This window comes from Pongo abelii, chromosome 19, assembly GCF_028885655.2.
Source record: "Pongo abelii isolate AG06213 chromosome 19, NHGRI_mPonAbe1-v2.0_pri, whole genome shotgun sequence".
Classification (NCBI taxonomy): Eukaryota; Metazoa; Chordata; class Mammalia; order Primates; family Hominidae; genus Pongo; species Pongo abelii.
In genome coordinates, this window is record NC_072004.2 from 80,596,099 (window position 1) to 80,668,187 (window position 72,089).

Sequence of the window (72,089 nt, forward strand, 5' to 3'; positions counted from 1 at the left end):
GTCCTCCAGGTTCATTCATGTTGTTACAAATGGCAGAATTCCCTTCTTTTTAAAGGCTGAATAGTATCCCATTGTGAAAATGGACATTTTCTTTGTCCATTCATCCATTGATGAACACTTAGGTTGATTCCATATCTTGGCTATTGTGACTAATGCTGCAGTGAATATGGGAGAGCAGATATATCTTTGACACACTGATCTGATTTCCTTTGTAGGTATACCCAGTAGCGGGATTGCTAGATGATATAGTAGTTCTATTTTCAATTTCTTTTGGGACTTCCATTCTGTTTTCCATAATGACTGAGCTAACTTACATTGTTTCCCTTTTCTCCACATTTTCACCAACACTTGTTATCTTTTGTCTTTTTGATAATAGCCATTTTAACAAATGTGAGGCAGTATCTCATTGTATTTCTCTGATTATTAGTGATGTTGAGCATTTTTCAAATACCTGTTGGCCATTTGGATGTCTTCTTTTGATAAATATTTATTCAGGTCCTCTGTATTTTTTAGTTGGATTATTTATTTTCTTGTTATTGAGTCATTTGCATTCCTTATAGATTTTGAATATTAACCCCTTATCAGATGTATAGTTTGCAATTTTCTCCAATTCTGCAGGTTGTCTCTTCACTCTATTGATTGTTTTCTTGGCCGTGCAGAAATTTTTTAGTTTGATGTAACCCCATTTGTCTATTTTTGCATTTGTTGCCTGTGCTTTGGGGTCATACCAAAAAAATCATCGCCTAGACCCATGTTATGAACCCTTCCCTTGTGTTTTCTTTTAGTCATTTTATAGTTTCAAGTCTTTTGTTTAAGTCTTTAATTCATCTTGAGTTGATTTTTGTACATGGTATGAGATAAAAGTCTAACTTTATTCTTCTGCATGTAGATATCTAGTTTCCCAGTGACATTTATTGAAGACATTGTCCTTTCCCTGTTGTGTGTTCTTGACACCTTTGTCAAAAATCAAATGACTACATATGTATGGATTTATTTCTGGGCTCTCTATTCTGTTCTATTGGTCTACATGTCTCTTTTCATGCCAGTATCATGCTGTTTTGATTACTGTAGCTTTATAGTAGATTTCAAAATCACATAGTATGGTACCTCCAGTTTTTTTAAATTTTGTTTTGTTTTGGAGTTTTTTGCCCAAGATTACTTTGGCTACTTGAGCTCTTTTGTGATTCCATATGGAGTTTAGGATTTTTTTCTATTTCTGAGAAAAATATCATTAGAATTTTGATAGAGATTGCACTGAATCTGTAGATCACTTTGGGTAGTATGGACATTTTACCAATTTTAAGTCTCCCAGTTCATTGGCACAGACTGTTTTCCATTCATTTGTGTCTTCTTCAATTTATTTCATCGATGTTTATAGTTTTCAGTGAACAGATCTTTCATGTCCTTGGTTTAATTTACTTTTAAGTATTTATGGCTTTTATGAAGGTAAATGTGTCCTAAGGAGATGTGGAGAAAAACACAGCTATAGCCTGTGGCAGAATATGCAGGTTAGGGTGGTGGTCAGGTAGCATCTTTATGTTTTCATGTCTCTCTTTGTGGACATACAGCCCTCCCTTTCCATTCAGCCACCACCACAAATCTGGCCTGACCAATCAGAATATTTATTCTAATTTTCTAGTCACTGTGATTGGTTCGGGAATAGGCACTTGATCCAAGCCAGGCCTGTAAGAGTTAGCCTTGGGACTTTAGCTAGAACTACTGGGAAAGACTCTTACTTTTTTCACGACGATCATTGCCTGTAAAGACAAATAAACTTGGAGCTACTTGGTGTGCAGTATCTTTTAAGGCTCCATGTTTAAGAACCTTGGAGAATGAAGCCAAAACTAAGGAAAGCAAAATTGAAAAATGAAGACAGAGTAAGATTTTTGACCACATTGTTTATGGACCTGATTTCAGCTACAAATAGTGGCAAATTTACCTTTGGATTTTTGGTGTATACGTACCAATACATCTCCTATGGGGCTGAAGTCAGATTGAGTTAGTTTCTTGCTCTTGCAATTAAAAAATGTTCTGATTCATGCAGTCAGCTTCGTACATAAGTATTAACATGGAGAAATTGAATCAGAAGTTTGCAATGTTCTCCTTGGAAAAAGATTTCAAGGTTCCAAGGATATGAAATCATCATGTAAAATAGCTCTTCCTCTTTCAGAAGAGATGGATCTGAAGCAAGGCTGGGCCTGAAAGAAATGACCTATACCTAAGTGAGACTCGTATGGGTCAGGAAAGATGGGACACATTTTTGCTTCTGCTGTGACACTCGCTTCTGGTCATTTTTATTATGATAGTGTCTTAGTCCATTCATGCTGCTATGACAGAACACCATAAAGTAGGTAGCTTATAAACAACAATTTATTTCTCACAATTCTGGAGCCTGGGAAGTTCAAGATCAAGGCACTGACGGAACTGGTGTCTGGGGACGGTCTACTTTCTGGTTCATAGATAGCACCTTCTAGCTGTGTTCTCACATGTTGGAAGGGGGAAGGCAGCTTTCTAGGGCCTATATATATAGAATTAGTGCCTATATATGAATAGTGAATAGAATTAGTGTCTACATATGTATACATATAGACACTAATTCTATTCACTAATATATAGACACTAATTCTATTCACAACAGCTCTTCCCTTATGAGCTAATAACCCCTAAGGCTCCACTAATACACATTGGTGATTAGGTTTCAACATATGAATTCTGGGGGAGACATAAACATTTAGATTATAGCAGATATAGAATTCTGGGCAGGGTAGAAAATATTTGTTAGTCCGGTAGAGTTTCCATCCATCCATCTATCCAACCATCCATCCATCTGTCTCTATCTTTGCCCATTAATTAAACAAATATCTGTCGAGTTTAAATAAGTGCCAGATACAGGACTTCTGAGAGAGAAGGTTTGAAGCACTAGGTCAAGGTCAAACTAGCAAGACACTTCCTCTTCTGGAGGCCAGGGTTCAGCCAGATGTCCTCTTTTTCATCTGCAAAATAAGAAAATCTAACCTAGATACTTGCTCATGTCTCTCCCAGTGCTATTACTTGATGATTCAAACAATTTTCAAGGCCCCGCATGGTGGTTCACACCTGTAATCCCAGCACTTTAGGAGGTCAAGGTGGGCGGGTCACAAGGTCAAGAGATGGAGACCATCCTGGCCAACATGGTGAAACCCCCTCTCTACTAAAAATACAAAAATTAGCTGGGTGTGGTGGCACGTGCCTGTAGTCCCGGCTACTCGGGAGGCTGAGGCAAGAAAATCACTGGAACCCAGAGGCGGACACTGCAGTGAGCCGAGATCATGCCACTGCACTCCAGCCTGGCAACAGAGCAAGACGCTGTCTCAAAATAAAACCAAAAACAATTTTCAAAAGGGCTGATACCTTACAGTGTTATCTGGTTCAATTTTCTCATGTCTGGGATGAGAAAATCTAAACCCGGGGAGCTTGAGGGATTTGACCTGAAGTCCACTTCACTCTCCTGGTGACGATTGCTCAGTGATGCTGTGATGACTGGTGGACAAAGACAGAAGAGGCTGTGGGCAGAACACATAGATTCCAGGACAGCAGGTTCAGCAAAGACCAGCGGTAGCTGGTATGGTGGCTACCTCAAAGGGCTGGCTCAACCCAGGCACGGAAAGTGGAAAAGATTGGGGTATAGGGACAGAAAAGCTGCCCCGTGGTTTTCTTTCTTTCTTTCTTTTCTCAACAATTGAAACCCGGCACATATCTGTGTGGGCATTGAGAGAAAACAGGCCCAGCTGCCTAGCAGTGGCCCCAGGAGCCTGTGAAACGTCTGCTCCGACCAGGCTCACGGAGGGCGCCAGGATGCTCTGCCCAATGGCTGTTTCCTTGACTTCTGTCTTCCAAAAAGGAAATTGCAGGCATGTTACTGCTTTGCTCAGGACCGGGGATTATGGAGCTTAAACTCTCTCCTCCAAGCTATGTTCAAGTTTTTGACTTAAAAGGGAAATGTTTCATTTTAGGCCAAATGCATCCCCCTCTTTCCCCCTTCCTGGAACGAGAACAAAGCAATTCAAATCAGAAAACAGGGGGAACTCCATGCGCCCTGTCCACGGGGACCCGGCTCCCAACTGGATCCCACGGAATTTGATTGAAGTGCAACTGAACACCTCCGCGTTTGTTCAAATGTCATTTAAATAGAAACGTTTCAAATCTCTGCCAAGGAACTGCCCAGGGGGTGGCATGGAATGGAGTCAGGCCCTCACTGCTCTGCGGGCTGCGGCGGGCCCAGACCACAGGGGCGGGACCCAGGCGAGGCTGACTGAAACCTAGCACGAGGGAAAAACAAAGTGGTGGGAAAACAGGGGAGAGGGGAAAGAGGAGGGACAGAAAGGGGACAGAGGTGGACTCTCTGGGCAGTTTTTACACTAAAGATACAAGATATAAATGAGACACAAGATGTCTGCATTTTGGCATCTTTTTTAAAAAAAACTTTAATATTTTTAAGATAGAGACAAACTCTCAAAGCCTGAAAGGATTCATGATCAGGATTGCAGTGAGCCTTCAAGATTTTGGCTGTCACCCTCTTTGGTGTCATGACGATGCAAACGTGCATGCATCATCGCAACTGTTTTTAGCTTACCAGTTTGGAAAGAGGAGAACAATGTTTGACTTGCCTGGGCTTTGTCAGGGCTGCTGGATAAGATTTGGCTTGAGGTTTGGGGCTGAGGGTGTGGGTCTTAGTTTCCTTACCCCACTCGATAAAGGCAGCCATGAGGTCAAGGGTTTGAGATACTGTTGGTACCCAGGACTGGAAATCTGCAAGCATTGTGGTGGTGTACCCTGGGGGTGCCCAAGAGGAGGAGGCTGGACCTTCATCCTCCACTCAACTGTAATGACTACTCTTTGATTTGTTTTACGTTTTGAGTTCTGGGTAAAATTTTGTGACAAAAAGAAATCTGCCACTAACAGCACTGTTTAGAAGCACTAAAGGAGACATTTCAAAAGATCCATGGTTCTGACATTCTATGAGATCAAAATTGGGGAGAGATTGTAGTGAGGGTCATTCCTTCATCCCTGAGGACCCATTAACATGGGATAGAGTTAATTTGCTACATTAAGACCTCCTTCCTGGCCGGGCGTGGTGGCTCATGCCTGTAATCCCAGCACTTTAAGAGGCCTTGGCGGGCAAATCACCTGAGGTGAGGAGTTCGAGACCAGCCTGACCAAACATGGAGAAACCCCACCTATACTAAAAATACAAAAATCGCTGGGCATGGTGGCACATGCCAGTGATACCAGCTACTCGGGAGGCTGAGGCAGGAGAATTGCTTGAACCCAAGAGGCGGAGGTTGCAGTGAGCCAAGATCATACTATTGCACTCCAGCCTGGGCAACAAGAGCAAAACTCTGTCTCAAAAAAAAAAAAAAAAAAAAAAAGACTTCCTTCCCGGCCGGGCCCAGTGGCTCAGGCCTGAAATCCCAGCACTTTGGGAGGCCAAGGTGGATGGATCACCTGAGGTCAGGAGTTCGAGACCAGCCTGGTCAACATGGTGAAACTCCGTCTATACTAAAAATCCAAAAATTAGCCAGGCATGGTGGTGCACGCCTGTAATCCCAGCTACTCGGGAGGCTGAGGCAGGAGAATTGCTTGAATCCAGGAGGCAGAGGTTGCAGTGAGCTGAGATCGTGCCATTGCATTCCAGCCTTGCTGCTGGAAAAACCATGTTGTCAGGACACTAGAACTTGAGAAGGATTCACAGGGGCCTGGATCTAGCAGACTGGTGAGTGACTTAGGACTTATGAAACCCCAAGAAAACTCAGTATTGGTGACACTATAATATGAGCCCCCTCTGAATTGAAATAACCTGAAGATGTACAAGAAGTGCAGCTCAAGAGTTGCTGATGGTGAAATCTCCCCTCCCTCATAGACATTTACTCTTTTATCTTAGAGAACCTCATAAAGCAGCAGGATATAGTCAAGCAAGGCGCATCCCCTTTCATCACTATGTTCAGCCAAGAAGTAGCTCTGAGACTGAAACTGCCTTTGCAAAATTATAACTAGTAACTGAGACAGTGAAAGAGATTTAACCCAACTGACTCCATCTTGCTTCTAACCTTTAAGGTGTCCTTGCTCCTTCCCGGGTGTAGGTTGAACTAACTTTGGGAGGAACTTAATTTACAGTTACAGTTTTTAAAAAATAAAAATAAAAAATTTAAAAATAAACTTCCTTCTTGCTTGGGGACTCAACTGCCTTTGCAGGACTAACAAATTTAGCCACAAGATTAGAAATTATGGTTTAGGAGTCATGCAACTGGAGGCTACAAGATCTGGACTCTCCCTAAACTGCTCCTAAGATCAGTGCCTAAGACATTTTGCAGACCCTGCACTTGATGGATCAGGTGGCACCACCCAGATGGATAAACTGGCTCATCTGATCTTGTGGCCCCCACCCAGGAATGGACTCAGCACAACAGGACAGCTTCAATTCTCTGTGATTTTTATCTCCTACCTAACCAATCAGCACTCCTGGCTCACTGGCTTCCCCCCACACACCAAGTTGTCCTTAAAAACCCTGATCCCCTCATCAGGGGATGCTTGGGAAGACTGATTTGAGTAATAATAAAACTCCGGTTTCCCACACAGCCGGCTATGTGTGAATTACTCTTTCTCTGTTGCAATTGCCCTGTCTTGATAAATCGGCTCTGTCTAGGCAGCGGGCAAAGTAAACCCATGGTGCAGTTACAAGACACCCCTTTCAAGAGGAACTCCAAGGGAAGGTGATGGCTCATGCACGAGCAAAGACCCGAGATGTTAAGGAACCCTTCGTTCACTAAAACTTGGCTACTTACTGAAACCATAGACCTTCAGAACTAAAAGAGACATAAGAATCATCTCCGTTTACAGATGAGAAAACTGAGGCCCACATCTATGAATATTCATACATAATTAATTATTTCATTAATTAGTGATCTAATTTGGCATACTTGTACCTTCATAACCTTCATCAATATTCAGTGACTTTGGTTAAAAATCACAAAAGAGGTTGGGCGCAGTGGCTCATGCCTGTAATCCTAGCACTTTGGGAGGCCGAGGCAGGTGGATCACTTGAGGTCAGGAGTTCGAGACCAGCCTGGCCAACATGGGGAAACCCTGTCTCTACTAAAAAGACAAAAAATAGCCGGGCGTGGTGGTGGGCATCTGTAATCCCAACTACTCAGGAGGCTGAGACAGAAGAATTGCTTGAACCTGGGAGGTGGAGGTTGCAGTGAGTCGAGATTGTGCCACTGCACTCCAGCCTGGGTGACAGAGCAAGACTCCATCTCAAAAAAAAAAAAAAAAAAAAAAATCACAAAAGGCATGCCATTTAATTTCAAGATGGTATGCTTAACTCCTAATCAAACTTACTGTGCATCTTGACACTCTTAGTCATAGATTAAATTTGATGCAAATCAGCTCATTCCTTTGCAAGTGGCTATGGAATAAGATAGGCAAATATAAAATGCTCCTTTATTGCACAGATTTGGATAGAAAACTGTGTCATTTTGCTGTCATTGTAAGGTCACAGCCATATAGGCTTTTATCAGTCAGTGTAAGACAATTGGCCTGAAGAACAGACGTCCTGTTCCCATTATCAGTGTGCTAAGAAAGTTCCCTTATCTGCCCACAGATTTTCTTCCCTTCCCTTTTCAAAGACAAAATGCCATGGGGTCAAAATCCCTGCTTTCCTTTTTTACAGGAATGACAAGCTGGTCCAATAATTCCTATGGAAATGCGAGGGACCCAGAATGGCCAAAACAATTTTGAAAAAGAAAAACAAATGTGGAAGGCTCACACTTTCCCAATTTCAAAGCTGTAGTAATCAAGACTGTGTGATACTCGCACAAGGACAACTATGGATCGTTGGAATAAAATTGAGAACCCACAAATAAACCCAATTCAATTGATTTTAGACAAAGACGCCAAGACAATTCAATGGGGGAAAGAATAGTCTTTTAAACAAATTATGGGGTCAACTGGATTTCCATATGCAAAAGAATGAGGATGGACTCTGGCCTCACACACCATATACAAAAATTAACTCAAAGTGGATTAAAACCCTAAATATAAGAGCTAAAACTTTTAGAAAATAAACATAGATATAAATCTTCATGACCTTGTATTAGGCAATGGTTTCTTAGATATGACATCAAAGGTACAAACAACCCAAAAAAAAGTTAAATTGGACTTTATCAAAATTAAGTGCTTCAGAGGACACTATCTACAGAATGGAAGGAACTGTGTATTTCTAATAAATGTCTAGTATCCAGAACTCTTACAACTTAAAAAAAAACAACAACAAAAGAAAACCAAAAACTCAATTTAAAAAATTGGCAAAGTATTTGAATAGATATTTCTCCAGAGAAGATGTACAAATGGCTAATGAGCACATGAAAAGCGGCTCAATATCAGTAGTCATTAGAGAAATTCAAACAAAAACCACAATGAGAGTCGTCTTTGCATCCACTAGGGTGACTCTACTCAAAAAGATCAATAATAATAAGTATTGGCAAAGATGGTGGAGAAATTGAAACTCTCACGCATTGCTGGTGGGACTGTAAAATGGTGTACGAACTTTGGAAAACAATCTGTCAATTCCTCAAAAAGGTAAACATGGAGTTACTCGAAGACCCAGCATTTTCTTATATATACTTTCTTATTTTATTATATATATATATATACTTATTATATACTGTCAAAAGTATATACCCAAGAGAATGGAAAACAAATGACTGAACAACCACTTGTACACAAATGTTTATAGCAGCATTATTCTTTTTTTTTTATTTTTGAGACAGAGTCTCGCTGTGTCACCAGGCTGGAGTGCAGTGGCACAATCTCGGCTCACTGCAAGCTCTGCCTCCCAGGTTCAAGTGATTCTCCCGCTTCAGCCTCTCAAGCAGCTGGGACTACAGGCATGAGCCACCACACCCAGCTAATTTTTGTATTTTTAGTAGAGATGGGGTTTCACCATGTTGGCCAGGATTGTCTTGATCTCTTGACCTCATGATCCGCCTGCCTCGGCCTCCCAAAGTGCTGGGATTACCGGCATGAGCCACCGCACCCGGCCTATAGCAGCATTATTCTTTTTTTTTTTTTTTTTTTGGAGAGGGAGTCTCGCTCTGTCGCCCAGGCTGGAGTGCAGTGGCGCAATCTCGGCTCACGGTAAGCTCCGCCTCCCGGGTGCACGCCATTCTCCTGCCTCAGCCTCCCGAGTAGCTGGGACTACAGGCGCCTGCCACCAAGTCCGGTTAATCTTTTTGTATTTTTAGTAGAGATGGGGTTTCACCGTGTTGGCCAGGATGGTCTCAATTTCCTGACCTCATGATTCACCCGCCTCTGCCTCCCAAAGTGCTGGGACTACCGGCATGAGCCACCGCACCCGGCCTATAGCAGCATTTTTCTTAATGCCCCAAAGCTAGAAACAACCCAAATATTCATCAAACATTATTCATTTTTATGAATAAACAAAATGTAGTATATCGTACAATGGAATTTTTTCAGCCATAGAAGAGGAATGAAATACTGCTATGTGCTACAGCATGGATGAACCTTGACATCATTATGCTAAGTGAAAGAAGCCAGACATATTCAGGCCACATATTGTATGATTCCATTTATAGAAAATATCCAGAATAGGCAAATCCATGGGGACAGAAAGTAGACTGGTGGTTTCCAAGGACTGGGGATTGGGGATGGAGTAGAGAGTGACTGCTAATGGGTATGGGATTTCTTTTAGGGATGACACAAGTATTCTGAAATGATATAGTGGTGACGGTTGCACAACTTTGTGAGTATACTAAAAACCACTGAGTCACACACTTTTAATGGGTGAATTTGATGGTATGTAAATTATGTCAATTTTTAGGAAAGGCCATGGAAATTAATTTGGGGGATAGTTTAAGCATGCTAATGGGGACTAATGAGAGCTTAGGAGGCATCGAAGCTCATTTCTCTTGGTTCACTCTAGGATTTTTCTTAATCATCAAATGTAGGTGGTACAGGCAAGAGGTTACTTGTCCATCACGTCATTGGCCCAAACTGGTGTCATTTCTTTCCTTGCTACAAAACTTTCAAGCAGTCAATGGATATCTTATATTCTCCTATACGTGTAGGTGGCTTAGTACAGAAGAAAGGATATGAGCTTCAGAGGCCAGCAGTGTTGCGTTGAATTTTTGTTCTGTCCTTTGCTCATTGGGAGACCTCAGGCACGTTACCCAGCCCCCTGGACCTCAATTTCCTCATTTATAACATTGTTTGGTGGGAAGACTCAATGTCAAGTTTCAGGCACATGGTGCATACCCAGTCCATGTTAGTGCCTTGGTTTTTCCTTCTCCTTGTCTTCCCAGGGTGGTGAGAGCTCGGTGTTTATACACAAGAGAGCATAGGTAGGGGAAGGCTGGTTAAAGGGGCAAATTGCATCCCCTTCACTCCTTCACTGAAGTTAAATAACAGGAGGGGAATCTGATCACAGCCAAATCTCTCAGGTGTAGATTTTGTCTGAGGGCAACTTCCATGAGCTGTATAAGAATGCAGCTGATCCGTAAGAATCAGAGCTGGTTGAATTTTCTAAGCCAGGTAACTACAATGAGTTTCCAGGTACCCAAGCTTCTGCTGCTTCCTCACCTCCCCTAGAATAATTTGGATAGCTTGCCAGACTCATAGGTATCTGAACCATTGCAAGGTGTCACCTGACTTCCCTTAGTGACCTCCCTGGCACCCCATCCTTATCATCAGAGAGAGCCCTCAGCAGGGGCAGAAACTGAGTCAGACGCTTCTTCCAGAAGCCAGTCCTTCTCTCATCGCCCTCCCCCCCACCTCCTCTAACCCACAAGCTGGCTTTCATTTCCCCTCTCTCTCAAGCTGCGAAGAGTATCTCTTCCTAACACTTGTCAAAAATTAAAGCGAGAACTGCTTTCAAATGTTCTGTCTGTACTCGCCGGCCAGGAAGGCGAGTCTGTCTCCAAAGAATTTGCATTTACAATTCCAAATATGCACTCGTGCTAAGACGAAAGAATGTCTCCTCGCTTTCAAGCTGGGTTTGGCATGACCTCTAGGTTTTAATATTTTCAACAAAGTGTCATTTGACAATTCAGCCACATTTAGAAAGAAGAGAAAAGCGAATGTCCTCTCATAAACGTGCCGACTGGATTGAGAGTCAGATGAGAAGACTTAGCTCAGAGCCATCGACTTTATTTTATCTTTTGCTTTCACCCGTTATTTAATTTTTTAAAATCTCCACAGAAACACAATCATTTTCATTTCTAGGTCTTAACTTCTGTTTTGGTTACGAGGGTCAACATGAGGCTTCCTGAGAAGACCAGGGAATCTGCATTTCCTGATGTAAAAGCATTAAGCCAAGTGGTTTTCCCTGTCTGTCTCCATGTCTTGCATCCAACCCAGCCTCCCTACCTTCCCCATCCTAGCTCCAACAGGAAGGGGATCTAATCACAGTCAAATCTCCCAGGTATAGTTTTTGTCAGAGGGCAATACCCCATAAATGCTACAAGACTTCCGGGGACTCCGTTCTTTGCCCTCAGGCAATGGTGAATAGTCGCTTCCGAAGGCCCCCTTGGAGTCTCAGGTCATCCCACAGGCAGGGAGCCCAGTTGTGATGGGTGCAGTCCCTTGAGAGGCCAGGAGGAGGGTGTCTTGTCCTTCAGAAGTCCTGTTATGGACCGCGGTCCCCCCTAGCACAGAAGGCTCTGTCCTGATGAATGTGTGGCATTGGCTCCATGACTCAGCCTGCAGATCTGCTTGTCACAATAATCAATGACGCCTCAGACTGTGCCACCCAGCTCCGTTTTACTTAGAAGTCGGTGGAACAGTGGGATTCCTCATGATGGCTTCATTCAGCACTCCAGCAGGCCTGTGGGCACAGGACGGGGGCAGGTTTACACAGATGCTAGCCTCTCTGGCACCCTAGCAGGTGTCTGCTAACCTCCCTCAGACCACCCTCACAGTAAAGAGCCCCCCTCGGGTTTGAGATATGAGAGACCAGTCTCTGGAGTGGCCTTGGGGGAAAGGATCTGCTACCTGCCTATTGCCCATGGTTTGGCTGGTGTGTGAGGACTTGCGTCCACTTGGGAGGATGATAACACAGGGTCCAGCTTTGGCAGAGCACGTGGGTGCTTCGTGCAACACTGCATTGATTAGTCCTGGCCGCCCCAAGTGGTATTATATGCCCATTTAGCCATGAGGAAACAGGCTCAGATCAATGGTGTGCACTGCCAGAGGTCACAAAACCAGTAGGTCACAGACCTGAGTCCTGATCAGCAGCCTTTTGCCCATGCTTGGACTGCTGCACCACCTGTAAAAACAGATCGGCCCCTTGGAGGCTGAAGAAATAGCCAGCCACCATCAGATGCTTTAAACTTTTAAAAGCCTTTTCACAGCCGGGCGCAGTGGCTCACGCCTGTAATCCCAGCACTTTGGGAGGCCGAGGCAGGTGGATCACGAGGTCAGGAGATCGAGACCATCCTGGATAACACGGTGAAACCTTGTCTCTACTAAAAATACAAAACATTAGCCAGTCGTGGTGGCGGATGCCTGTAGTCCCAGCTACTCAGGAGGCTGAGGCAGGAGAGTGGTGTGAACTGGGGAGTTGGAACTTGCAGTGAGCCAAGATCGCACCACTGCACTCCAGCCTGGGTGACAGAGCGAGACACTGTCTCAGAGAAAAAAAAAAAAAAGTCTTTTCACATCTACTTCTGGTATCTTTTTTGCTTCTCCCAACAGACCCCCTGCTGATGTGGTTGGTGGGGGATGCCAGACTTGGAGCTGATGTCTTCCCTCAAGAGACCCTGCAACTGTGTCGGGCAACCTTACAACCCAGGAAGGTGCAGGCAGCCACCTCCCACCTTGACAGCTCCTGGGCTTAAAGGCCTTTATTTGCGCTGTGAACTGATGGGACTCACCTGTACCAGAGAGGAATGCAATTGAGTGACATCCTCCAAGCACCTGGAAAGGCCACCACTTGGTGCCGTATTTGCAGTGCTTCCCAGCAACGTCCACCTGTGTGTGCTTAACAGCGGAGGCGAGGGAGGATGTCTGAAAATTATTTGAAGTGTTATATTTTATCTAAAAAAAAAAAAAAAGTTTGTGAGGCCAGGTGCAGTGGCTCATACCTGTAATCCCAGCACTTTGGGAGGCTGGGGTGGGTGGATCGCTTGAGGCCAGGAGTTCAAGACCGGCCTGGCCAAAATGGCAAAACCCTGTCTCAGGTAGAAATACAGAAATTAGCCCGGCACTGTGGCAGGGCACTTGTAATCCCAGCTACTCAGGAGGCTGAGGCAGATGCATCACTTGAGCCTGGAAGGTGGAGGTTGCAGTGAGCCAAAATCGCACCACTGTACTCCAGCCTGGGCAACAGAGCGAAACTCTGTCTCAAAAAAAAAAAAAAAAAAAAAGTTTGTGGAAAATTACATTCTACTTCATCACATATCTGTTTCTTTCTACTTCTTTTTTCTAAAAAATTATAGTAAAATATGCATACCATAAAATTTGCAATCTTAACCATTTTTAAGTGTACAGTTCAGTGGCGTTAAGTACATTCACGTTGTTGTGCAACCATGCTGCCATCCATCCATATGGCGTATAAATCCTAAAAGATTTGGCTGTGATCAGACAGATCTCCTTCCTGGTGGAGCTGGGATGGGGTATGGTAGGGATGCCAGGTTGAAGGGGAGAGATGAAGAGAGACCAGATTCTTTTTCACATTACAAACTGAAACTTTATACCCATTAAACACTCATTTCTGGCCAGGCACGGTGGCTCATGCCCATAATTCCAGCACTTTGGGAGGCTGAGGTGGGCGAATCGCTTGAGGCCAGGAGTTCAAGACCAGCCTGGCCAACATGGTGAAACCCTGTCTCTACTAAAAATACAAAAAGTAGCTGGGTGTGGTGCCGCATGTCTGTAATCCTAGCTACTCGGGAGGCTGAGGCAGGACAATCGCTTGAACACAGGAGGTGGAGGTGCCATGAGTTGAGATTGCGCCACTGCACTCAAGCCTGGGTGACACAGAGAGACTTCGTCTCAAAAATAATAAAAATTAAATTAAATTAAATTAAAATGAAAAAGATTCATCCCCACTCCCTGCTCCTGAACCCCTTGCAACACAATTTTTTCTGTCTCTACGAATTTGACTGCTCTAAATATCTCATATGAGTGGAATCATACAGTATTTGTCTTTTTGGTGATTGGCTTATTTCACTCAGTGTAATGTTCTCACATCTAAGTTGTAGGAATTTCCCTCTTTTTTAAGTCGGAATTTCTTTCTTTTTTAAGACTAATATCCCATTGTACATCTATACCACATTTTGTTTCTGTATCTGTGTCTTTTAAATAAAATGTCTTACATTACTCACCAGTTAAATGAGGTATTCACATTATAATAAGGCCTGACATGTAAGGCCAGGCCCTAGCAAACTTTTTCTTAAAGGACTAGATAATAAACATTTCAGGCTTTACAGGCTGTAAGGCCTCCATTGCAATCACACAACTGTGAAATTCTGCTATTGCAGCACTAAAGCCACGACAGACCATGTGTAAATGAATGGATGGAGCTGTATTCCAATAAAACTTTGTTTACAAAAACAGGCAGTGTGACAGATTTGGCCTGTGGTGAGTGGTTTTCAGACCCCTGGTCTAGGAAGTCAATCTGGTGTATCATTAAGAGCATAGGCTTTGGTGTCAATGGAATGAGTTTTTCAATTCACACAAAAAAACCTTTTTCTTCAGGGTTCACATGTGTCCCAGGGTACCCAACTGGATTACTCTGCCCAGAACTGCCCTCATCCCTGATCTTCAGGTCCTGCGACTGAATCTGACACACTCTGGTCAAACTCCTCCCCAAATGATTGATTTTTTTTTTTCTTGGATGACTCACAGGTCCACCCCAACATGACCACCCAAAGTTGAACGCCTGCAAGTGACTGAGTGATGATTGTGTACAAGAAGGTTGATATGGTTTGGCTATGTCCCCACTCAAAATCTCATCTTGAATTTCAATCCCTATAATCCCCACGTATCAAGGGAGAGACCAGGTGGAGGTAACTGAATTATGGGGACGATTTCCCCCATACTGTTCTCATGATAGTGAATTCTCAAGAGATCGGATGGTTTTGTGTTTGGAGTTCCTCCTGTGTTCGTTCTCCTTCCTGCCACCTTGTGAAGAAGGTGCCTTCCTTCCCCTTTGCCTTCTGCCATGATTGTAAGTTTCCTGAAACTTCCCTAGCCATGCTAAACTGTGCGTCAACTAAACCTCTTTTCTTTATAAATTATCTAGTCTCAAGGATTTCCTTATAGCAATGTGAGAATGGACTAATACCAAGTATTCCCTGCAGCAGGTCTGCAGACCTGACATAGGCCCAGATGGGTACAGACACTTGGGGAATTGAGTGTCGCAACTGCAGATGCTAAGAGTACCCGAAGGCCAGTCCTGGCCCAAACAAGAACTCTATGTCACTCTGTTACAGTAAAATCTTTGTAGTTGTTTGCAAAGTGTCTATTCCCATCATGGAAGGGATTTTTACTGGGGACAGTTGGCACTTTATCTTGGCCTCCCAGAGATTCTGACTCTAAACCGAGAATGCCAAACGATGTATCTGATGCTTCCACCAATATCTCAGGAGGAGAATACATGAGTTTGGGGACCAGGTAGGTTGTATAACCTCCAAAACAAGGTTTCCAAGTGGAGGCTTTCTCCCCTGTCTTCTGGACAGTCTTTTTTTTTTTTTTTTTTTTTGGTTATGTTCTTAAATCTCTTTTTTTTTTATTTTATACTTTAAGTTTTAGGGTACATGTGCACAATGTGCAGGTTAGTTACATATGTATACGTGTGCCATGCTGGTGTGCTGCACCCATTAACTCGTCATTTAGCATTAGGTATATCTCCTAAAGCTATCCCTCCCCCTCCCCCCACCCCACAACAGTCCCCAGAGTGTGATGTTTCCCTTCCTGTGTCCATGTGTTCTCATTTTTCAATTCCCACCTATGAGTGAGAATATGCGGTGTTTGGTTTTTTGTCCTTGCGATAGTTTACTGAGAATGATGATTTCCAATTTCATCCATGTCCCTACAAAGGACATGAACTCATCATTTTTTATGGCTGCATAGTATTCCATGGTGTATATGTGCCACATTTTCTTAATCCAGTCTATCATTGTTGGACATTCGGGTTGGTTCCAAGTCTTTGCTATTGTGAATAGTGCCGCAATAAACATACGTGTGCATATGTCTTTATAGCAGCATGATTTATAGTCCTTTGGGTATATACCCAGTAATGTGATGGCTGGGTCAAATGGTATTTCTAGTTCTAGATCCCTGAGGAATTGCCACACTGACTTCCACAATGGTTGAACTAGTTTACAGTCCCACCAGCAGTGTAAAAGTGTTCCTATTTCTCCACATCCTCTCCAGCACCTGTTGTTTCCTGACTTTTTAATGATTGCCATTCTAACTGGTGTGAGATGGTATCTCATTGTGGTTTTGATTTGCATTTCTCTGATAGCCAGGACAGTCTTAAGATATTTTAAAAAATAACTTTATTTAGGTATAATTGACATATAATAAGCTGCACACAAAACATATAATTTGATGAATTTTGACATACGTCTATATCCATAAAACCATCACTATAACCAAGATAGTGAACAGATCCATCTCCTGCAAAGTTTCCTCATGCTCCTTGGTAATCCCTCCCTATCTCTCCAACACCCTTCTCCCCAGGTAACCACTGATCCACTTTCTATTAGTTTGCATTTTTTGGAGTTTTGTGTAAACGGATTCATATAATATGTACTCTTTTTTGGTTCACTTCTGTATCTTTTCTGATTTTCTGTCTACATGATTTATCAATTATTGAAAGAGAAGTATTAAAGTCTCTGGCAACAGTTGTAATTTGTCTATTTCTCCTTGCAGTTCTGTCAGATTTTGCTTCATCTATTTTGAAGCTCTGCTATTAGGAGCACATTTGTTTAGAATTGTTATGTCCTCCTGATTAGTAGATCCCTTTGTCCTTATGAAATGATCTTGTTTATGCCTAATTCATGGCCCACAAGGCAACATTCTTATTGCTTGATTTCACCAATTAAGACTGGGGACTCAGGTGAATTCAATGCATTGTAGGAGGCCAAGCCACACTCATGCCTGGCTCACCTTGATGGGCTGTGCACTACACCATCTCTAGTTTCCTTCCCCTGTTTCCCCACTTCGGAGGGGCTTAATGGAAGCCAGATCCCAGATGGGGAAGGATTCGGGTTAGAGGTACAGGACATGGAATATCTCGGTTTATTACTGGGCATGCACCTCAACGTGGTGACATATGAAGACCCAGAAGTGGCAGAAAGGTCAAAGTGACTTTGTCTAGACTCTACATTTATTTTTAAGACAATTTTGGAACCAGAGACCAGACTGTTCAGTGTATTCTGAGGTGGTGCTAAAAGAATCTACTGTACAGGGGCGACATCCTAGGTTTACAGTTTCCTGACTAATTCCATCATAAACTTAATTGCCTTTTCTTTGGCTTTGAAGCCCGAAGACTCCCTTGGCACAAGGTTTCCTCCCCGTATACCCAGACTCCTGGCAGGAAGTAATGACTGAATATCCAAGTGCCAGGACTCCTTGACTCACTCTCCAAACGGTGACTTCTGCCTGGCCCAGGAGCTGGACTCTGCCTCTTCAGGAGATGATGTCAGAGAGAAGCCGCTTTGCCAGCAACCCACTGGAGCCTTTAGAAGCAAATGCCCAGGAATCACTACTTCCAACCTCCGTCTTAAATGCTGTCCCAAGCACTGAAACTTGCAGCTTATTGCCTTATCCCCACAAACGCAGCCTCTACATAGTAGGAGCTCTGCCAGCTCTGCCAGATGCTTTAGGTGCATTGTCTGGACTTCGTTTCATTCTTACTGCAACCCTTGGAGCCAGGTGATAGTGCGCCCATTTTATAGAGAGAACACTGAGGGCCTGGGCGATGGTAACAAAGTTCTGCAAAGATACACAGCTAGGAGGTACAGAGCCAGTTAACTGACTGTAAATACAGAACTGGTCCCATTACTCTACACAAATCTGTATTAGTTTCCTCGGGCCACCATAACACATTACTACCAAGTTGGAAGCTCAAGGCAATAGGAATTTACTTGCTCACAGTTCTGGAGGCCAGAAGTCCAAAGTCAAGGTGTTGGCAGGGTAGGTTCCTTCTGGAGAGTCTGTGAGAGAAGCTGTTCCATGACTCTCTGCAAGCTTCTGGTGGCTGCTGGAAACCGTTGGCATTCGTTGGCTTGTAGATGCATCACTAGTCTCTGCCTCAGTCTTCACATGGGTTTTTACATGACTGTTTTTTAAAAAAATGTTAACTTTTGGCCGGGCGCGGTGGCTTGTGCCTGTAATCCCAGCACTTTGGGAGGCCGATGCTGGTGGATCACGAGGTCAGGAGGTGGCCAGGCCACCATCCTGACCAACATGGTGAAACCCCGTCTCTACTAAAAATACAAAAATTAGCCGGGCATGGTCGTGCACACCTGTAGTCCCAGCTACTTGGGAGGCTGAGGCAGGAGAATTGCTTGAACCCGGGAGGCAGAGGTTGCAGTGAGCTGAGATCTCACCACTGCACTCCAGCCTGGGTAACAGAGCAAGACTCCATCTCAAAAAAGAAAAAAATTAACTTTCATATCAAGTTTGGCATACATGTGCAGGTTTGTTACACAGGTAAACTTGTGTCATGGGGGATTCTTGTACAGATTATTTCACCACCCAGGTACTAAGCCTAGTATCCATTAGTTATTTTTCCTGATTATCTTCTTCCTTCTACTCTTCCTCCAATAGGCCCCAGTGTGGGTTGTTCCCTTCTGTGTGTCCATGTGTTCTCATAATTTAGCTCCCACTTACAGGTGAGAACACACAGTATTTGGTTTTTTCTGCCTGTGTTAGTTTGCTAAGGATAATGGTCTCCAGATCCATCCATGTTCCTGCAAAGGATATAATCTCATTCCTTTTTTATGGCTGCATGGTATTCCATGGTGTATATGTACCACATTTTGTTTTTTTAATCCAATTTACCATTGATGGGCATTTAGGTTGATTCCATGTCTTTGCTAATGTGAATAGTGTTGTAATGAACATAAGCACACATGTGTCTTTATGACAGAATGATTTATATTCCTTTGGGCATATAGCCAATAGAGGGATTGCTGGGTTATTTCTGTCTTTAGGTTTTTTAAGAATTGCCACATTGTCTTCCACAATGGTTGAACTAATTTACACTCCCACCAACAGTGTATAAGTGTTCCTTTTTCTCTACAACCTTGCCAGCATCTGTTATTTTTTCACTTTTTAGTAATTGCCATTCTGACTGGTGTGAGATGGTATCTCATTGTGGTTTCGATTTGCATTTCTCTAGTGATTAGTGATGTTGAGCTTTTTTTTGATATAACTGCTGTTCATGGCCTTCTTTTGATAACAGTGAAGTAAGTTGGACAGCTGGAAGCACTGTAGGAAAGGTAACCTAAGTTAAAAGAGGATTTAGAGTCAGGGGCTTCTGGGCTGAGTCTTGGGGCAATCAACTCCAGCTTTCTACCCTTGAGCTTCCTCGTCTGTAAAATGAGGACAGTAATGATGTCGCACCTTGTGGGGTTTCTTGTAAGAGTTAAATGTTTGTAAAGGGCTTAGCCCCATGCCTGGAACCTAAGAGTCCAATTAGTCATGAAAAAATATGATTGATAAGACGGCTCCCATCTCACTGTGAATAAAACCCAAAGTCCTTGCCATGGTCAACAAGACCTTCCATTTATGGGCTCATCCTACCCCCACCCATCTTTCTGATCTCATCCTACCCTCACTCATCTTTTCTCTGCATTTTAGCTGCCCTGACCTCATGCCTGTTCCCTGCCCAAGACCTTCGTGTTTGCAGTTCTTTCTGCATGGCCTGCTCTTCCCTGCATTTGCTACTCACTGTGTTCTGGACTCTCTTTAAAAGTCATCTTATTCAAGACCTTCACTGACATTTCTATTTAAAATACCACCTCCTGCCTTCAGTGTGTCCCTTCCCAGCACTTCTGGCCCCATGAACTGCTTTATTTATTTATTTAGCACTTATCATTAATTGACATATATATACATATATATACGTATATACACACACACACACACACACATATATATATATGTGATTATTTATTTTTGTCTCCACCAGAGTGCAAGCTCAGTGGGAATCTGTTTGGCTCATTGCTACATCCCTAGTGCCCATGACAATGACTGGCAGATAGTAGTTTCCAATAACTCTTTGTTACATGAATGAATGAATGAATGAATGAAATCTGACTGGTCTGTTCCAGTTGGTAGTGAGATCCATGTGTATAATCCTGCCCCATTAGCTGTCTTTTGAAGAAATGGCTCAACAATTGATCGGTAAGACAGTGAACTACAGCAGAGGGTGGCTTTGCTGGATGCCTGGCCAGCTGAGACCACAAGGGAAATGACCATGTGTGCCTAGCATATATGCCATGCACTGTATACAGTTCCTTGATTTTATCTTCAAATCTACTTTCATAGCTGAAAAAACAGGCTCAGAGAGGTTAAGTCAGTTGCCCAGGATCACACAGTTAGTAAGTAGCGGGAGCTGGAATTCAAACCCATGTCTGCTTGTCTCAGCGCCTGCCTGTTTTCTATCACCCCAAGCTGGGGTCTCCCTCAGCTTTGACTTCTAGAGGAGGAAAATATGGGTAAAGATGGAATTTGTCCCATCAGGGGGCTCCATGGGAAACTCTCCAACCTCAGCTCCCAGAAGAGGGTCTTGGCCTCTGGAATTCTTGGCAGGAGGCATGAGATGTGCCTGGACCCTCCTGTCACTGACCTTGAAGAAGTATCTCTGGAAACTCTTTTAATCAAAAATCCCCTGCAGCTTCCAGCCACCCACATCTTAAATCGTGTCAGCAGAACCCTCTCATATTTGACATTCTTTCCCGGAGTTCCTGACCCCAGCATTCTCCAGCAGAGCTATCTTAAGCATTCCCACCTCTGTGGTTAGTGGAGCACCAGAGAAGGAGGGGCAGAGGGCAGAATGGGCTGGGAGGCTTCAGCCACTCACCAGGGACAAGAAGCAGCAGTTCCTCTGTGGCTTTGTCTCAGAAAATGCATCTCTAGGAAGGGTTCCAGAAGTTGTCATGAGATATTGGGGGCTCTTCAAGGGACGTCTAGAATCAAGAGCCCAGGATTGTGACTCAGTGCATGCTGGGTCCAACTTCAGAGGCAACCGACCCACCCCACAGGCTAGCAGAGTCATCTGCCTGCTGTGGCTGGGTCTGTGCTCAGACAACGGGAGGCTGCCCCCATCCTGGATCTCTGAGTCCATCTTGCATTGCTCCCATATCCACCATGACACCTCCATTAGAATGAAGTTGAAAGCTTGTTTATGGAGTCAACATGCAACTTGTTCCTGGCTCTGGATCCTTCATGCTCACTTGGAATGCCCATCCCACTTTCCCTGCCAATCCACTGCTTGGTCAAAACTTAGCTGTTATCTCAGATGCATCCTGAAGGCTTCCCGGGTTAGCTCACCCAACATGGATTCCTCTAAACCATACTCCACGTGGTGGCACAGATTTGGTGAGAGCAACCACCCTGCTCAAGAGAATCCAGTGGCTTTCAAAGCTCTTGGGGACCAGGCTGGCTTCCTCTCCAGCCCCATGTTTGCTGCTTCTGCTCTCAAGAGGTGCTCCAGCCTCACTGACCCCTTTCTTTGGTCCCACTTTCTCTTTCTTCTTCCAGGCCTTTGCGCCAGCTATCCCCCCATGTATTGGGTGGAATAGTGTCCCCCCAGAATTCATGTCCTTCCCAGAAAACTCAGAATGTGACCTCATTTGGAAATAAGGTCCTTGCAGACATAATTGGCTAAGATGAGGTCCTACTGGAGAAGGGTAGGCTCTTGAACCAATATGACCAGCGTCCTTATAAGAAGAGACACATGGGGAGGAGAAGGCCATGTGAAGATGGAGGCAGAGATTGGAGTGATGCAGCCACAAGCCAAGGAATGCCAAGGGTTGTCCACAATCATGAGAGTTTAGGGCGAAGCAAGGTGGTCTCCTTCCCTGGAGCCTTCAAAGAGAGCACGGCCACTGCCAAAACCTTGATTTCAAACTTCTAACCTCCAGGCCTGAGAAAGAAAAACTTTCTGTTGTTTGAAGCCAGCTACTTTGTGATCCTTTGTTATGGCAGTCCTAGGAAACTCATAGGAAACTAAGACACTAATCCCACAGCCCCAGCATGGACATGCCCTTGCCGCTGCCCAATCCTATATTGACTCTGCCTTCACTCTAGGGCCTACATCCTACTGATCTCCCAGCCTCACCACATCAGACATCACCTCCTGACCTCTCCAAACCAGGTCAGATTCTCCCAAAACACATCATGTCTTCCATCCTCGCCACATCAGACATCACCTCCTGACCTCCCCAGACCAGGTCAGATTCCCCAGAAATACATCACCTTTTTTCTTATTGAAGCAATGCTCTGTTTGCTTGCCATCCGTCCCTCCCTCTCCCATCCCTAGTTGCAAGTTCCTGGAAGGTGAGGGGTCAGGAGTATGGCTCTCTGAGCCATTCCAGGCAGATCTAAGCATATTTTTCAGGGCATCTACTAAGAGATTTCCTCTGAATAGTTCCGTGGTTGTAGTAGACATGAACATGAACCTGTGTGTCTGCTCAGATTCCCTTCACTATGCTTTTCTTCCTCCCTCTGGGCTGGTGTCCCACCTTGCTGGGACACTTTCTCTTTTAAACTTCAATGGAAGCTCATATCTTCAGATATAGAATATGGAGTGGCTACAAAGGAGCCAGATGACACAACCAGACGGAGTCAGTTTCTTGTGGAGGGAAATTTGACCAATGGGACCTGGGAAGGAGCTGGACACATATATTTTCCCTCTTTCTTTAGTGGGGAAACTCTGGAGTGCCTTGCCTCCTTGTAGACATTCGGGAGAAATCCTGTAGGCTCAGCCAGCACACCTGCTGAGCAGCCTGGTTGTAAAGGCGGCACTGTGATACTGCTTCCCATTTCAATTTGCTCTCTTTTCCTTTTCTTCACCTTGCTGCTCTGGGCTTGTATCTTGCAAATAAAGTGCCAGGCTTTCATCTCCTTTTTTTCAGGCTTTGCTTTCTAGAGGGCCCAGTCCAAAACAGTGGTCAAATAAGATTAGGAATCATCCAGCACTTTGGGAGGCCGAGGCGGGCGGATCAAGAGGTCAGGAGATCGAGATCCTGGCTAACGTGGTAAAATCCCGTCTCTACTAAAAATACAAAAAAAATTAGCCGGGTGTGGTGGCAGGCGCCTGTAGTCCCAGCTACTTGGGAGGCTGAGGCAGGAGAATGGCGTGAACCCGGGAGGCAGAGCTTGCAGCAAGCCGAGATTGCGCCACTGCACTCCTGCCTGGGCAACAGAGCGAGACTCCATCTCAAAAAAAGAAAAGAAAAGAAAAAAAGATTAGGAATCATACATACTTTACCCTGCTCCTCACCTAGAGGGCAGGTTGCAATGCCCATAAGCACGTCAAAGGCCCTGAGAAGTTCTGCAGTGGAAAAAAACCCAAACACCTGTTTAACTTATAAGGTAATGTTTACTGGACACTTACTCAATGACAAACAGGATTCTAAGAACTTTACATATATTAATTTGTTAACATTTCTACTACAACCCTCTGAGGTAGGAATTATTATCCCATTTCACAAACAGGGAAACTGAGGCATGGAGCTGTTAAGTAACTTGTCTAAGTTAATACAGTTAACAAGTAGAAAAGCCTGGATTCTAATCCAGGAAGGCTGGCTGCAGAGTGAGTGCTCATAATCACCATGCTATATACATACTTTGCTTGATCTCAAAACTGCCCTTATTTTTTAATGATGGATTGTTTTTAATTGGATCACCTGTTAACATCAACTGAACTGGTTCTACTGAAAACAGTTTGCTGTTTACAGTAGGAGTTTATCTTGATTTCCTGCAGAGATGTCGTGCAACCAGCAATGATCTTTCTGCCCTTATCTGCTCAGAGGCCTAGCCCAACCCCCTGATTAGCGCACAACTTTGCACTACAATAAACACTTTGAGGAAGGGAAGGAAGGAACAAAGGAAGGAAAGGTTGTCCTTATAAAAAGACCAGGGCCCCTGTCTTAAGAGGAGAAACCCTAGGTAGAAATTCAGTAGCATTTTCAATTTCTGGTTATGGCCCAGCCCTCCAGTTGAAAGTGAAAGCCTTCTTCTAGTACATGCACGGCCATCAATTGCTCTACTTCTTTGTGGCTTCTAAACGTGGGCATTGCCAAGAAGAAAACTAGGAAGGTCTGCTGTGATGATGAGGCATGATCCCCTGGTTTCTGGGAGTGAGGCTGCCAGGTACAGTTGCATAGGTTATATACTGCACAACTGTAGGGGATACTGTTCACATCGTTTTCATTGAACACTTGCCCTGCATGGGAACTACACTGTATGGCAATTGCAATGCTGAGGTTTGGGTGGGGTGGAGTGAGGGTAATTGCAGGACTAAGATCATTACAAACACAATCTGTCTTATCTGAGTGGCTCAGGGTGTAGTCCGTGCCATATCACAAAGCACCAGGAAGTTCTGACACTGGCGCCTGGAAACCTGCCCTGTCTGAGGCGAGGCCTGGGTTCCACCGGGAGTGTCTGAGTGGCATCTCCCTGACCACATGGCATGGGGCACTCACTTCCTCTAGCATTATGTGGAGCTCTGCCTTGCCTCTATGGACATTTGGGGCCAGATCATCCTTTGTTGTAGGGGTCTGTCCTATGTACTGTAGGATGTTTAGCAGCATCCCTGGTCTCTACCCGCAAGATGCCAGTAGCCCCCCTCATCCCAAGTTGTGCAACCAAAACTGTACCTAAACATTGCCAAATGTCCTTGAGAGGAGCCAAATCACCTGGGTTTGAGAAACAGTACTGTAGAGGTTAGCTCAGTGTTCTCTCATACAGTCACCAGTAGCCACATGTGACTCTTTTTTTTTTTTGAGACAGAGTCTCGCTCTGTCCCCCAGGCTGGAATGCAGTAGTGAGATCTTGGCTCACTGCAAGCACCACCTCCCAGGAGAATCAAGCGATTCTCCTGCCTCAGCCTCCTGAATAGCTGGGATTACAGGTGCCCACCACCATGCCTGGCTAATTTTTGTATTTTTAGTAGAGACAGGGTTTCACCATGTTTCACCATGTTGGCCAGGCTGGTCTTGAGCTCCTGACTTCGGCTGATCCGCCCATCTCCCAAAGTGCTGGGATTACAGGCATGAACCACCACTCCCGGCCCACATGCAACTTTTGAGCACTTGAAATGTGTCTGGTCCAAACTGAGATGTACTCTAAGTGTAAATTATACACCAGATTTCAAAGAGTTAGTACACAAAATTGTAAAAGATCTCAATAATAATCTTTAAACATTGATTACATGTCAAAAAGAATATTCAGGATACATTGTGCTAATTAAAATATGTTACTTCAACTGTTTCTTTTTAAAACTTTTTAAAATGTGGCCCCAAGAAAGCTAAACATTACATGCGTTCCTTGCATTAGATCTCTACTGGACAGTGCTGATTTAGCTCGCCTCCACTTGTATTAGTCCTTTAGACAACATTGTGAAGTCAGTTTCCTGGGGCTGCCTCTCTCTTACCCTAGCCTTTCCCCTCCCCAATTCCTAGAGAAACTTCTGCTGCATCTTGGTACTCTTTAAGTTGAGATTTTTATTTTTTATTTTATTTACGTATTTTTTTTTTGAGACAGTGTTTCACTCTTGTCACCCAGGCTGGAGTGCAGTGGCACAATCTTGGCTCACTACAAACTCCGCCTCCCAGGTTCAAGCAATTCTCCTGCCTCAGCCTCCCGAGTAGCTGGAATTACAGGCGTGTACCACCAAGCCTGGCTACTTTTTGTATTTTTACTAGAGAGGGGGTTTCGCCATGTTGGTGAGGCTGGTCTGGAACTCCTGATCTCAAGTGATCCAACCTTCTGGGCCTCCCAAAGTGTTGGAATTGCAGGCGTGAGCCACCGCGCCCAGCCCCTAAATTGAGATTTTTAGTGATCATCCTCGGATGATCTTTAAAAAGACGGTCTTTGAAAAGATGGTCTTTGAAATTTCACCCCATCAAAAGCACTAAGGAGGAAGGATTCAATCCGCCTGCTCCTCCACACTAACTGGTCACGCTCCTGTCCCATGGGCATCTGCATTTTGTGCCACCCAGTCACGTGGTCCTGCTGTTTTTGCCACCCTAGTACCACTCCATCAGTTTCTCAACCACTGTTCCTGACTCTCATCTCTTCTGCAAACTATCAGACTCATTGCTTTGATCCTATTTACCCCTCTTTAACAACTTTCGATGGCTCCCTCATGACACCTGGAGGAGGAAGCCCTGACTCTCTAGCTGGAGCTTCAAAGCCCATTGCAAACTGGCCACAATCCCCCTTCAAGGGGCCATCATCATCACGGGCTTTACTTCCTGTTCCAACCAAATGGGTACACTTCCTCGCACTGTTCGCCTCTTCCTCACTTGGCATCCTGCCCTCCTTGTTTCTGCCCGTCAAAACCTATTTACCTGTTAGGACCCTTTTAAATCCCTCTTCTCCCCAGAAGCCTTCAGGGTTTCCATGGTGACCTTTCTTATCTTTAGAACATGTCGGCACCAATTAATTGGGAACGTTCATCCAATTGTCTTGAGGACACTCTGGTATCAAACTGATCTTAACAGACTATATCACTCCTTAGCTTTGCATCTTTGTTCAGTTAATTTTTTTAAAGAGATAAGGTCTCAATCTGTTGCCCAGGCTGGAGTGCAGTGGAGTAATCAGGGTGCACTGTTGTTGAATTCCTGGGCTCAAGCAATCCTCCCTCCTTAGCCTTCCAAGTAGCTGGGACTGTAGGTGTGAGCAACCATGCCCAGCTATTTTAAAAATGTTTCTGTAGAGATGGGGTCTCACTGTGTTTTCCAGGCTGGCCTCAAACTCCTGGGCTCAAGTGATCCTCCCATTTCAGCCTCTCAAAGCTCTGGGATTGCAGGCCTGAGCCACCATGCCTGGCTAATGTTTTTCGTTTCTTTAGCTCTTCTTCACTCTTCAAATGTCTGAAAGACTTCGTGTGTTTTAGACCTTCTGTAAACACTGCTTATTAAGTTTGTAAAGTACTTGCCTTATGTGAATATACTCACTGGAATAACTGGAGAGCATATTTTAAAGTGACGGATCATCCTCCCACATTGGACAGAGATGGTGATCTATTTAAGCTTCTTGCTATTCCCTAAAACCTCCACACTGTACATGCCACATCTGTGGATTCAGAAATATTTCTTAGTTAGTTTAATGGGGAATGCGGCCTCCATTCGGAAGAACAAATCAAATGGGAGTTGGTTCTGGTAGAAACAGCTGTCCACTGTAAGTATGCATGGCCGGGCCCAGCCCAAATGTCCTTCACTCCGCTGATGGGGGCCTTGCTGGCCATGGTGGCCCCCAGTCTTTGGCAGCACATCTGAGGAACAATCTCCTTTGCTGTCTTTTAGGTTAGTGATTTCCTACGAAGCGGCTGTCCCCTCTTCTGCATCCACCTTGCCGCTCATTATTTGAACCGGCAAATGACGGCAATTAACCAGAATGGGGGCCTCATTTCTCTGCATCAAGTGGTGCCAGCCTTGGATGAGGAGTTGTAAACCTGATTCAAAGGGAGGGAGGAGAGACAGCATGCCCAGGAGGGTGGGCCTTCCAGAATCACACGCCCCACATCAAATAACAAATCAACTTGCCCTAAGTGGTTATTTCTCTCTATTTGCATTACAGAAAAGCCACCCTCGGTTTATTTGGCTGTGAATGGCCCTGCCTCCAGCCTTCCTGGCAACTTTGCCAAGCTGGGATCAGCCTTGTGCAGGGGGCTGGTGCTTTGCTGTCAAACTTACCCCTTCCCTTTTGCTTCTGTGCTCAGGGCAGGACAGGAGGAAGACGAAGGTCCTCCCAGGCCTTTTTAGGGACCCGTCCAGCTTGGCCTAAGAGCAGCGAAGAACCCACAGGAAACTCTACCAAATGGCTCTGCTCACCAGGCTCTCGGTGGAATGGGGGCCCTGAGCCACGTTCCTGGGTTTCCAGGGGCCTGTGCTCAGAGCAGCCAGTAGGTGTCTCCATCACACACTATTCGAAGACTCGCACCAGAGCAGACGTAGAAAGGCCTTCAGCTCTTATCCAGGTTGCTCAGGGAGGCTCTGGGGGTTCCTCAGGCACTGCCTTCTTGGGAGGAAGCAGGAGAGGGCAATTTAGGGATTGGGAGAGGAGCAAAGACTAGGCAGGCAGGACCAAGTGTGAAGGGATGGAGGGAAGGGCAAGTGCAGGTTTGCACAGTGGAAGAGGAGCTGGAAGGTGGAACAAATTCCTGCTGGGGAAAGGTGGGGAGAAGCGGGGAGGGAGGAAAAGGCCGAGGGCAGGCAGGATTTACAGAGGAGTTCAGTACACAGCCCCTGGAGGAAGGGCTGGGGCTGGGTTTGCATTGAAGTTCTAGCTCTTACTGGCTGTGGGGCTTTAGGAAAGTGATTCAACCTCTCTGCTGCCACTCACTAATCTATAATTGAAGACCCTACTACCACATAGAGGTGTTGGGCCATTTAGGTGAGAGTCCACATGAATAGTGCCTGCCGCCTAGTAAGCACTCAGTACATCTGAGTTATTTCTTATTAATTCGAAAAGATGTTCAGGAGAAGCTGGTGCAAACTTGCGTGGCCCCTGCCCCACTTACCCACTCCTCACCCCCCTTAAAGAAGCCAGTGGAGGCTGGGTGCGGTGGCTCACGCCTGTAATCCCAGCACTTTGGGAGGCTGAGGCGGGCACATCACTTGAGGTCAGGAGTTCAAGACTAGCCTGGCCAACATGGTGAAAGTCCGTTTCTACTAAAAATACAAAAATTAGCTGGGCTTGGTAGCAGGTGCATGTAATCCCAGCTACTCGGGAGGCTGAGGCAGGAAAACCTCCTGAACCTGGGAAGCGGAGGTTGCAGTGAGCTGAGTTCATGCCACTTCACTCCAGCCTGGGAAACAGAGCGAGGCTCTGTCTCAGAAAAAAAAAAAAAAAAAAAAAAAAGAAGCAGCTGGAAAACTTGGAAGCCAGATCTATTCAAACCAGCAGGACCTGTGGTGTTGTTACCCAAGGGGTCCCTAAGGGACTGGCACAAGTCAGGATGGAGCTATTATTTTAGTGGCATCATAGATGACAAGGGGATCCCCAACGATGGAAAGTAGCAAATGACTGCTCAGCTTTGAAGAAGGAAATGAGAGCAGACCAGCCTGTTAGCCAATGGCCAGCAGGCTTAGCCTTCCTTGAGAAGATGCTAGAATTGAACACCAACCATCCGAGGGACACAGGGGTGATGTAGCTTAGGGACAAAGAGCAGGAGCTCTGCTATAGTAAGGGCCTCAGCTCTTTGTCCCTAAGCTAAATAAATACTAAGGCTATAACTGGTTATGTGGCTGTAGGGCAAGTGACTTCAACCACTACAGTGCCTACTACCCCCCATGAGGGTATTGTAAGGATCCAATGAGTTAGTATGTTTGAAGGGCTAAATAAATGAGGACTATTACTGTGAGACAGGAGGGAATAACCAAATGATGTTGTAAAGACCACATCGTCCCAGCCAAATCATTTACATTCATCTTCGCTTAAGGGGAAAACGTGGAAGGTTGGGGCTACCAGGGGAATCTGATCATTTTGCTGAACCAAGACCCAGAAAAAAGAAAATTATCAAGGTCATAAGCTCATTAAGAGCAAAGGAGGGACCGGGTCTCCTGAGTTTAAATACTTTAAAAAATTACTATTACTCTTCATCCTGATGTCAAGATATAATCTATGATAGCATTTCTCCAAATGTTTCTCAAAGGAATAGTCACAGGTGATTCTAGAAACAGGATCTTATGGATTATTACATTTGGGGAATGCTGAATTAGAAAAAAGTTTACATAGATTTTTTTAAATTGTAGGACTTCTCAGAGCCTTTTAAAAATTTATTTTGTCTTATTTTTTTTAGAGCAGTCTTGCTCTATTGCCCAGGTTGGAGTACGGTGACATGATCTCGGCTCACTGCTACCTCCATCTCCCAAGTTCAAGTGATCTCTGGCTCATTTTTGTATTTTTAGTAGAAACAGGGTTTTACCATGTTGGCCAGGCTGGTCTTGAACTCTTGACCTCAAGTGATCTGCCCAACTCGGGCTCCCAAAGTGCTAGGATTACAGGCGTGAGCCACCACACTCGGCCTTCTCAGAGTCTTTAATATGTCTACACACATTGTGACTTTAAAAATTAATAGATTTTTAAGTTGCAGGACTTCTCAGAGCATTTAATATGTCTACACACACTCTGACTTTCCTAGACACCAGTATAGGGAAAAGCATTTCTCAAAGGAATAAACCATGCTACTCTTGTTTTCCTGGGATATCTCATGGAGCTAGTATTCATGGAATATAGTTGGGATTACCAATAAAATTGTTCCACAGTATCCATAGGGAATAGGTTCCAGGTCTCGCCATGGATACTGAAATATGCGGATGCTCAAGTCACTTATATAAAATGATGTAGTATTTGCATGTAACCTACACACATTCTCCCATATACTTTAAATCATCTCTAGTGGCATGATCTCGGCTCACTGCAACCTTTGCTTCCCGGGTTTAAGAGATTCTCCTGCCTCAGCCTCCTGAGTAGCTGGGATTACAGATGTGCGCCACCATGCCTGGCTAATTTTTATATTTTTAGTGGAGATGGGGTTTTACCATGTTGGTCAGGATGGTGTCAAACTCCTGATCTCGTGATCCACCCGCCTCGGCCTCCCAAAGTACTGGGATTACAGGTGTGAGCCACTGCACTTGGCGTATTATTTTAAAAATTTGTTTTGTTATTGTATTGTTATTTTGAATTTTTGAAAGACATTTTCAATCTGTGGTTGGTTGAATCTAAGGATGCAGAACCTTAAGAATCAATCTAAAAGTTCTTATTACATATAAGAACTTTTGATTTCAGAATGTCTTTATGGCAGTCAAGTGTGAATAACTAGCTCTGGGATCATGCTATATTATCAGGTCTGTAAATAAGCATGTCACAGTACAATCTATGCCACTTAATCTATACTGATGAATGTATATATTTAACAAGAAGGATCCATACCAAATGACAGCATTTGTGTCTTCGTGGTAGGATTACAAATTATTTTTGTTTCCTTCTTATGCTTATCTGTACTTTGTGAATGTTCTACAATGAACATATGTGTCTAGAGCCCAAAAGAAAGCTCAGTCTTTATTGCATAATCAGTGATAAGGCATCTACTTGAAAGAAAGCCACTCCTCTGGGGATTAACTGTTGGGACCTATCTTACTAATGAATTAACAACAAAAGAATGGGGCTTGTGTTCATCAGATATTCACATGATACTAAATTTGGTGGGGTGGCTCACACTCAGAGAGCCAAGAATAAAATTCAAAACAACCATGACAAATTGAAAACATGGCCCTACAAAAACAAGATGAAATTCAATAGTGCAATTATAAGGTGATATATTTAGGGCTAAAAACAGCCACCATATGTTTAGAATGAAGGCAGGACCAGCTTCCAATTGGTCAGCAACTACCAGGTGAACCCCTACCAGGTAACCGACCTCGAGATAAGGCTTGGTGCCAGGCATAGGTTTAGGAAAAAAAGACCTGGTAAGGATCAAAGTCCATGGACCAGGGACACATGAGCAAGATCGTCCCCAGGATCCCATTGTCTGAATACAAAATCCTAACAAAGTGGTCTGGCATGAGCTACACAACTTCTGGTTTGCATAATGGAAGGATCTCTGAAATCAGAACAACCTTCCCATTCCAGGACTGCCATCGTGTGACCTCACCACATCAGGATGTCATCTGCCCCCTGCCAGGCTAGGGGAACATTTTGGTGTCATGTCCATGTGTTAGAGGCACTCTGGAGTCTGCAGTGGGAAGCAGAAAAGTTAGAAGTTCTGGAGCATTTTGCTGGTTTATGGGGACAATCAAATAGAATATTTGAAATCTGAGCCATCTCTGAAGAACTCGTTTTGGAAAATCCAGGGCATCTGGTCGCAGTCAACAGAGCGCCTTGCCTTCTTCAAAGCTCCCTGGATTCCGCACACATAAAAGGCCCATGACATGCTGTGGCCCCCAGGTCTTCCCCCTTCTCAAGTCTCACATCAGTCAGCCCCTTATTAGACTGCTGAGTCGAGTCTGTGTCACTCCCTCCTAAAAGGGCTTGGAGAGGCTGGAGGATGTCCAGGCAGGAGACACAAAAATGATCAAAGAGCTGGAAACCGGGCCCTGTAAAGAAAGGTTAAAGGAATTGGAAGTGGTTTGCCTGGAAAAAGCGAGGGAGAGTCTGAAGCACCCAGATTCAGAGATGAACCACACAAACCTCACGTTAGCCTCGGTTTTCCTGCCACTTGCAGCTTTCATTTGCAGGGTCAAATGGAAGCAATAACCAATCGCTCACTTTGATCATGAACTTATGATGCTCCCAGCTTTCTCAGTGCTTGGCGTGGTTATCTCATTTCATTGTCATGACAGTCCTATGACTGTCCCTGCCTTTCAGATGAAGAAGCGGAGGCCCAACAGAGAAGTTATGTAACTAGTTTGAGTTCATTCCACTAGGGGGTGATGGGTGCAGGCTACAGACTCTAGGCTAGGGACACTAGGGAGTGATGGGTGCAGGCTACATACTCTAGGCTAGGGACACTAGGGAGTGATGGATGCAGGCTAGGGTGCACACTAGGGAGTGATGGGCGCAGAAGATGCTTCAGACTACATCTCCAACAGCAAGTGTTCTTTATGGGTGTCCTTTTTTTTTTTTTTTTTTTAGACAGGATCTTAGAGTTTCATTCTGTCACGCTGGAGTATAGTGGCGATCATGGCTCACTGCAGTCTTGAACTCCTGGGCTAGAGCAATCCTCCCACCTAGGCCTCCCAAGCAGCTGAGAACACAGGTGCTTGCCACCACACTTGGCTAATTTTTTAAAATTTATTTTTTATAGAGTTGGAGTCTTGCTATGTTGGCCAGGCTAATCTTGAACTTCTGACCTCAAGCCATCCTCCTACTTCAGCCTCCCACAGTGCTGGGATTACAGGCATGAGCTGCCATGCCCAGCCTACAAGTGCCCTTTAAAAATGCAGCCTCATCTCATATGAAATTTGCAGGCAATTGTTAACAACAAAAACTCCTTAAATGACTGAAGGCATTGAGCTGTCACCAGGTTCGGGTTCAGCAATGTGCCCTATACAATGTAATATCATCACTCCCCCTGTTACCTCAGGTGTTGTGGGCTCAATTGTGCGTCTCCTCCTGCCACCTCCAAACTTATGTGTTAAAGTCCTAACCTCCAGTACTTCAAGTTGTGACTGCATTTGGAGATACAGTCACTGAAGAGGTAATTAAGTTAAAATGAGAAAAACAAAAACAAAAACAAACAAAACAAAACAAAAAAATGGGGTCATTAGAGCAGGTCCTAATTTACTATGACTGATGTCTTTATAAGAAAAGGAGGTTGGGACACAGATACCCTCAGAGTAAAGATCATATGAAAGCAGAGGGAGGCAGCCAGGCGCAGTGGCTCACGCCTGTAATCCCAGCACTTTGGGAGGCCTTGGCGGGTGGATCACTTGAGGTCAGGAGTTCGAGATCAACCTGGCCAACATGGCGAAATCCCATCTCTACTAAAAATACAAAAATTAGCCAGGCATTGGTGGCTCATGCCCGTAGTCCCAGCTACTCGGGAGGCTGAGGCTGGAGAATTGCTTGAGCCTGGGAAGTGGAGGTTGCAGTGAGCCAAGATCATGCCATTGCACTCCAGCCTGGGTGACAGAGCAAGACCCTGTCTCAAAAAAAAAAAAAAAAAAAAGGGAAAAAAGAAAAGACAGGGAGAAGACAGCTGGCTGAGCCACGGAGAGAGACCTCAGAAGAAACCAACTGTGCCCACACCTTGTTCTTGGACTTCAGCTTCCAGAACTGCAAGATACTAAATTTCTGTTGTTGAAGCCACCCAGACTGTGGTACTTTATTATGGCAGTGTATTACAAACAATACACTGGGCAATCCTCAAAATAACCTGTTATTAACCCCCTTTTAAAAAGAAGAAACAGAGACTTGGAGGGTCTTAGTCACTTGCCCACTGTCACACAGAGAGCTGGTGGCAGAAATAGATTCACATCCCTTTCTTGTCACTCAGAGTCCAGTGCTCCTTTAACGTCCCTCCAGAACATAGTGGAGACAAAGAAACACAAACAGTGGGCAACACCTGCCTGGAAGGTCAAACCCTCGCTGACATAGGCTGTGTTTCCATCTTGCAGCTCAGCAGACCTCCCCATCCCCTAATGTGGAGACACAGAGTTTTATTTAATAGGGAACCCGAATATGGGCAGGAAGACCCTGTCAATTGCAAAGCAAACGGGGCAGAAGGGCTTGGCAGGTGCTCTTTGCAAGTCTGGGGCCAGGTGCAGTGGCTCATGCCTGTAATCCCAGCACTTTGGGAGGCTGAGTAGGGTGGATCACTTGAGGTCAGGAGTTCAAGACCAGACTGGCCAACATGGCAAAACCCTGTCTCTACTAAAAATACAAAAATTAACTGGGCATGGTGGTGCATGACTGTAATCCCAGCTACTTGGGAGGCTGAGGCATGAGAATTGCTTAAACCCAAGAGGTGAAGGTTGCAGTGAGCTGAAATCACACAATGGCGCTCCAGCCTGGATGACAGAGAGAGACCCTGTCTCAAAAAGAAATAAAAATTTAAAAATAAAATAAATGCAAGTCTGAAAAAGCCTAACTGGTTCCTCAGGGGGATAATGCAATGGGTCAGTGCATCTTGAACTATAAGAAAATTCTTTCAGATGAAAGAAGAACATGCTGGCCATCACCATGGTAGGAAAAATGTGGATTTAGGCCTTCATAATCAGACCTCCACTTCAGTACAGGGGCATGATCACCACTGAATTAATAGAAAAAGATGATTAAGTTCCACAGTCCAGCTCCAGCTCTACAGGTCAAGATAGGAGATGGAGTCTACAGGAGAGGGCAGTCCTAGGTGCTAAGGGCTCTAAGGGGCCCCCAGAGATCATCAGGATCTGGCTTCCCTGGAGGAAGCTGGTTTCTGGATGGGGAAGTGGCATCGGGAGGGGGTTGTGGGATTTGCTCATGGATCTTGGACCATAGGAGATCCAATGTCCTCTGATTTCTCCCCATGAAGGGAACAGTCTTTGCATACCACAGTGATGACTACCACCTATGACAGGTGCTGTGAGTACCAAGTCCTTTATATCTATTTTATTTCAAGGCTTGGTAACATTTCAAGATATTCTTATTTTACATGGGAAGAAAGAGAAGCACAGAGAGGTAACTAAACAGAAGCCACAGCAATCATAAAAAAGGGCAGACCTAAGCCTTGAAACCAAGTCCGCTTTATTCTAAGCTTCCTGCCCTCTAAAATATGCTGCATTTTCTCCTGACTCCCTGTCTTTTCTTTGCTTTTCAACCTTCCCAGTGTTCAGCCTGATGCTATACCCAGTATGGGTGCCCAGTTCTGTTGAATCAAATAACAGCTGTGGTAAAACAGAACCCAAAGAATTCATCTCTCCATTGGACCAAAGCATTATTTGAGTGTTTCTCAAAGTGCCCAATGGGATGCATTGCTCCTCACCAAAAGTGTTCTATGGTCAGATAAGAGTGGGGGCCATGCGTATTACAGCCTCTTCTCTGAGAACCACAAAGCACAACAGAGTGTGGAAGGAGCAGAGGATGCCGGGTGAACTCAGCCCAGCCCAGCCCAGCCCTTGACTTCAGGAGGAGCTCAGCAAATATTTATTGACCAAACAAGTGAATGAATGAATGACTGTGTTGAAACTTGCTCATTTGGCTTACCAAAGTGTATTAGCCTGCTCAGGCTGCTATAACAAAATACGATAGACCTGGTGGCCTCAACAACAGAAATTTCTTTTTCTTTTTCTTTTTTTTTCTTTGAGACAGAGTCTTGCTTTGCCGCCCAGCCTGGCATGCAGTGCTGCAATCTTGGCTCACTGCAACCTCCACCTCCCAGTTTCAAGCAATTCTCCTGCCTCAGCCTCCTGAGTAGCTGGGACTACAGGCATGCGCCATCACACCTGGCAATTTTTTTTTTGTATTTTTAGTAGAGATGGGGTTTCACCATGTTGGCCAGACTGGTCTTGAACTCCTGACCTCAGGTGATCCAGCCTCCCAAAGTGCTGGAATTATAGGTGTGAGCCACCATGCCTGGCCCCAGAAATTTATTTTCTCACAGTTCTGGAGACTGGACATCCAAGATCAAGGTCTAGTAGGATTGGTGTCTGGTGAAGGCTCTCCTCTTAGGTTGCAGACAGTTGTCTTCTCACTGTATCCTCACATCACCTTTCCTTATTACACACAGAGAAAGAGAGAAGGAGAGAGAGAGGGAGAGAGAGACAGAGAGAGAAAGCACACTCTGATGTCTCTTCTTATAAGCACACTAATCTCATTGAATCAGAGCTCCCTCCACCTTAATTACTTTCTTGGAGGCCCCATCTCCAAATACAGACACATTGGGGGTTAGGACCTCAACATATTAATTTGGGGTGAGACACACATATTCAATCCATAGCACCCAGTATCTCAAACTTATTTATCTAGCAAATCTCCCCTTGGCTGGTGTATATCCCCAAAACATTGTGTTCTGGAAGCCATTCTTATAGAAAGGCTGGCCTGTGTTAGGGCTGCCTGGCAAGGCACCCCCAGATAGCTGTGCTGGGGTGGGGAATTCCCACAGGGCCAGGTTTTTCAAAGTCTCTCAGTAGAGAAACTAGAGGCAGAGTGGTGAATGAGCTTAAGGTTTAGGGAGGAAATTCGGTCGTGTCCAGATGCTGTCTGAGGCTATGGTGAGCAGAAGAGACATGAGACCAAGCTCAGCTGGGGTGAGACAGGCAGAATTCAGGGCCATTCTTGGGTCAAACTTCAGGTCACACTACAAAGAGCAGATTTTCCCTGAAGCTGAGAGGTATGCGGGAGACCTAGTGTCTTAATCTGTTGGGCTGCTGTAACAACAACAACAAAAATCCCACAGGCTGGGTGGCTGAAACAACAGACATTTATTTCTCATGATTCTGGAGGCTGGAAAGTCCAAGATCAAGTCTTCTGCAGATCTGGTGTCCAACAACAGTGCCCTTCTTGCTTTACAGACAGTCTCCTCCTGGCTGTGTCCTCACATGCGGCAGAGGCAGAGGACATGTCTCTCTGTGTCTCTTCTTGTAAGGGCACTAACCTCATCACAAGAGCTCCACTCTCATGGCCCAATCACGTCCCAAAGGCCCCACCTCCTAAAACCATTACTGTGGAGTTAGGATTTCAACATATGGATTTGGTGGGGGGTCGGGGGCGGGCATAAACATTTAGACCATAACATCTAGGAAAAGGCTCCTAGTATTTTTCTTGGAAATTGACAGGGAAGAGAAATTGGAGAGGGATTGAAAGAGAGAAAGAGAGAGGGAGAGAAGGAGTAGGGGGTGGGAGGGAGGCAGGGAGGGAGAGGGAAAGAAAGATGGAGAGGGAGAGATTGAAGATTGAATAAGCACAGCCTGGACACCTAGGGGTAGACACAAAATGACCCGGCAGGAGGCAAAACGTATAGTAGGATGGAGGCAAAGTCAGTGAGTGCCTGTAAGAACTGAATCCAGTGCCACAGACCCATGCTGAGCCCATGGATTGACAGCGGCTTGCTCTGCTGCAAAATTTGAACCCTTCATGCCCACCAGTGGGCACAAGGACAGTGGGGCTGGACGAGTTGGCAGGATGAGGACTCAGCATCACGTCGGCAAAGTACCCACTGGTGCCCTGAGTGACTCAGGCTGTGGCATCCCCAGGGGAGCTCTGGCTAGGGGCTGCTGCTTCCCGGGGAGGGGGTGGCCCCTTGATGCTTCCCCTCAGAAAGAGCACTCAGGTTCTTCTCCTGCCTCTGCCGCTGACCCAGTTGGGTTGACCTGTGGTGGTCCACTCTGGCCTCGGCTTTTTATCTGCCCAGTGCCCCTCTGTAAGTTCCCTTCCAATAGTGACAACATGGCTTTACACGATTGTGAGGGCACCTAGGGAGGCTTAGAGCCTATTGGCCCAGGAAGTGAAAAGGTCTGGGTTCATGGGAAGGAGGAAACCACACCACATCCCCTTCCCTTCTCCAAAGCAGGAGCCCAATCTTGTTGAATCCATGACATGACAGAGTCAGTTTGGAATATTTTTGTTCCATTCATGGGACTCTAATGGAATCAAGACCAGGCTATTTATATTTACAGATGGTGCAAACTTGAGTGGAACATCAAATGTGCCAGATGTCGTTAGGATAGAGGAAAATTAGTGAACTTGGCTAATCGAAATCAAAGAGCTTCCTCTCCCACCCTCCCACCCCAGAGAAGGCTTTCTGGTCCCAAAATGCAAAGGGCTGTGAATGTGCAGAAGATAAGGAACTCGGGGATTGGAGACCCGCTTGATTGAGTGCAACTTCTGCAACCCAGCATGGAAAGTTTATTCCAGCTTGTTTTGCTTGGGGAAAAAGAAATGCAGTCACTGTCTGCCTCCATTGTTTCTTCTGAGACTGTGCAGGGGACCAAGCAGCAGGCGTTTCATCTCCAATTATTTTCAGCCAAGGGAGAAAACAGATGGTAAATAGCACTGAAAAAATTCTTTTTAGAATTAATATTAATAAAAGATGTGTTGGAGGCTCTGACTGAATCCCAAGGAACTAGGGCCAGCCTCAAGTGTGGGATGGGGTAAGGGGAAGTGGAGGTGTCAGAAGAGGGCTGGGGCAGGAAGAGGGGGCAGTAGGGGAAGACCAGGCACATGGGTCTAAGGTGAATTATCTCCAAGCGACCCCAAGGTGCCAGGGGACAGTGCGATGGTGGTGCACCCTTGGGACCCCATCGTGTGGCCAGGAACTGGAGCCCTAATGCCATGCGGCGCTTCTGAAGGTTGTGAGCACTGCAGGGAAGGAGGGTGGTGGAGCCAGGCAAAGGGCGGCCCAGTGCTCCCAAGGAATGCTGGCGCCACTAGGACCCCCTTCCAGCCAGGTGTGGCCCAGATGGCTCTTTTGTGCAACTGCAACACACAGTGGAGGTGGGTGGGTGTACTCACCTCCCTGGCCAACGCCAGACTGTTCCCACCCCAAGTGCTATCGAGTGTCCATCGGCTGCCTGGCTGTCCTCTGAGAGTCGAGATTCCACATTTGAGCAGAGAAACTATTCGGCTCCTTTGGGGTTTCTAGACTTCTCTGGGAGAAAGGGCTGACACACAATGGGACATGTGTGGAAGGCGAGAGGCTGGTTCCTGGAGACATTCATTTATTTAGAAGAAAACCTCTTGGGCTTTCACTCCATGCTTGAGATTATTCTAGGCCAGCAGTCCCCAACCTTTTTGGTACCAGTCATTCATTTCATGAAAGACAATTTTTTTCCATGGACTGGGGTGGGGGGAAGGGTGGTTTCAGGATGATTCAAGTGCATTACATTTATTGTGCACTTTATATCTGTTATTATTACATTGTAATATATAATGAAATAATTATACAACTCACCAGAATGTAGAATCAGTGGGAGCCCTGAACTTGTTTTCCTGCAACGGATGGTCTCATCTGGGGATGATGGGAGACAGTGACAGATCATCAGGCATTAGATTCTCGTAAGGAGCACACAACTTAGATCCCTCACATGCACAGTTCACAATAGGGTTTGTGCTCCTATGAGAATTTAATGCTGCTGATGATCTGACAGGAGGTGGAGCGCAGGTGGTAATGCAAGCCATAGGGAGCAGCTGTAAATACAGATGAAGCTTGGTTTTCTCACCAGCTAATTACCTCCTGCTGTGCAGAAACAGGCCGCAGAGGTTGGGGACCCCTTTTTCAGGCCCTAGAGAGACAGTGAGGAGCAAAACAAATGAGGTCCAGCCCTCCAGTGAGGGAGAGAAGCAATCATCCAATGTGCACTCAAGTGTGTGTGAACTACTGTTTACCAAGAGGTTTCTTCTAGCTTCTGTCTCCCTTCAGCCCAGAGGTCGGGGACACATGAGTTTGGAGAAGCTGAGAAGAGAGTTTGTATTGCAGTTATGAACTAATAGACTTTAACATTAAAACAAAAGCTATCTCACAAGATAGAACTCTCAATGTGGGACCATCCCATTGTCCTGCCTATCCATTCTTGTTTCCTTCCTTGCCTTGGCCACTAGAAAGCTTAGAGGCGAAAGCATGGCTTACTTAAGCAATAAACATGAAGGACTTCAAGGTACGTCCTTGTGAAATGATCTCGTCCCCAGCTTCAGCTTCTCTTTTCTCATATCTCCTCTGTTTCTTTTCTTTCATCTGATATTTGTTGTTTGTATTTTATCTTATTATATATTTGTGTCTTTTTTGTATGCTGTTTGAAATTCTTTCTGAAACCCAGTGGAGAGTTCATAAACCAAACAGCATGTACATTGATGGGGTTCAATGAAGACCTAAAGATCATCCTTACTTCATGTGATTCTGGATAGATCATGAACCAGAAAACAAGAATTGCTATAATGGACACGTTTTGGGGATAGCTGATGAAATTGGAATAGAACTGTGGATTAGATAAAGCATTGTCTTATTGGAAATTTCTTAAATTCAGTAATTTACTGTGGTCATAAAAAAGAATGTCCTTGCTCTTAGGAAATGCACATCAGAATATTAAGAGGTCAAGGCCCGCAATGTATGCAACCTACTCAAATGGTCCAAAAGTGAGGGGAAAATCTATCTATCTATCTATCTATCTATCTATCTATCTATCTATCTATCTGTCAATCTATGTATCTATCTATCTACTTATCTACCTGTGTACCTACTATCTATCTAGAAAACAGAACAGGAAAAGAGTAATGGTTGCAATCTCATACTTGAAAAATGAGAGCACTTGTATGTCCAAATGAATTTGCTTCAGAGTTTTAATTACAGAGGGTGCCCTTTTAAAAGGGAATCTCAAAAAAAATGATTTTGTCTTGCTTTCCACACTCCCTTTTCTTACTGCCTTCTTCTATCCTCTCTCCCAAGACTCCCACCCCCACTGGAATGCTAAAAGAAGACCGAATTTTAGAGCAATTCCAGGAAGAATTGTTTTCAGACAATTAGGCATGGTCCACATTTGCCTCTGGCACTGGTGTAGATATAAAAATCCCATCTGGGTCATCAGCAAGTGTTTAAGCTTTTAAGCATTTTCTTTTGGAGGTTTTTATTAATCCACGAAGAAACACCCTCAAAGTCTCTCCCCAAGCCCTGAGTTCTTGTCATTTGCCATCCAACTGCTTTGGGCTTCAGAAGAAAAGAAAGAGAACACTGCCAGTAAGGGTAGTCACAGATTCTCTAGAATCAGAAATAAGCACTTTCCACCAGCTCCGTTGCAGCTGTTGAGTCCCTTCCAGCCCTGTGCCCCTCCCTCCCTCTCTCTCTCACATCTCACTCCGCACCCTAGTAATGTAGGCTTGGCCAGAGCTCTGCAAGGGAACCGTGAGCTCAAACCTGTACCTGTTGTTCAAGAAAACCCAGTGTGCTCCAGACTTCTCCCCACTCTACTTTTATTCCCGAGGCATCAAGAAGTCAAACTAAGGAAACGCCCTTCTAAGAAGGTGGCACGTATACACATTCCGGTCCCTAGGCTACCTGGCCAAGTCTTCAGTTCTGGCCAATGCTCCCTCTCTCCAGACGAGCCACTGTCTTCAGACCACAGGGCAAACACCCCAGTGTCTTCTGGGCTGGCTCAAGCCCAGTTGAAGACTTTGATTTATACCCAGCAAGAGGAAATTGATCACACCTGCCTCTCTACTTAGTGAAACCTCAGTGGCCTTCTTATTTGTTCACCTTCCTCTTTCCAGTGATCCTTAACCTTCTGAGGGTGTTCAGCTCATCTGCACTTAAGTGAATGATAAAGTGATCTTTGACTCTCTGATGGTCCCTTTCTACAAGTCATGGAAAAGTCTATTGAAATGCACTTCTTTAGCCCAAAGCAATTCCAGGTGACTGGGGGTCAGTAGGAGTTATCCCATTCTATGTATGGGGGTGGGCAGGGAGACGGAGGGAAGAAAAGATGGTAATTGCAGAAAGGCTTTTACTGAATTAAAAGGTGGGCTGGGCACGGTGGCTCATGCCTATAATCCCATCACTTTGGGAGGCTGAGGTGGGTGGATCATGATTTCAGGAGATCAAGACCATCCTGGCCAACATGATGAAACCCCATCTCTACTAAAAATACAAAAATTAGCTGGGTGTGGCGACGCACACCTGTAATCCCAGCTACTCGGGAGGCTGAGGCAGGAGAATTGCTTGAACCTGGGAGGCGGAGGCTGCAGTGAGTCAAGATCGTGCCATTGCACTCCAGCCTGGGTGACAGAGCGAGACTCCATCTCAGGAAAAAAAGAAAAAAAAAAAGGGTGATGGGGAGTTCAGAGAAGCAAAGCGACTTTCCTTGCAATACCTAGAAGTGGCACTTTATCCCCATGGTCCATTATCTCACTCTTTTCCAACACTCTTCTTCGAACCCTTTCATGCACACAGTTCAAAGTGTTTTTCCATCTCAGAGCTCTTTAATCCCAGCAATAACTGCCTGACACAGCAGATGATGGTGGTGATTAGGCTGGGAGAGGGAGGAACCAAGGCCAGGCAGAACAAGAGGATTTAGCCTGGGACACGGTCGAGTTGACCTTGGCACCCCACAGGCTGCTTCTGGGAGGCTGGGCTGGAGAAGGACTCCAGGGACAGGTGGAGGCATTGTAGGTGGGGAGAGTGGGCTGACCTGGGCTTCCTGGGTCTCTCCAGCCAGGGGCAATGATGGCTGAAGGCCAAGGTCAAGACTGAAAAGTAGATGCCCTTCATCTTGAATCTGCACAACCTTACTGCTCAGCCCCTACTCCACCTCGACCCTCCACTCTGTCCCTGGGTCCCTCATACTCTCAAACTGCCCATCCTACAGATGCCAACTAGTAGGTTGGAACTTGAGCATATTTTGCTGTCTCTGGGGAGTCAAGGTCTGACTTTCTTGAGGTGGTCTGTACTTGACCTGGACAATCTCATCCCTCTCTTACTCTTGTTTTGTTTGTTTGTTTTTGAGACAGAGTCTCGCTCTGTCGCCCAGGCTGGAGTCCAGTGGCGTGATCTTGGCTCACTGCAAGTTCCGCCTCCTGGGTTCACACCATTCTCCTGTGTCAGCCTCCCGAGTAGCTGGGACTACAGGCGCCTGCCACCACGCTCGGCTAATTTTTTTGTATTTTTAGTAGAGATGGGGGTTTCACCGTGTTAGCCAGTATGGTCTCGATCTCCTGACCTCATGATCTGCCCCTCTTGGCCTCCCAAAGTGCTGGGATTACAGGCGTGAGCCACCACGCCCAGCCTGTTTGTTTGTTTTTTTGAGACAGAATTTTGCACTTGTCGCCCAGGCTAGTGCAACGGCATGATCTCGGCTCACTGCAATCTCCGCCTCCTGGGTTCAAGCAATTCTCCTGCCTCGGCCTCCCGAGTAGCTGGGATTACAAATGTGCACCACTGCACCTGGCTAATTTTTGTACTTTTAGTAGAGACAGGGTTTCACTATATTGGTCAGGCTGGTCTTGAGCTCCTGAGCTCACGCAATCTGCCCGCTTTGGCCTCCCAAAGTGCTGGGATTACAGGTGTGAGCCACCACACCCAGCCCCCTCTCTTACTCTTAAATGAGTTTGCTTTTATTTTCTTGGAGCCCTCCTGCTGTAAGCCTACAAATCAACGTATATTGAGGGTGATGTAGGCAGATGGGTGACTGGGGTTCCCCTTCTGGGAAAATGTTCTTATTAATTATTCAGACCTTATGTCAAGGGCTAAGTGGATGACAATTGGCATTTGGGTTGAAGAGATGCATTGGGCAATCTGCCTCCCCTGCCCTTTAATTACAAAAGTGACAATGACCACCCGAGCACTTACCACCAGAGCCACCAGAGGATTTACTAAGCATTTATTCTAGGCTGGGCACCACGCTCATTTTATCCCAAACCAGACTGGCCTGGCGCGGTGGCTCACACCTGTAATCCCAGCACTTTGGGAGGCCGAGGCAGGCGGATCACCAGAGGTCAGGAGTTCAAGACCAGCCTGAACAACATGGTGAAACCCCTTTTCTACTAAAAAAAAAAAAAAAAATACAAAAATTAGCTGGGTGTGGTGGCACCCATGTGTAATCCCAGCTACTCAGGAAGCTGAGGCAGTAGCATCTCTTGAACCTGGGAGGTGGAGGTTGCAGTGAGCCAAGATCACGCTACTGTACTATAGCCTGGGTGGCAGAGTGAGACTCTGTCTAAAAAAAAAAAAAAAAGATAGGCTGAGATTGTCCCCATTTTGTAGATGAAGACATTGAGGCCCAACATATTTATGTAACTTATAGAAGGTCCTAGTGCTGGTAAGTAGCCAAGCTGTTCCTCAAATCTGCCCAAAGTCTTCATCTTGAGTCAAAGGCACTTCAAAGAGCTCCCAGGAAATAGACAAAGGGCAGCATTTTATCCATTAATTTTTAAAAAATGTATATTTCCATTGCCAAGATGTGCCATGTCTTATCCTAGGCATCGGGGAAAAGGGGTGTATCAAATGCAGACCAAGCCCTTGGAGGGTCTGGCGTGTGTTGGGTCCTTAAAGATTGTGGTAAATTCACAGAGCGAATGGGGTAGTACCTGGCAGGGAAGGGTCCACTTTGGGTCAGGAGGTGACATTTGGGCTGAGATCTGAAGGAGGAGAAGGAGCTAGGAGAAGCAAAATCCTGGTGGAGATTACTGCAAGGACAAAGGTCTAGAGGCAGGACTGAGTGTGGCAAGTCAAAGGACCCCAAACTGGCCCAGCGTGGCTGCAGAGAAATGAGCTAAGGCCAAAAAGGCCGCATCAAGGGGGCCTTCGCAAGTCATAGGAAGGTGTTAGAGTTTTATTTTATTGGTGAGATTCTAGCAGGGAGCAGAATGTTCTGATTCGTGATCTAAATAGATGGCTCTGGTGTTGAGGGATGGGTTGGAATAGAAGCTGGAGACCCATCAGGAGTGTCAGGGAGGAGGCCTATGCATCTTACACTGTGCAGAGAAGAGTATTAGGAACAAAATCAGTAAGCAAAACTCTAGCACCGGTACTGATACTTTGCTGAGCCTGGGAGGCGGCCGATACAGGGCACAAATAGACCACATGGAGCCCATTGGGATGGGGCTCAGCCTGCTTAGACATAGCACAATGATAAGGTCCATTGTAGGCACCATCCAGAGGGGACAGCACCGACTTCGCCCTCCCCAGAGCTCCCTCTTGAAGCAGCTGCTCCACTGGCACACACGCTCCTCTGGGTAGACAGATCCCCAAACATTCCCCCTTCCCATCAGCAGCTGCAGTTTCAGCCTCTGTTTTAGCCCGTAGCTGTGAGTTCTTGTCCCACACTACACAATGGGCCAGCTCATGTGATTAAACCCCTTACATGGGGCTATAGGGGGCATGAGGCAAGGAGCAGAAAAATTATGGTAGCTGGCAGTCTGTGGATGTTTCCCTGTACCAGGCACTCTGCTAAGCACTTACGTATTGACTCTGGTCTCGTCCTCAAGTAACCCTATGAGGCAGGCACTATGATTTTCCCACTTTACAGGAAACTGAGGCACAAAGAAGTTAAGCAACTTCCCAAAGGTCACAGAGATAGAGTCAGGGAGCAGCCAGCATTCCAACCCGAGCTGTCTGGCTGTGGAGTTCCTGCCGTTGTCTTATGCTGACTGCCCTCTCAGAAAGTCTCTCCCAGGGGCTAAGAACGCACAGATCCTTCAAGGTCTAAGCAGCCTCAGCCTTCTTTAACCAGGAGCAATTCATCTTCCAAAATAATGCCATCAGAAAATGAGGAAACTTCAAAGAGAAACAAAAAGGATGAGAATTCTGAGAAACCCTAATGTGCAAAAATAAAAAATAGTTAAAGAAACAGAGTCCTGTGATTATCAGAGGAGAAAGGCCCCTGTTGTGGTTGCGCCCACAGCCTCGCTTCCCTGGGAAGGCAGAGGGCTAGGGAAACCCTCTGGTGCTTGGTTGCTGATGCTGGGATAACCAAGCCCTTCTGTGGGAAAATCAATGATGGCAGTGACTGTTTCCCTGCCACAACAAACCTATACTTAAATATGGTTAAATATGCTTTCTGCAAAGGAAATACCCTATGGTTTATCCAAACACGGGGTCACCCTCCCTCTCCCATGCTCTGTTCTCGTGGTTTACGTGGCATACTATATTCTGAACAGGGCTCAAGTCTATTAGGCCAAGTTCCAAACTATTTTTTTTTCCTAGCAGTCAGGCCTCACTTACGCCAAACGGGTCAGACCATGGGAGCTCCATCCCTGAGCCCCACTCTCCCCTTGAGACTAAGGAAGGGCAAACACCAAACATCCCCAGATGGTTCCTCTCTGTGACTCTGAGCTCCACCTGCTGACCTTCCAGTTCGTTTTTCTGAGTCTCTGAAGCATTCAACTTCCCTTCTCCAGGGGGAAACATTGGGAAGAACAGTGTATTTCTAGGTGACAAAAGAAAAACATATATGTTTGTCCCTTTCTCATATCAGGCAATTAAAGGAATTAGAGGGTGACTTGGTAAAACTAATCCCCTTCCCTCTCCTCCCACCCCCAATTCAACTCAGAAATAGAGATAATGGTTTCCATTTTCCCTCTCCAGTGTAGTTGGAGGAAAGCCATTTTATTCCCCTAATTATATGGACACCCACTCACATACATAAATATCCACATATGAGATGATACGTGTGCTTGTGTGTGTGTGTGTCTACACCCTCATGCATCTGCGTCCAGATCCTGTAATTAACACCCCATAAAGGACAGTTCTGTGTACTTGAAGACACCAGCCTAGATCCTGGGTGATTGACAAGCCAGAAAACTTAATTTTCCCTCTTTGTAGGAGAGATCTTTTAAGCTACTGTTTGATAGCCTTACCAAATTAGCTAGCTCTGAACTGCTTCGGAGAATTTTGTTCCTTTACCCAAACTCCCTGACTCTCCCTCCCCACCCCCAGGGCGATAAGGCATCTGTAAACACCCTCTGAAACTCCTTCCCAGCATTCTTGGGTTTGCCACTTTGAAGTAGAACTGCAGGAAGACCTCTGCATGAGATGAAAATGTCTTGCCAACTGATAAAGAAGTGCGGATCCAGCTAAAATCCACTTGGTAATAGGGATTAGTGAACCTGAGAAGGTTTGTTTGGATTGAAGACTGTGTTGAAAAAAAAATGTGAGATTTGGATTCCATCAAAATGAACCCAAACCCCAGTCTCCCACTCCCCCAGCCCCACCCTGCAGACACAGTGAGTGCCCCCACCTTCACATTCAGAAAGTCCTTCAATTTCAGAAATGGTTATCACTTTTCCTCTACGTTGTGGTTCTCAAATTTCATCAGCTGTTCAAATCTCCCAAAGAGCTTGTTAAAATGCAGATTCTTGGGGGCGATCCTGCTGCAGGATCTTATTTGCATAGTCTAGGTTGAGACCTAGTGAACTGGATTTTTAATAAGGCTCCAGGGGCTTCTAAAGTGATCAAGGCTCGATTTTTTTTTTTTTTTTTTGAAAAGGAGTATCACTCTATCACCCAGGCTGGAATGCAGTGGCACCATCTCAGCTCATTGCAACCTCCACTCCTGGGTTCAAGTAATTCTTGTGCCTCAGCCTCCCAAGTATTGGCTGGGACTAGAGACATGCCACCACGCCCAGCTAATTTTTGTATTTTTGGTAGAGACAGGGTTTCTCCACGTTGGCCAGAACTCCTGACCTCGGGAGATCTGCCCACCTAGGCCTCCCAAAGTGCCAGGATTACAGGCATGGGCCACTGCACCCAGGGCAAGCTAGATTTTTTAAAATAGTGTTCTAGAACCAGCTGACCAGTGGCCCCAATACCACATATGCAGTGCTGTGATCCAGTGGGACATCCTAGCACTGGGGTGAAAATATTGAAATACTGGGCTAATGGTTGATAAACAGCCACAGCTTCTAGTTTCCTGTGTGCCATCTGCTGTCCCAACTACTTGCCCCCTCTCCCAGGACCTCCTGGATTTCCCCACATTTCAGACACCTAACAGTGAATGACTGACACAGCAGAGGGTCTCTGGGTCCCTGAACCTGCTGCTAGGGCCCACATCTTCTCTGATTGGCCTGTGTCTTATCACTGGCTAAGTGTTTTCACTATTCCCCTGCACATGCAATTGTATGACAGAAGCATACCCAGCCGTGGTTGACATCGGGGACGTGGTTAACCACTCGCTCCTGCCTGCAACACCTCCCTGCCATTTTTCTGGTTTCCTCCTACCCTTTACCTCTGTCTGCTGCTTCTCTTTCGCAGTTCCCTTTTTTTTTGTTCCACATTGGTGCCTTGTCCTTGTCCCCTTCTCCTGTCCAGCCCTAAGTGATGACTTTAAGCACCATCTAAATGTCCTGAACTCAGAAGGCAATAGATAAGCTTATTAGACTTGTGTAAAAAGTAAAAGTTAATAATTCTGAGGAAGGCAGAGACTCTTTCTCAAAAAGAAAAGATGCCTATGGTTTATTGTGATGGTCCCCAGACACTCATTTGTGGATTACCCATAGCAGAATTACCCAGGAATATCTAAACGATGAGGATTCATTCAACTCCTTCCCTAGAGGACCTGTTTTAGTAGGTGTGGAATAGGTTCTGAGAATCTCTGTTTGCTCAAAAGCAGCCCAGGCAAAGGACGTGAATAGACAATTCTCAAAAGAAGATACACAAATGGCCAAGAAACATGGAAAAATGCTCAAATGCATATCAGTAATTATCAGGGGTATGCAAATTAAAACCACAGGGAGCTACCACCTTACTCCCACAAGAATGGCCATAATTTAAAAATCAAAAAATAATAGATGTTGGTGTGGATGTGGTGATAAGTGAACACTTTTACACTGCCAGTGGGAATGTAAACTAGTACAACCACTATGGAAAACAGTATGGAGATTCCCTAAAGAACAAAAAGTAAAACTACCATCTGATCCAGCAATCCCACTACTGGGTATCTACCCAGAGGAAAAGAAGTTGTATGAAAAAGACACTTGCAATGCAGGTTTATAGCAGCACAGTTCACAAGTGCAAAAATATGCAACCAGCCTAAATGTCCATCAACCAAGGAATGGATGAAGAAATTGTGAGATATATATATATATATATATATATATATATAAACACAGCATGGAATACTACTCAGCCATTAGAAAGAACAAAATAATGGCATTTGCAGCAACCTGGGTGGAGTTGGAGACCATTAGTCTAAGTGAAGTAACTCAGGAATGGAAAAACCAAATATTGTATATTCTCACTTATAAGCGGGAGCTGAGCTATGAGGATGCAAAGACATATGAATTATATAATGGACTTTAGGGACTCAGGGGAAAGGTGGGAGGGGGTTGAGGGATAACAGACTGTACATTGGGTACAGTACACTGCTCAGGTAACAGGTGCACCAAAATCTCAGAAATTACCACTAAATAATTTATCCATGTAACCAAACACCACGTGTTCCCCCAAAACTAGTGAAAAATAAATAAATAAATAAATAAATAAGCAGCCCAAGGTGTTCGCACGCTTTGCAAGTTTGGTAACTGCTAGCTGGTGCACAGGCTGCAGGGAGACCCACTGCCTCTGTGGCTTACCACTACTGACATTTTGAGAGGGGCAATTCTTTGTTGTAAGAGGCTGACCTGTGCATCCTAAGGAGTTAAGCGGCATCCCTAAACTCCTTCTACCGTCTGGATACCATAGCACCTCTCTCTCACTGTGACAACCAAGTCTGTCTCTAGACATTGCTACATTTCCCCTGGGAGACAAAATTGCCTCCTGGTTGAGAAACTCTGCTCTAGGATTTCAGCTATGTTCTGGACAGATAGATGGTTGATAGGAGACCTCTGTATTCTATGGACTAGAAGATTCAGTTACCCAAAATACACAACAACATACGCAGCTGCTCATAAGGCCAACTTCTTGTATATGAAATGATTGCCTAAGCTGATAAGTGCATCTGTGCTGGCTAATTGTGTACACGAAAATCAAGAACAGCTTTTCACTAATCAAAAAGAGATATCCTGGTCAAAGCTTATTTGAAGACTGCCATGTTTTAAAACTAGACACGACTTAAAACAGAATCCTCTAAGTTCCTTTGCTAAAATACTTTCAGGATGTGTTAGGTATAACAATAGTTTGCTACATGAAAATGGCTTTGAAAATCTTAAAAGTGTTTTAAAAGAAAAGGGACTTTTTTTTGCAAGGCATTAAATCAGATGTGAATATGACAGATTTCAAAGACTGTCAAAATAACGAATTTACATCATAAATGCGTCGGCTTTCTTTATAAAGGTTCTTCCACCACTCAGGAAGGCATTTAATGGTGAGCAGGTTCAAAATGTCGCCAACTCCCACTGGTAGAAAAGGGAGGCGATCCCCACTAGAGTCTCCGGGCTTCAGATAATGTCTCTGCCTCTTTTCAAGTTAATAAACTGCACTCCTGTCAAATTGCAGATAAATGAAAGAGACAGCACCATTGTTTTCTCCCACATCTTGCTAAGAAAGATATCTCCCAATATTTCGGGAGGACCAGTATGCCAAAAAATAAACTTGAAATAAATCCACCCTGCCGTGACTTTACCGGATCAAAGATGATGGAATTTCCACAGAAGCACTTTTCTGAAGTTTGCCGTGTTTTAGTTCAGATAGCAGCTCATTATGAAGCTTCTAATGCATTTGATTGTTTCAAAGTTAGCCATCTAAATTTTTAATCATGTGTGGATGCAAGATAGTCACAGGGTTGGGCCCAAACACTGCAAATCCTTGATATTCTAAAGAGTCATGTCAATATAATATTTTCCTGAATAATCAGCAGGTAGGCTTGGGGAGGGGGCTGCTTCAAACAGCTCCACTCTTTGATGGAGGGGTGGACAGGTTTCTGAAGTTGCCTTTTGAAAGAAAAATAAGTCTGAGCGTTTGAAATCTGGATTCCTTTCTTTTTGAGGGAGTGAGGCTGCTGGTCTCTTTTCTCCTCTCTCTCCCTTTCTTTTGGCTGAGATGGGACTGCTATTAATAAGACGGGGAGCAGAGATGTTTAACTGGGATTCCACTCTCTTCAACTGGGGTCTCTAGGACAAGAAACACACTCATTTACTCACACTCTCAGGTTAAGTTTCTTCCAGCACAAACCACAAAATGGTTTTTGTTTTTACCTCCTCTTTGGGGACAGTCTGGTTTTCTTTCTCAAGACCCTAGTATTTGGGAGCACAGAAGGGCACAGGAGCTTGCTACCCATAGCTGCGTAGCTCTCAGCCTAGTCTCAGGGCATCAGCTGCTTTGTGCATGTTGGAGTAGGAGCTGCACTGGGCAGAAGATGAAGAAGGGGAAGGGGCTTGGAAGAAACCTTGCTGCAACCTCCTTGTAGAAATATGGCATAGGTGATCTGGATCAGAAGAATCTTGGGGGGCCACCGAATTCGTCCCATGGCCTTGAGACAACTCTTAATCCACTCCATATTTATTGAGCATTTACTCTGTGCTGACCCCTGTTCCAAGCACTTTACACAGATTAACATATTTAATCATTACATCAACTCTATGTGGCAGGTTCTTTGATTGGCTCCATTTTATGGGTGAAAAGGCTGAGACTCAGAGCTAGTGAGTTGCAGAACAAGGATTTGAACCTAGGCACTCAGACGCCAGAGTCCATGCTCTGGATGTCTGGATGTTGTTCTCATTGATCCAGGTAGCAGAGTTGGTTGCCAAGCCTAGAGTTTTTAGAAATACAATTAACTTTGTTGTTTTCCAGGGCCATGAAACTGACCCTTCTCCCTGGCTCCACCAGCCCTTGACAATGAACATGACCAGAGATAGGAAGTGAGATGAGATAAAGCACTCAAAGCAACCAACTCTTCCACTGGGAAGATGGCCCTAGACAGGAGGTCCGTGGCCTTGCCTTTAAAGATGAAGTGACATTGAGCATCAATGGCTTAGTTCCATCATCAGACTACTTGGTATTTGGGATAATGAGATTCTGCCTGTTCATAAGTTCCTTTATGCCCAACCACTGTTTCGTGCTTGGATACCTTATACTTTATGTCCTACAAAAACTGTCCTATTTAAATGCTTTGTTGTCTAAGTGAATACCAGGATAGTATTTCCCATCGAGTGTTGCTTTTTATTTTTTCTCACAAGTTATTATATATATCCCAAAGACACCCATTGTTTTGATGTAACATCCAGGAAGAAATGGCCCCTATGTTTTATAAGAGCAACAACAGATTCCATTTACCAAGTGCTTATTATGTATCAAGTTCTGTTTTAAACATTTAATATTTATCAGTGCATTTAATCTCATGTCAAGTGTATGAGATTTTGCAATTATTACAATGGGAAAACTGAGGCATATAGTTAAGGCCTTACATAGTTAAGGCCATATAGCTAGTAAGTGGTAGAATCAAGATTATATCTATATATCTATATCTATATCTATATCTATATATCATCTGTATCTATATGTCTATGTCTATATGTCTTTATCTATATGTCTGTCTATATCTATAACTATCTATGTCTATATTAGAGCAGTATTTATGCTTTTTTTTTTTTTTTTGAGAAAGAGTGTCACTTTTGTTGCCCAGGCTGGAATACAATGGCACAATCTCAGCTCACTGCAACCACCGCCTCCTGGGTTCAAGCGATTCTCCTGCCTCAGCCTCCCGAGTAGCTGGGATTACAGGCGCATGCCACCACGCCCAGCTAATTTTTGTATTTTTAGTAGAGACAGGGTTTCTCCATGTTGGCTAGGCTGGTCTCAAACTCCTGAACTCAGGTGATCCACCCGCCTCGGCCTCCCAAAGTGCTGGGATTACAGGCGTGAGCCACTGCACCCAGCCTATTAGGGCAGTATTATACCATGACCCATTTTTGTTTGGAGATTATGAATTCATCTTAGATCTTATTTTAAAAACTTTTCCAGAAACACAAGAACTTCTCTAAACTTACAGTTCACCTATGTGTGCTCCTTTGCACGGGACTCTGAACCTTACAAGGAAGCCATGGCACGTGTACAGGAGAATGCTCCAGAAAGTCTCCCAAGAGGCCTCAGATAAGGACAGCAGGATAAATTTTTGGAGAAAGAATCCTCCATGGTGACTCAGGACCCACTGCCAAGAGATGGGCCAGGTCACTGTGTGGGTAGCAGAGCAGGAGCAAGCTCTTATCAGTCCAGCCAGGGGGATCTCCAAGGTAAGACAAACATATGAGCAGAGAACTGTTCGTGAATGCTATTCTACCTTTCTGATTAAAAAAAGATAAAACTCAAAGCAGGCACAGATGTGGGGAAATAGGCACTCTCATACTCTCAGGGTGGGAGAGTAAACTGGTGCTACCTATCTGGAGGGCAATTAAACAAACATAAACAGTCCTAAAAATGTGCACACTTTTCAATACACCTAGCAACTTATTCTAAAAGGAGCCTACATACACACAACGATTTAGCTGGATGTTCCTTGCAGCACTTTTTATAAGAGTGATAAATTTGAAGCCATCTAAATATCCAAAAAATAGAATATTGCATATATAATTTGAAGTAGGTCTACAACAAAGAATATTCAGTATTAAACATGTTGCAGCCATTACATATGACATATGAAAGAGTAATTAATGACATAGTACACAATGCATACCATACAATTAAGATAAAAAGCAACTTACAAAGTAATATATAGTAAGATTTCATATATAGGAAATAAACACATTCACAGAGAAAAAAGGGTGTAGAGATAGTATTAGTGTGCTCAGGCTGCTATGACCAAGTGCCATAGACTGGATGACTTAAACAACAGAAATAGATTTTCTTATGGCTTCAGAAGTTGGGAGGTCTGAGATCAAAGTGAAGTTGATTTGTTTCCTGTTGAGGGCTTTCTTCTTGGGTTATAGCCACTTTTACTCTCTGGGGTGACATGGTCTTTCCTCAGTGCATGTGTATATTTAATAGAGAGATCTCTTTCTCTTCCTCTTTTTGTAAGGCCACCAATCCTATCAGATTAGGACCCCATTCTTATGACCTCATTTAACCTTAATTACCTCTAAAAGCTCCATCTTCAAATATAGTCACTTTGGGGTTAAGGCTTCAACATATGAAGTATGGAGGGACACAGTTCAATCCATAGCAGACAAAAAAATGTTAAGAGTAATTATATGCAAATGATGCTGATGATAGATTTTTAGTTCCTTTATTTCCACCCAATTTTTTTTTACAATAAACATAATTTACTTGGTGTAATAAGAAAAAAAAAAGTGTTTATAAGCTTCAGACTTTTGGTCCAAGTGATTTTAATCCACTTGGTACATATGAATCCTGCAGGCCTCACTTTTAGCAAATCCTTTGGCCCCATCCCTCCACATCTAGGGTTATTTTATTTTATTTTATGTTTTGAGACAGAGTCTTACTCTGTCGCCCAGGCTGGAGCACAGTGGCGTGATCTTGGCTCACTGCAACCTTCGCCTCCAAGGTTCAAGCGATTCTCCTGCCTCAGCCTCCGGAGTAGCTGGGATTACAGGTGCCCACCACCATGCATGGCTAATTTTCTGTAGTTTTAGTAGAGACGGAGTTTCACCATGTTGGCCAGGCTGGTCTTGAACCCCTGACCTCAGGTGATCTGCCCACCTTGGCCTCCCAAAGTGCTGGGATTACAGGCGTGAGCCACCGTCCCCAGCCTAGGGTTATTTTATAACATGGAGCACTGCCTTTCTCTGCTCTGAAGTAGCCTAAGAAGTGCCCAGATCAGAGAATCTCCTGAGGCTGGTTCCCAAGCAGGCCCCGTGTGTGGCTGACATTGTTGGGCCAAGTAGAACCTGGCAATGGCCGCACAGTGGCTGGGACTTTTGTAGATAGCACCCTTTTTGTAGCCATGCTACTTAGAAGCAGAACCAAAGCGCATTAGGCAAGGTGGTAACTTGAGAGACAAATATTTGGGGCTTTGTTCAGGAGGATGCCAACAAATCCACAGCCTTAATGTCTGGGAGGAGAAATTCAGCAGACTGGAACAGCCTCAGCTTTGGGGCCAAACCATGAGGTTCAATTACCACGTGGGAGGCCCTAGACAGGGAGTCTCCACTTACAAATTCCACCATTCTCAAGCAGGGAAGCCAAAAGGATCACTATCCTACCAACCTAGAAAACATATCAAGGACAAGATCCAGGCTTTGACATTCATTCAAGTGTTTCTTCCCCAAAGTTCAGTCTCTTTCTGAGGTCAGGCCTGCAGACTTGGACTAATTTGCACAGATGAGCAGGAAGCATAAAAGTGAACTCAGATATGCACTGTTGCAGCTATCACTGCAATGCAAAGTATGGCCTCAGCCAGGAGACCTGCACCCTAGTCCTCCTCTACTGCTGACTGCAGGTGTAACTCTGGGCAACCCATTTGCCTCTCTGGTCTCCATGGACTCAGCTTTCAAATTGGAATAAAAATACGTGCCTGCCTACCTTACAGGATTATATTGAACATAGAGTCCCTCTTGTTTACTGTTATATCCCTTGTGGCTTGTGCAATGCCTGGCAACAGGACAAAGCTGTAGGGAAAGATTCCGTGGTGATTTGGAAGTTGAAACTGCTTAGCCCAAGGGCTGGAGTCAAGTCACTGTGCAGGTAGCAGAGCAAGAGTGAGCTCTCATCAGCCCAGCCAGGAGGATACCTAAGCGGGAGACAAACCTGTGAGCAGAGAAGCACCCACAAATGTTTCTAGGGACAAAAAGGAAGTGCAGAAGACCACTCATGTCTTCTTGAGCACACAAAGGGTGCTTAACAAATATATCTTGAGGCACTGGATAAAGAAAAGAAAAACATGAGTTAATACCTATGAAAGTGGTCTTCAAAGTATAAGGAACCTTAGACTTTGTGGCAGAGGCTGAGTAGCTAGGCATCTTCTCCCTTTCGTAGACTTTTTGTTGTTGTTGTTGTTGTTGAAACGGAGTCTTGCTCTGTCGCCAGGCTGGAGTACAATGGTGCAATCTTGGCTCACTGCAACCTCTGCCTCCCGGGTTCACGCAATTCTCCTGCCTCAGCCTCCCAGGTAGCTGGGATTACAGGCACACACCACCACACCCGGCTAATTTTCTTTTTTGTACTTTTAGTAGAGACGGGGCTTCACCATGTTGGCCAGGACGGTCTCGATCTCCTGACCTCGTGATCCGCCCGCCTTGGCCTCCCAAAGTGCTGAGATTACATGCATGAGCCATCATGCCTGGCCTCCTAGACTCTTTTGCTGGTGTGGCAGTGTGGTAGCATGAAACCTGGCCATGAAAATACCTGGGAAGCAAGGCATTGGACACAGCTCAGCCATGAGATGAAAGGAGACTGCATCTCTGAATGTCCATTTGAGGAAAGCCTGCCACCAAGTCACCAATTAGGCCGACTTCTTCTGATTTTATGTAAATAAGTAACAAACATCTATTTTGCATGATCCCTTATACATCTTGGAGGTTAATGAGCATCTAGTGCTATCTTAACTAACATACAGTCTCTGGTATAATTCACATCATTGCACTGTGAGGTTTCTAGAGGCTATGGGATGTTGGCAAGGGGGTGGTTCTGGAATGTTGGACCCAATTCTATGGCAGTGACTAGCATGGAAATAAGCCTCAAGAGAGTTAGACGCTTGTAAAAATGTAGCTGTGACTATGCGGTTTCAAATGGTCCCAATGAAGATGCACAAGGGGATATGCCTGAAGAAACTAAATGTAAAGGGAATGCCCAGAAAGCTTACATTCTAAAGGACACATATAACAAAAGGTGAAAAGGTCACATAACCAAGAACAAAGATTCTAATTGTGGACAAGTAGTTTAGAATTAGAAGAATAACATCAGGCAGGTGAGACTTCTGAAAAATACTTAGGATGACTCTATTTATTAGAGAAACACTAGCCACTGAAATCAACAAAGCACAGTTCAACGGGCATATCATAATTAAAGCTTCTTTCTCATTCATTTAACAGTTCAATGAGGGTGTCCTTATCAGCAGGAGGCCTTCCATGTGGTGATGCAGGGATCCATGCTCTTTCCACCTTGTGTTTCCACTTTCCTGCAGGGCCTCAGAGCCCTTTGCTGTCATCCTACAGAAGCAGGAGTAGAGGAAGAGGAAAGTGTCACTTACATCCTAAGCTGTTTAGCCCAGAAGTGACACTTATCACTTCTAGCATTTCACTGGAGAGAACTAGTCACATGGCCTCTCTAGGTGCAAAGAAGGCTGGGAAATGTAGTCCTTGGCAAGCAGTCCTTCCCAGGTAAAACCCTACACCATGAAAGGGAAATGATACATTGCTGGTGGATATCCAGCTGTCTCTGTTACAGCAATATGAAAGACTTTTCTTTTTTAAAGTGATAGTTAAAGCAAGAAGATGACCAAGAAAAGGGTAGACCTACCTTTTGCGTCTAATGTTAGAGAATTTATAATGGAAAAAAGAATAGGAAGTTCTTCATCTCCTCTTGCTTTGATTCTCTGTCTGGAAAGAGAATAATCAGACTGACTAGAGTAGAGTTGACACTGGTAAGAAGGAATTAAAGCCAACCTGAAATACTTACTGACTCCAGTTGGATCTACTCTCTTCACTGGATGGTTCTACCCTAGAGATCTCAAGAAAACTTGATAAAATAGTGCCAAATCAAACATCACAAATAACAATAAACACATCTGACAACCAAAGATGGGTAAAATGCACTCCTAATCGTTATAAAAGAGAAGATGGTGTTTTCATGCATGCTTGCTGGTGTATTAATGACCAATCCCAGGTTAAGTCCTAGAAAGTCCTAAAAACAATATTTTAAAGGATAGTTTGTATGATCTTAGAAAGGTAAATAGTGATAGTTAAGAGTCAGCATAGGACAGGTGTGGAGGCTCATGCCTGTAATCCCAGCACTTTGAGAGGGCAAGGCAGGTGGATCGAGAGGTCAGGAGTTCAAGATCAGCCTGGCCAAGATGGTGAAAACCCGTCTCTACTAAAAATACGAAAATTAGCCGGGCGTGGTTGTGGGCGTGCCTGTAATCCCAGCTACTCGGGAGGCCGAGGCAGAGAATTGCTTGAACTTGGGAGGCAGAGGTTGCAGTGAGCCAAGATCATACCACTGCACTCCAGCCTGGGCAACTGAGTGAGACTCCATCTCAAAAAAAAAAAAGGAGTCAGCATCTTTCTCCAAATCAAGACAGGCCAGGCTAGTTGCATTTTTACCTTCCATGGTCATAATAATCTGTAAGTCAAGGAGATGCAGTGAACCCTGATAACTGAGTTTTATGCATCACTTAACAAGGTCTCTTATAAAATCCAGGGGAGACTATATGGCCTGGCAGATGTTACAATTAGGTGGATTTATAACTGGTTGAGAAATCATACCCAAAAGGTGCTGATAAATCAGGGGTAGAGGCTACTAACTCAATACCTTTAGGAGTGAGACAGGTATCATCAATGAGTGCGAGTGCTCAGGTGCTTGGAACAAGGAATGGTGTGGGGACAGAGGCAACATAGAGAGCCCATGTCTTGCCTAGTGGCTGCGGTCACTACACGCATCCAGGTGGAATGTGCAGTCTACAACCTATACAATCACACATAGCTGATCTTGTTGTTGAATTGTGGAGTCAGTGTTGAACATCTTTGATCTTCCAGGGAAAGCTAGAAGTCCAGATGTTGGCCACTAATTCAAAGTTAAAAAAAAAGAAAACATTATGCAGGCCAAACAAAACACATCTGCAGGCCACATTTGGCAATCAGACCATCAGTGTGTGGCTTCTGACCCCAAGAAAGATTTCTAGTAGCACAGAGCTGTTGTCATTGGTCAGGTTCTATTCAACATTTTTTTCAATGGCTTGGATTAAGTTCTAGAAAGCATGCGAATCAAATTGGCTGTTGACCCAAAGCCAGAGGGATATTGAATAACCTTGACAGACTAGGGAATGGGCTGAGCTGCACGAGAAGGAACTCTTGGATAGTCAAATGTTAGATCATTTGACTTACGTCAAAAAAAAATTAGCAGTACAAGTACAGAATGACTTAACAAGGGCACATGTTAAGAAAAAACAAATGCTGTCAAGTTTTAGTTGCCTGCAAATCAATATGAGGCAACAGTGTGATGTGGTTGCCAAAAAGCAAAGGCGATCTTAGGCTGCAGCAAGAGGAGTGAATCTTGCACTGCTCAGGCCAACTGTATCTGGAGCTTTGCCTTCAGTTCTGGGAAACATTTGAGGAGGAACATGGAGAAACTGGAACACATTTGGAGCATTTCAACCAGGAGGGTGAAGAGATTAAAAAGTATTCCAATGAAGGACAGCTAAAGACGCCAAGTCTCCTTCCCTTGGAGAAGGGAAGCCTCAGAGATACATAAGTGCTGGGTTTCAACATTTTGGAGAGTTGTCTTGTAGATGAGGACGCAAGTGCCAAGGCGGAAATGGTACAGAGAGCCAGAGCTCAGTTCAATGTCCCCATACCCTTCAAACATGTGTCTGGTTAGGGGAAGGGCTGCCCAGGATGAAGTTAGCTCCCCAACCCCACCCCTAAAGATAGAAACGTGGAAGCAGTTGGTGGGTAACCTTTGGCCAGGGATAGGGTGGAGGGGATGGGTGGCCATCACAGCAATGATGGACACACCTGAGATGGAATGCAGAAAGAGTCCAGGTGGGGTGGAGGGCTTTCCTAGTAATTGCTGAAAATAAATAGCCACACAATAAACCTGTGACAGACAGGGCTGGTAGGGAATAGCACATCAAAGAAACTTATGGGGGAGGGACACCAGGCATGATGTCTCATACCTGTAATCCAGCACTTTGGGAGGTCAAGACAGGTGGATAGCTTGGGTCCAGGAGTTTGAGACCAGACTGGGCAAGTTGGTGAAACCCTATCTTTACAAAAATACAAAAATTAGCCAGGTGTGATGATGTGTTCATATAGTCCCAGCTACTTGGGAGGCTGAGGTGGTAGGATTGTTTGGACCTGGGAGAAAGAGGTTGATCATGCCACTGCAGCCTGGACGACAGAGTGAAACCCTGTCTCAAAAATAAAACAAAATAAAATAAGAGAAAAGAAACTTATGGGAGAGGGAAGGGCAATTGGATTTAGAAGAAATCTAAGTAGGAGTATCACTGCAAACCACAGTCTCAAAAGAATAAATCATGCAAATTAGAGTCAGCTGAAGATGGTGCATCAGTCCTGCAGGAGGATAAGGGGACTGAATGTTCTGTTGAATTTTCAGTAAGGTTGTAGAATTTCTGGGTCCCCTTATAATTGTCTTCCAATTAGCTTAATTGTGTATCACCAATTGAGCTACAGTTCTAGAACAATGTCTCCTTGAGTCCTTAAACCAGAAACCTCATGGATGAATGGTTCAACCTCTTTGTAGCATAAATTAGGAATTTGATTCTCAGAAAGGAAAAGTGTCTCGTCTAGGGTCAGATAGCTGGTAAATGACAGAAACAGAACCTGAACCAGGTCTCCTGACCCAAGCTTTTTTCATGATCATCATGACTCAGTTTGGACATGCCATAGAAAACTTGACCTTGCAATCACATTCATGCTCAAAATCATCCCCGTTGTAGTGGCATTAAAAATGGTCTTGGTGGTCATGATAGTGGTTTTCAGACACGGAACCCTCAAGAGCCTCAGAGATGGGTCTTCAAATACATCCATTCTGGTTTCCATGTATTTTCCCTCCAGGTGGATTGGTTTTGAGACTCATGTTTCACATATATTCTTTCCGTATTATAGACCTCTACTTTCTGTGGTTCTTTTGGCATTTTCTTCCCAAAATGCAGGTCTAGTAAGGTCCCTGGGGAGAAACTGGAGCCTTCTCAGTTCATCTGTGGAAGCCAATTTCCAAATCCCCTTCACAGTCGTTTCTCTTCTCTGAAGTCCAACTGGCATGATGAGGGAGGTAGAGACTGCCAAGGTCCACCCATCTGCCATATTGGACCTGAATTCATTCCACGGGCACAGACTCTGCCTGAACTCATTGCCATGCCAATCTCATCCCTTGATCTCCTGGGAAATATTGCTGAGACACTACTGTGTGGAGACGAAGACAGCAACTGCCCACAAGGATAGGGTCACTCCATGCTGGGATACCATCACAGTTCAATGAGCCCCCTTCACTTTCCACCCACCAATGGCCAGAAGGGGTGATGGAGCAATGCTAACTGGAGAGTCCATGTGTCATCACACCAAGGTCCACCAGGTAGAAGCTTTCTCTTGGAGGTTTGGATGTTATTCTGTTGGGGCAAGGCTTCCTGGTAATAGAGCTGAGGTGGCATCCACAGGGTTTGGCTCCTTGCACATCAGCAGAGACCTTGGTTCTCTCTGTTGCCTTTCCCTTCTGTCTTACTGAAGTTCAGTGATTTCATACTTTGATAGTCGTGATTTTCTCAACAAGTTATGTGACCTTTTTCCACTCCCAAGTTCTGAAACAGGAGAAACCTGGGCCAGGTGTGGTAGCTTATGCCAATAATCCCAGCACTTTGGGATGCCAAGGTTGGAGGATGGCTTGAGGCCAGTAGTTTCAGACCAGCCTGGGCAACATAGGGAGATCCCATCTCTTAAAAAAAAGTGAATAAAAATTAATTGGATGTGGTGGCTCATGCCTGTAGTCCCAACTATTAGGGAAGTGGAGGTAGGAGGATCGCTTGAGCCCAGGGGGTCAAGGATGCAGTAAACTGTGATCATGCCACTGCATTCCAGCCTTGGCAACAGAGCAAGACCCTGTGAAAGAAAGAAAGAGAGAGAGAGAGAGAAAGAAACCAAGAAAGAAAGAAAGAAACCAAGAAACCAAGGAATGAAGAAAGGAGGGAAGGAGGGAAGGAAGGAAAGAACCAAGGAACCTGCGCCCTTAAGCCTAACTCAAAACAAAGCACAGGGGATCAATTGTCTTCCAATGATGGGAGGAAACGTACATGTTACTATTGCCAAAGGAGGAAGAGAACCTTTGGAGTCTACAGTCTTTTCCTATGCTCGTGTAGGCCTAAGGCTGCTCTAGGAAGTGTTAAAAGAACCTGTCAGAACAGGAAGTGAGATGACCTCTAGGTTAGGCAGGGAATCTGAGCTAGGGCCTGACCTCCTGGTCCTCTTTTACTTCATATCGCCTCATACTGACTGTCCTGTGGTTGAACAAAATGGAACCAAATTTGTTGCAGACCATGAGTCTGGTCCTTGGTTTTGCTCAAGAGGGTTCTGCTCATGAGCCTTTGTTGGCAGTGCAGTAATGCTGGCTCACAGTGAGCAGAGAAGGCCTTTAGGCTGAGACCAACCCTTTTTGTCTGTACCTTTAAGGTGACCTCCAACTGGAGCATTTGTCTGTACCTTTAAGGTGATCTCCAACTGGACCTCCAAATGGAGCTCCAGTTGTGCACATCAATGGCACAGTAATTTTCCTGAGTGCAAGAACATCTAATTCAATTTCTGTCCTTAGTACTTGGCCTTGCTCACCACTCCGTGATAGCCAGCCTCCAAGATGGTCCCCAATCATTCTTGTTTTCTGAGGCTCACACCGAGTGTAAACCCCTCCCACACTGAGTAGGGCCAACCTGAATAAGGCTGGCCCATGAGTGAACATGATATTGCAGGAATGATAGTGACTACTTAGCCAAGGTTGTAAAAAATATTGCAGCTTCCTCATTGTTCTTTCTTAAATCACTTACTGTAGGAGAAGCCAGTTGCCATGGTGTGAGGATGCTCAAGGAACCCTATGGAGAGGTCACATGACAAGAAACCAAAGTCTCCTGCCAACATGTGAGTGAATGAGCCACTTGGAAGCAGATCCTCCAGGCTGAATCAAGCCTTCAGACAACTGTAGCCCCAGCTGACCTCTTGACTACAGTCTTATGGAGGACCCTGAGCTGGAACCACCCAGCTAAGCTGCTCTTGAATTCCTGAGCCGTAGAAATTATAAAAGATAATACATGTTTATTGTTGTTGCTAAATTTGGGGGGTAATCTATCACACAGTAACAGACAGCTGATACATACTCCACAAATTCTTGGTGAATGAATGAATGAATAAAAAATGAATGAATAAATATGACAATGTCTTACAAGACTCAATGGTCAGTGCTATTGAAAAGAGGCAAATGGCCCATGTCCTGCCACAAAATGCCTCAATACCTGTCAATACAGCAGAAAGGAAGTGGAAAGCCTGACATGGCTCCCGTTCTACCAAAATGAACTCATTTTCCACCAGTCCCCATCAGGCGAGGTCCTTTCCCCCGTGCCCCCAACAGACCATCCTAAATATCTGAAACCTGTTCCTTCATACCTCAACACTATTGCATGGGCTCTCTACCTTCTCTGGAGGCTCTTTCCTAATTCTTTCTCATTGTAATTCCTTCTTATATCTTTAAAAAATGAGAAGTTATTTTTATTTATTTTTTTTGAAATGGAGTTTCACTCTTGTTGCCCAGGCTGGAGTGCAGTGGTGTGATCTTGGCTCACTGCAACCTCTGCCTCCCGGGTTCAAGTGATTCTCCTGCCTCAGCCTCCCAAGTAGCTGGGATTACAGGCATGCACCACCACGCCCTGCTAATTTTGTATTTTTAGTAGAGACGGAGTTTCACCATGTTGGCCAGGCTGGTATTGAGCTCCTGACCTCAGGTGATCCACCTGCCTTGACCTCCCAAAAAAAATAAGAATTAAAAAAATGTCCAGAGTGAACTCATGAATCCCTATAAACTGGGGACTGTGGACCCCAGTTGAAGAAACTGAACAATATGATGGAATATTATAGTCATTTAAATGGATATTTTAGAAGAGTCCATGACAAGAAAAGTGTTTGTTAGATACTGTTAACTGAAAAACAAAAAACATGCACACTTGAACAAATATTACATCATGTAATATTTGTTATTACTTATATTATTAATAAGTATGATATAGTTGTATGTATAAATGTATGGATAACAAAATAAATCCTTCCAGGTATTAACTCTTATGTAAAAAATAAAATAAAATAAAATACATCCTCATATAAGCTTAGAGGTAAGTCGATTGAGAGAGGGAGAGTGTACATAAAATGCTAAGAGTTCACCTCACTGGAAGAGTATGATGAATAATTTTTAAAATAATTTTTTGATGTTCTGTAATATCCAGATTTCTACAGTGAACATGTGTACATTGCTTATAATTAGAAAAAAATGAGTTTTTTGTTTTGTTTTTTTTTTTTTAAAAGGCTAAAGACAGGGCTTGTGGCTGACTCCTCAGGCTCTGGGAGAAACTCTGCTTCTGGGGGCTGGACGAACAAAGGGACAGTCATGCCTACTGGTCCTTGGAGAATCTTCCGCAGTCACAGGGCAAGGCCTGATAGGGACCGGAGGCCTCGCCAGGCTCCCACAGGCACGAGGAGCTGGGAGCAGCTTAGGGGCCACCATCTGGGCTGGAAGGTCAGAGTCTTTTCCTTCCAGCACAGCAGGCGTGGGATGAAGGGGTGTTGGGAGAGTAGGAACACAGAGCAGGGACTGGAAACTAGGTCACCAGGAAATCGAGGAAATAAACAAAGGGTTCCTGTGGAGGGAAGCTCGCTTTGATCCTGGGTGGGAATGGGAAGGACCGACTCTGGGAAGAGTGACCAAGTGACTCTGACATCCTCAGCCCACCGCAGGCTGACACAGTGAGAGCCTTAGAGCTGCGCAGCTGGGAAGGGGACAGGGCCCAGGAGCCACCCCCAGCCTCCCTCCACTCTCTCACTCCCCCACTGGCCACCCCACAACTCCACTCCCACTTCTGGTGACCACACCAACCTCTGAATGAGGTCTCAATCAGACACCCACCTTTGCCTCTGCCGATCCCTCTGCCTGGACCACTCTCCTCAGCGCTGCTTGGTGAACAACCCTCCTTTAAGAGTGAGTTCGGCTCTCCGTTATCCAGAGCAGAATAATCCATGTTCATTTTCTTTCTTTCTTTCCTTTAGTTAATTTTTAGAAATTGTGGTACAATGCACACAACACAAAATTTACCCTTTTAACCATGTTTAATTATAGAGAGGTGTTGAGTACGTTCACATCATTGAGCAGCCATCACCCCTGTCCATCTTCAGAACGCTTCATCTTCCCAAACTAAAAACTCTGTACCCAATACACACTAATTTCCCATTCCCTACTCCCCCAGCCCCAGGAAACCACCATTCACTCTCTATATGAATTTGACTATTCTAGGGACCTCATGTAAGTGGGATTATACAATGTTTGTCCTTTTGGGGCTTGCTTATTCACTTAGCATAATGTCCTCAATGTTCAGCCATGTTGTAGCATGTGTCAGAATCTCCTTCCTTTCTAAGGATGCATCATATTCCACTGTATGTATGTACCATATTTTGTTTATCCATTCATCTGTCTGTTGATGGACACTTGGGTTACTTCCAGGTTTTGGCTATTGTGGATAAGGTTGCCATGACATGGATGTACAACCGGGTTATATTTTGACTGCAGCAAATCTTACCTTGGACTTTGCTGACATCAGCAACACTATCAGCTCAATCACTAGCTTTATTGATGTTAGAATTTTATATTTAATTCTACTTTCCATGCTGCTTTTCTAAAAGAGACCATTGGAAACCTTGTCTCTTGTGCAAGAGAAGTTTTCAGAAAGGGGAAATCCTAGGGCTGCACCTTGCATCAGTCTAAACCACAAAGGCAATCAATACAGTTTTTGTCTTCACTGAATACTTACAAGTTAGGCGGAATAATGCCCTCCAAATATGTTCACATCCTAATACTTGGAACCAGTGAATATGTTACCTTATATAGCAAAAAGAACTTTGCAGATGTGTTTGAGTTAAGGATTTTAAGATGCGGAGATTTTCCTGGATAACCTCGGGGGATGCACTGTAATCAAGAATCTTTATAAGAGGGAGACAGGAGGGTCAGAATCAGAGGAGGTGATATGATAATAGAAACAGAGGTCAGAGCAATACAAGGAAGAGCCCATGCACCAAGGAATGCAGGTGGCCTCTAGATGCTGAAAAAGACACAAAAATGGATTTTCCTGCAGAGCTTCCAGAAAGAACACAGACCTGTTGTACTTTTATTTTAGGACATTTGACCTCCAGAACAGTAAGTTAATAAATCTGTGTGTTTTCAAGCCATTACGTCTATAGTGATGTATTACAACAACAATAGAAATGAACACACTGCATACCAAACCTGTTCTAAGCATGTCACTCATTTGTTACCCTTAACCTCTTCCTGCCCCAGGAAATAAATGATATTATTGTCCTTATTATATGGGTAGGAAACTGAGGAAAGGGAGTGACTTGCCCAGAGCCTCCCGGTGACGATTGCTTTAGCTGTCCATAATCTTTGCCCCCTACTTTTGGGAAAGCAGCCCCATTTCTTTGTGGCAGATTATTTCTCTCATAGAGGCCAATGTGTGGCCACATGACATAAACCAGGCCAATCCTAGGATATGACTCTTGAGCTGAGTCACCTGAAGACACAGTGGTTGCAGCAAATTCTTTCCAACAGAGGCATTTTCATAACTGCCTGCTACTTCTCTCCACCCACTGCATTCCCACTGCAAGAGTGGCCCTGGTTCCAGTCCATTTTCCAAGTCAGAGACAGTTTCTGTTGTTATGTGTGAGGAACTTTGCATCAGGTTACAGCCTCCACCTGAAATAAAGTAGACAGCAGGAGTAAGGGGAGCAGATCAGACTTCCTGAATTCCAAAATACCTGCCATAGTCAAATATAGCAGATTTGGAGGGTGTATTAGTCTGTTTTCACACTGCTATAAAGAAATGCCTGAGACTGGAAAACTATAAAGAAAAGAGGTTTAATTGACTCACAGTTCCCCATGGCTGGGGAGGCCTCAGGAAACTTACAATCGTGGCAGATGGGGAAGCAGGCACATCTTACAAGGTGGCAGGTGAGAGAGTGTGTGAAGGAGGAACTGTCCAACACTTATAAAACCATGATAACTCACTCATTTTCATGAGAACAGCATGGGGGGAATCTGCCCCCATGATACAATCACCAGGTCTCTCCCTCTACACATGGGTTGTTGACACAATGGTGATTACGATTTTAGATGAGATTTGGATGGGGACACAGAGCCAGACCATATCAGGGGGTCACATTCCCTGGTTATAATCCTGCTCCCCTCATCTGGGCACAGATAGCCAAGAGTGGACCACATGATAATACACACACTTTCTCATCCCCCTTGAACAAGCAGGGGAAGGAGTGACAAGCAGGAAGGCCTTAAAGACAAGCCTCTAAACTTGCTGTTGCAATGGCATCCAATAGAAGTTCCTCAATCTGGCAAATCTTACCGGCTTTTCTTTCCCAAGAGGTCCCTTAGGGCCCTGAGTTGCCCCATGACTCTCACCACCCTGCATGGTGATGATGTCATTTACCTGTCTGTCTTCCCCAAAGCCCTATTGAGACTCTTCTTATTTGTTTTATGTCCTCAGTGCCTACAGAGTGTCTGGTACGGTATCCATCCTCCCACATTGTAAGTAGGTGAGTGAGCAAATAATTCTAGAAAGAAGATACGCTGCTTGCCTAGATGATAGATTTCTACCCCTCCCAGAACTAATCTTCAGTGGCTAGATGCTTGAGCCTGCCTGGCTTTGCTTGATGTTCAGAGCAGCGTGTCCCAGAGAGTGCAGGTCATTTTGACATCCCAGCATTTTCCCATGCTAGGCAGAGCTGCAAGCAGGGGCAAGCCACTGCTCATGGTTAAGTGTGCCTGCTGTCTTCCTACTTCTGTGTATATTATGCACAGAAATGCATTATTTTAATTTGTACCCAAACCTCCCTACCCACTTCACATCTATATCCCAAACATGTATCCCTTAGGTCCAGGAGGCTGGCAGCATGGTGGCCTCAAATGCATAGCATTACAACTAATTTTAAGAAAAAAATCCAGAAAACAAAATTAAAAAAAGGCTGCCTTTGTCTATTGCTACTCTTCGGGGTTGGATTCACCAACAGTAAAATGAGGAATAATCATCCTTCAGATTGTCTCTTTCCTTCTCAGACCTGCTAAACACAAGCTTCAGTAAGCTAAGGTCAATTTATTACTGAAGAAAGAAATTTTTAAATATTTAGTGTTGCCTAAGAGTACAGTGTTTATAAGTCTACAGTCATGTACAGTAACCTCCTAGGCCCTCACATTCACTCACCACTCACTGACACCTAGAGCAACTTTCGGTCCTGCCAGCTCCACTCATGGTAAGTGTCCTATCCAAGTGTACCATTTTTAATCTTTTATACTGTATTTTTGTTGTACCTTTTCTATGTTTAGATATACAAATACTTACCATTGTGTTACCGTGGCCTACAATGTTCCATACAGTCACATGTTACACAGATTTATAATTTAGGAGCCATACGCTATACCATATAGCCTCGGTATGTGGTAGGCTATACCATCTACGTTTGTGTGAGAGTACTCTATGATGCTTGCATAATGATAAAATCACCTAATGATGCATTTCTCATAATGTATCCTCATTGTTAAGTGGCACATGATGTCTCAATGTTGCTAGGAGGACTCAAGGAGCAAATAACTGTCAGGCGTGTAGCACGGTGGGAGACACTGTAAAGGCTCTGAATAATGACTGCTATGGTTGGATAGCAGCCCCCATGACTCCAGTCGGAGCTAAGTTAATTATTTCTCTGGCTCTTGATTGCTTTGCCCACAAAATGAGAGAGGAAAGGGCTAGGCTCTGCACTTCAGCTGTACTGATCCCTCCATTCCCTGTGTGTATCTCATTCCTTCTCACCATTGGGACTTTGTGCTCATAGTTAGGGCATGGAACTAGTTAATATTAAATTACTTAGTTAGCATAGTTAGGATTAAATTCAGCTGCATAGAGTGAAAAATCTTTAAAGAAAAAAAACAACCAGAGTGTCAAATGATATAGGAGTTAATTTCTCTCCAGGTAGGTAGTCTAAAGCTGATCTACCAGTTTCAAAACAATCAAGGACCTAAGCTCCTTCTATCTTGTTGTTGCACTATTCTCAACACATAGTTTCTACCTTGTGGCTAATATAGCTATTCAGTTTTGGCAGTCACGTCTACGTTCAGCTAGCAGAAAGTTGAAAAGTTAAGGCAAAAGGCACATCAGCTCCTTTTAAAGACACTTCCTGGAAGTTGCACATAGACTTCCACCTATATCCTATTGGTCATAATTTAATCACATAGCCTCACTTCCCACAAAGGAGGCTGAGAAATATCGTTTTCATTCTGAACAACTGTATACACAACTAAAGTTTGTTGAAAATTTGTCAAAAGTTTAGTTAAAACTGAAATATGTTAAAAATCCTCTAGTACTATCAAGGAAACAATAGATATACCAGGTATTGAGGAAAGCTAGCACTCTTGTGATACAGTATCCTCTTACCTTCCCCTCCTTCTCCTAGTAAACTCCCATTCATGAATTAGGTGAACAATTACTTTCACAAGGAAGTATTATTTCCATCCTAAAAGCCTATTCACTTCCTTTACAACATTTATTTCAGGTTGTAATTACACATTTTAGTGTGATTATTTGATTAGTCCCTTTCTTTCTTCCTAAAGTATAAACACAATGAGAATAAGGGTATTGTCTGATTTTATATACTCACTTTATCCCCAGTGCCTAGCATAGAATCTAAAATGCAGTAAACACTTAGTTAATAATGGTGTGAAATAATCATACATTGTAAGGACCCTACTAGCTCTCACTTACCATGGCCCTGTGATGTTTCTTACATTAGTTAGAGTGCCTCATTTGGCACCTCTCTAAGTTAGCACTTGAATTTCTTCTTCACGGATACACAGCCTCCCACAGGACTCACAGCTCATCCTCAAAACTCACTATAAAGCTACGGTAATCAAGACAGTGTGATATTGGTATAAAGACAAACAGATCTACAGAACAGAATAGAGAGTCCAGAAATAGACTCATGCATACCTGGAATCTAAACAACTGACTTTTAACATAAGTGTAAACACACTTCAGTGGAGAGAGAAGAGTCTTCTCAACATATGTTGCTGGAACAATTGAATATTAATAAAATGAATTGGACATAAATTCAGTGGAGAGAGAAGAATCTTCTCAATAAATGGTGCTGGAACAATTGAGTATCAATAAAATGAATTGGACATACTGGAAAATATTGAACATGAATAAAAATGGACAATAAAAAGAAATAAAGTTGGTCATCAATAAAAGTGAACTTTGGACATCAAAAATGAATAAAGAAATGTTGAGCCATACTTTATATCATGTGAAAACAAATTAACTTTAAATGGATCATTGACCTAAATGATAATACCTAAAACTATAAAGCGTCTGAAAGGAACTAAACTTTTGTGACCTGAGGGTTAGGCAAAAGTTTCTTAGAAATGACACCAAAATTCATAAAATAACAAATTATTAAATTGGACTTCATCAAAATTTAAAGCTTCTGCTCTTTAAAAAAGGCTGTTAAGAGAATGAAAAGACAAGCTACAAACTAAAATAAAATATTTGTAAAGCATATATCTAATAAAAGACTTATGTCTAGAATATGTAAAGAATGCTCAAAATTCAATAATAAGAAAACAAAAACAAAACAACCCAATTAAAAAATAGTCAAAAGATTTGAAAAGAAACTTTATCAAAGAAAATATATGGATGGCAAATAAGCACATAAAAAGATCCTCAACATTGATTAATTTAAATTAAAACCAGAGAGAGATGCAAAGACATACCTATCAGAACGTTTAAAATTGGAAATGTCTGACCGTGTCAAGTATTGGCAAGGATGCGGAGGAACTGTAACTCTCATACACTTCTGATGGAAGTGTAAAATGTAAAATGTCACACTATGGTACCTTGGAAAGTAGTTTGCCCTTCCTTCCTTCCTTCCTTCCTTCCTTCCTTCCTTCCTTCCTTCCTTCCTTCCTTCCCTCCTTCTTTCCTTCCTTCCTTCCTTCCCTCCTTCCTCCCTTCCCTCCTTCCTCCCTTTCTTCTCTCTTTCTCTCTCTCTCTTTCGTTCTTTTCTTTTTTCTTTGCTTTCTTTCCTTGCGTGTCTCAGTCTGTCACCCAGGCTGGAATGCAGTGGCAGACAAAGGCTTCCTGCAGCCTTGACCCTCTGGGCTCAAGTGATCCTCCCACCTCAGCCTCCCGAGTAGCTGGGACTACAGGTGTGTGTCACCATGCCCAGCTATTTAAAAAAATAGAGATGGGGTCTCATTACGTTGCCCAGGCTGATCTCAAACTCCTGAGCTCAAGCGATCCTCCCATCTTGGCCTCCCAAAGTGTTGGGATCACAGGCATAAGCCATCACGCTTGGCTTCCATTTTTTAAAAAAATTAAATACTTAGCTACCATATGATCCTACCATTTTACTCCTAGGTATTTACTGAAAAGAAATGACACCATATGTTCTACATGGCTTTTGCATGAATGTCTACAGCAACTTTGTTGTTTTTTTAATTTTAATTTTAATTTATTTGTTTTTTTAATCATCCAGCCCAAAATGTCAAGCAACTTTATTTGTAATAGCCCAAAGCTGAAAACAACATAAATGTCCTTGAACTATGATATATTCATACAGTGGAATACTACTCAACAATAAAAAGAAATGGACCATTGATACACATTACAACATACCTACATTATGCGGAGTGAAAATTCAAACAAAAAAGAGTACTAAATTATCTTACGTGTCTAAAATTGTAGAAAATGCAAACTAATTTATGGTGACAGAAAGCTGATCGTGATTGCCTGGGGACCATCGGGAAGAGGGGAAGGCACAGAGAGGAAGAAAGGATGAAATACGAAGAAGCGTGAGAAAACTTTTGAGAGTGATGGATATGCTCATTATCTTGATTGTAGTGATGATTTTCCAGATGCATACATATGGCAAGACTTAAAATATTGTACGTTTTTGATATGTGCAATTTATTGTATGTCATCTATACCTCAAAAGGTTCCAGGAAGACATTTCTTAAAATGTAAAAGAGGAAAGAAGAATTGCTGTGGAGAGTAAAAAAATACTGCATATCAAATTCATATATATACATATATTCA